Here is a 71,665-nt window from a genome sequence, read left to right on the forward strand (position 1 = left end):
GGCTGGGAAGAGGAATCCATATCGGATGTTGGCCGCTCTGCATTTGTTGCATACCTCATCATACTCTTGGTTCCTCACCTCCAAGGTAAGATCTGGGTAGAAAGACACCCTGGCTCCGTTGAAGTTAAGGGGGAACTTTTGACTAGCCAGCTTGAGGTGAGATCCCTGGTCTGGGGATAGTGCAGCCGTACAATGAATGGCCTTGGTGGCCCGCCCTTGGCCGGCTTCGTTGCCTGAGATCTGTGTGCGAGGTCGATCAGGATGGCCGTTTTGAAGTGTTCACTCCCTAGCAGGGCCGGTATCAGCTCCGAGACAAATTCAGTGGGTTTCCCTTTCTCAGTGTCCTCCTGGATGCCACATATTCGGATGTTCTGGCGTCTTGAATGCGACTCAAGCATTTCCAGTCGGGCTTTCAGGGTTTTGTTGTCATTTTTGAACGTTGCTCACTGTTTCTCTATGTCCTGTAGCCTGGCCTCGTAATCGACTGTCGTCTGCTCAACCTCATGCACCCTTCTCTGAGTTGCCTTCACAGTTTCGGCCAAAGTCCCAATACTCTTTGAGATATCAGCCAACCTTGTGTCCGCCTTCTTGCTTAGTGAGTTTATGGCAGCCAGTATGTCACTTTGCGTAGGCTCTGTGGGGAACTCTTGGAAGCTAGCCTCTTCAGCTAACTCCTCGTGGGTCGGCGAGGTTGAAATTGGTTCGTTGTCTATCTCATTCAAAAATTATCTTGTTTGGCGCTCCCTTTTCTGGTGCCTTTTCCCTTTGTCATTTTTGTTTGAAGATATAGGTCGTGAGAGGTTAAGATAAATACTAATTTGTTTCAAAATGGAGCGGAGTTCTAGCAAAGCACGTCTACTCCATAGCACGCTCTCTAGCGACCCCTCCTTCAGCCATTTTGCCACAACTTTGGAAGTATGCTTGGGGTCATTGTCGATTTGGAAGACCCATTTGCGACCAAGCTTTAACTTCCTGACTGATGTCTTGAGATGTTGCTTCAATATACCACATAATTTTCCCGCCTCATGATGCCATCTATTTTGTGAAGTGCACCAGTCCCTCCTGCAGCAAAGCACCCCCACAACATGATGATGCCACCCCCGTGCTTCACGGTTGGGATGGTGTTCTTCGCATCCCCCTTTTTCTTCCAAACATAACGATGGTCATTATGGCCAAACAGTTCTTTATTTGTTTCATCAGACCAGAGGACATTTCTCCAAAAAGTACGCTCTTTGTCCCCATGTGCAGTTGCAAACAGTAGTCTGGTTTTTTTGTGTTGGTTTTGGAGCAGTAGCTTCTTCCTTGCTGAGCGGCCTTTCAGGTTAAGTCGATATAGGCAGGAGCGAAAATATGATATCAACTTTGGAGGGGACAATTACATAACATTTTCTCAAGAGCAATTCCTGACTGAGGGGGACACCAAAAGTAGTTCTGTAACACATAGCCTACGTTGTAATATGTTAAATGTATATTGAGGAACCATAATTACTACAACTGATAGGTACAGTAATTAACTAAAGGGTTGTCCCAACTTGTTCAAATGTTTAAATCATTATAATACTAATAATAATTATAGTTATAGCAGTGTTCCTTATCAGTCCAGTATGTATGCAGGTATTTGTATTTACAATCAGCAATACCAAGAAAGGCCAGTAGGTGGCAATGGTACTGTACACTGTGTATGGGTGCAGTTTTCGTAAATACAATGAACATGGTGCGATCTCATTTAAAATAATCTCCATTGAGAACCATCACAAAGTTGGTATTTTAATTGTACTTTTTCCTCATACATTTATATAGTCATTAAATATGTGCCACTAGCCTGAGTCTACTACAATAGCTTTACAAGAACAAAAAGCTAAAAATAAGTATAGTTCTAAAAGTGAACTTCAATGAATAACCCAAATAAATCAACCAAAATATCCTTTAAAAATATGTATTTATTGTTCAGTCAGTTCAGTCAACTCTTCAAATGGCAGCTATGGACAAGTATGTCACACAAAGTCTGCCATTTTAAATAAATAAATAATTAGTAAGTGTACTGCCATGTACTAAAAACTACTAAACAAAAGAACAAATATCATACTATACACCAAGGGTTCTCAAACAGGGGTGTAATTGCAAGGGGTCCGTGAAATAAAAAAGTGTAATGAACGTATTCAGCACCACAAGGATTCCAGTAACTTTACATATAATATAGAGGGGGTGGAGGTCCCTGAAGACAGCTCAAACCTTGCCTGCCTTGCCTCAAAATATGCAGGGGTTCCAGTACCCAAAAAAGGTTGAGAACCACTGCTATACACACTACTGAACAAAAGAACAAAACATATGTTTGCAGGTTTCAATGGATCCAACATATTGCTGGCAGATATTTTCCCTCAAGACTGTCCAGCCTGTCCTGTCTTTATGTACATTACAGACAAAATTCTGATCAGCACCTCAACTTGGTCAACCAAGCTGATTGGATTTAGCTGGTGTGCTGTTACAGTTACAAAGTGGCGGTGAGTTTGGCAGTTTTGATGTGCTGTGAATTTTTCAATGGCTTTTCTCCCGTTCCTCAATCCTGCACTAATGAAGGCAGCATCTGCTCTTTGGACAAATGATGGCTGGCTTGAAAACCCTTGACTACAGTAAAAACACAACACTCCTTTTACTGATGGATTATAAGGTAGCCAGGGGAAATCTCAAAACCATCTCTCTTGAAACATCAACACTCTGTTGGGAAGAGATTGCGGTTCTATAAATTATGGGTGTGGCTGATATGGTTTTGTACCATCCCTGAGGTAACTGGACAATGCTGTGCCACTGTCCACTATACCGGTGCTGCTGGCAACAAGGTTGACACCTGGTCCTGCCGTGGCTGTGACACTGTCCCCTATACTGATGCTGCTGGCAACAAGGTTGACACCTGGTCCTGCCGTGGCTGTGACACTGTCCTCTGAAGTCTCTCTCCCTGGCTCTTTCCCTTTCACCACCCTCACTGACTCAGTCTGTCTCCTAGAAAATAAACAAGGTGTTTTCCATACTACCGGTACCTAAAACTACACAAATAATCACAACAGCAATACCATTGCCTTAAACAAATCTTAGTTCAGTCACCAGTTTAAGTTGAGAGTGGGGGTATCCATGGCATTTTCCAATTATGTTCCTATTTTACAAGTCTAACAAAGAGAGAACCTTTCATAATGTTGCCCAATAATGACTCAAAAACTTACCTGAGACTCCCTGTCTCTGCCAGTCTGTCCCTGCCCATCTGTCCCCAGCTCTGCTGTCTGTGTGCCATCTGTTGCCTGTTCTGCCTAATGACATCATGTTGAAACATTTCCATTAGCATTACACTTCTTCTCATGAACATTTTATCAACTAGACTTTGAGATATTAGGCTACTAGGGTTCTTACTTTGCGTTTTGGTGTACTGAGAAATACTCTGATGTCCGCCATTTTTCTACCTGGCTGGCTGGCTGGCTGGCTACACACACACACACACACACACACACACACACACACACACAGTGTGCAGGTTAATTACAGCAGGAGATGGGCTTCTATCATCTATTATCTTCTATCATTCTAGATGGGCTTTGATCTAAAAGGTAGCTAGCTAGTTAGCTAGCAAATGTGAAACGGATTGCAGTGACAAGGGTCGACAGCTGTATGAGTTCACCATTTACACAACTTATGCTGCAACCTTTTGTAATTGTAATATAGTTTATGTTTTACATTTGCTGGCAATAGCTGAATCTAACAATAGCTGAATTTGCAGAGCTAGCAAGCACCAATTCCATTTATGTGGTGTGGTGCTATAATCTTAGCTATCGTCAGTTTACTCCAAGATCGGCACACAGGTGCTTCAAAGTCCCCTAGCGACAACTTGTAGTTCTGTTCAGTTTAGAGTTCAGTTTATCGCTAACCTTATCACAGGGACTTTGAAGCACTACAGCTGCATGCTGATCTTGGAATACAAGGACAATAGCAAAGATTCCATATTTGACGACGCCACATAAATGGAATAGGTACTAGCTAGCGTGATAGTTAATGTTTGCTTTAATTTACTTGCTAGCTCTGCAAATTCAGCTATTGTGTATGTGAACCCTGCCAACATAAAACAACATTGCTATGGTGCAATTGACTGGATTAACTTCACGTTAGTCATGTGCATTGGGTGCCTTTCAGACGGTAGACACGAACCCTCTGTTACCGTGCCAGCTAAGGAACACTACATTGCATTGCTAGCTTCTCTCATGGACTCAAATTCACATAGCTGTAAACACTGGTTGATGTTACTGTAGCTAGCTAGAAAACATCAGCTAACATAGAGAGTGACCTGTAATTTAATGCAGCAAAAATGAAGACTGGTGACGGTTATAAATGTATTTTCTTGTATTGAGTGTTGAAGTAAAGAAATATCTAACATATCCTTTGTTTGAACTACTTACTGGAGGTCAGCCACACAGGGTTGCCAACTCCTCAGTAAGGAAAGTACCTATTGGCTGTCTTAAAAGTTGCTAAATGATGTCATCCCCTAATTTGCATAATTGGCCATGTGCATGTAATTGTGATGGACGTATAGGAGTGAGGAATAACATCGTGGGAGAGACAAAAAAAATAGTAAAAAACACCCTAAAATATGTTAGAACTACAAATGAACTTTCTACTGTCGATTCTTGTTTTTTGTCACAATGTCACAATTCCAACCCTCCTCCTTTATCTGGGCTTGGGACTGGCAAAAGTGACCCAAAAGAGACACTCTGGTGGAGTTACTTAGTTTTTTATTTTGTTTTTTAGTTTAGTTTTCTTAATTGTTTTTTGTTTTTAACCTTATGGTCCACTTAGGAGCCTACGACAAGTCACAGTAAAACATGAACATTTTAAACAATACATTTTTTAACATTTTTCTGTATACAATCTACATTAACAATCTAAATGGACCAAAAAGAGATAATAGAAAAAACTGTCAATGGCAATGTGAGAAAATTATGGTAACTTGTTTTTTTCCCCCCCAGACCCCCCTCCACACACACACAGGCTCACAGAAAGAGTGGGTCATCATCATTTTGGTCAAGGCTCTCTATGTCAGGTTCAGCAACTGAGTGAGCTGACTTAAATGAGTAAGCAGCTGATGTGCCAAAAAGCTGCAAAACTTTATCAGGCAGCTGGTTCTCATAGCAAGCCTCACCAGACAGCTTCAGTCCATAACGAATGTACAGGATGGAGTTAAGCGTCTGCAAGGACGTCCGATTTATAAGTTTGCTTTTTACCACACTCATCTGGCTGAATACTCTCTCGACTTCAGCATTCAAGTGTGGCAAGGACAACACAGACACAGCAGCCATGGCAAGTTCTTGAAAAGGGTTGATATCAGCTTCATCCCTGAACTTCCAAATCTCACTCCAGAAGCCCAGTATGTTTTTTGTCTCATTCCATTTACTAAGATGGATGGCACGCCATTTCTGGACAATCTTGTCTATCTCTGCAGGGGAGTAGCCAAGGAGCTTGGCTATTTGTTCTATTTCTACAGGGCTCTTATTGTGCTTTAGAGTTTCCTACCCATTGAAAACTGACATGTACTGCAATGCTTCGATGTTGTCCGGCAGTCTCTCCCTCAACTCATTAGTGAGGGAGATGGTGAAGGTTACATTCCGCTTTCGGACATTGTTTTCATCCTCAGGAGCAAGGTGTAGCTCAGCTGCCTTTGACTTAAAAAGGTAACCAAGGCACGGTTTGGGACTGATGTATCCATCTATTGGCCCTTTGGGTACATCAACATTTGCCAGTGGATTCAGCACCCTGCTGCTCACAGACTTGATCAGGCTAACCAAGCTGTCAAGTAGCTTAAGAGGATCTACTTGCTCTCCCTCAAAAGCCTTGATGGCCAACTGTACCTCACCCAGCACTGACTTCAAAAAAGTAATATACAATATGTTTTGAGGATCACTGTACATGGAGTATAAAACCTCAGCCATGTAGCAGTGTTCACTGGACTTGGTGACTGCGAAATGCAGCCTAAGCTCCTCCCACTGGTCCAAAATGCGTGAAACTGCGGGTTCAATGGAGAGCCAACATGTGGCACACAGCTTGGTTATCTGTAAAGGTTTCTCCCCACAGTTGATGGTCTCATATATGGCCTTGTAGGCCTCCCTGCGCTTTGGAGACACTGAAAACCAGTTATAAGTCTCTCGTACCAAGCACTCCACACTACGGGGATGGTGTCATTGGAAGCATGACTTACAGCAAGCTACAGAGAGTGGCACACACAGTGAATAAGAACCAGATATTTGAGGCCATACTCCTCCTCCAGCACTTTATGGACCCCATTGTTAATCCCCGTCATAACAGAGGCATTGTCAGTCCCTATCACCAGGAGTTTCTCTTTTTTAAGACAACTCTTCGAGGAAAGCCACCACAGCACGGGCTATAGATTTGGCATCTCCTCCCTCCAATTCATCAAGCCCCAGAAATGTTGATACAATTGTCTGCTTGGTGTCACTAAAGTACCTTATCACAACCCCCAGGTACTTAGAAACACTTACATCGGTGGACTCATCGAGAAGGAGGCTGAAACGCTGGTCACCCACATCTGCGACCAACTGTTTCAGAAAGTATGGTGCTAGAACACCATTAATCATTTCTGTGCACTTTGTCCTTTGCATTTTGAAGTGGATAGCAGCAGTGGAGTCTGAGAAAGCAGCTCTACCTGCTTCTCCAATGTGATCACATGCCAGCATGGAACAGTGTTCAGCGATAGCTAATGCTATGGTGGCCTCAGCGTTTTTTGCAGAGTCAATTTTTTGAACCATAAATGGCAGCTTGATTTGGGTGGAACTGTTATAAGGCTTTGCCTTTTGAGTATGTTTTTGAGTTGTCATGTGGTTTTTAACACCGCTAAGTTTGGCGTAGAAATCAGCCTTAAAATACAGGCAGTATGCCCTTGTATCATCTCCAATAAACGGCTTCAACCAGCCTTTGAATTCAGGGTTTGATTCCCACTCCTTTCTGTATTTTTGAGTGTACAGTTTATACTGAGACATGATGAGCTAGCCAGCTAGATGTTTAGCTTGTCACAGAGAGGCACACACACAGTGGACAAGGTGAGTAAGTGACTGAGGCTGTGTGAGTCAAATGCAGTGAATTATTTATGTGCAGTGATTTATTTTAGATAAAGAACATTTTACATTTACATCCCGCCCTGAATGTAAGCTAGGGCGGGATCAGCCAGCGGCGGCTTCCCGCATGTGCGAGTCATTTGCAGTCTGGACTCGGAGTGGTGAATATCTGCTCTGACTGCAGTTGGAAGGGACTGCTACTGCTATACTGACAGTACCCGCATCAGTACCTGCATCATGTGCCACTGCTGAGGGCTGGGGGGTGGGAAGCAGTGGATCAAACCATTGTGAGGCAAAGAGCGGGGGGGTTGCAACTTAAAATAGAGCTATTAAGTGTCTATAATCAGCATAAGTGCTTTCATTGCGTATTATTAATATTATTGAAATTACAGTTATATTGGGGGGGACAAATCATAATTTTAACAGGATCGGGGGTCCCTCCTAAGATTTCCCCCCATGGATATAGGACTTGTTTTTCTGTGGCTATAGATACTTTTGTACCTGTTTCCTCCAGCATCTTCACAAGGTCCTTTGCTGTTGTTCTGGGATTTATTTGCACTTTTCCACCAAAGTACGTTCATCTCTAGGAGACAGAACGCCACTCCTTCCTGAGCGGTATGACAGCTGCGTGGTCCCATGGTGTTTATACTTGCATACTATTGTTTGTACAGATGAAAGTGGTACCTTCAGGCATTTGGAAATTGCTCCCAAGGATGAACCAGACTTATGGACTTCTACAAAATAAATTCTGAGGTCTTGGCGAATTTCTTTTGATTTTCCCATGATGTCAAGCAAAGAGGTACTGAGTTTGAAGGTAGGCCTTGAAATACATCCATAGATACGCCTATCAGAAACTTCTAAAGCCATGACATCATTTTCTGGAATTTTCCAAGCTGTTTAAAGGCACAGTCAACTTAGTGTATGTAAACTTCTGACCCACTGGAATTGTGATACAGTGAATTATAAATGAAATAATCTGTCTGTAAACAATTGTTGGAAAAATGACTTGTGTCATGCACAAAGTAGATGTCCTAACCGACTTGCCAAAACTATAGTTTGCTAACAAGAAATTTGTGGAGTGGTTGAATTTTTTTTTTTAATTACTCCAACCTAAGTGTATGTAAACTTCCGACTTCAACTGTATGTGTGTTTCCTGTCCTCTCCGAGGTCACCAAATGAAACACACTCGTCATACCCTTAGGTGTCCACGGACCATTCCTACCTTCTCACAAGTGGACATTTTGTTTCAAATTCCCATTTTGGGGATTTAGGAATTCACCATATGAAATCCTTTGTTCTCTCTGTGTCTCTCTTTCTGCATGGCCAGGGGGAGAGAGTCTCCGCCAGGAATTTACGACCTAAAATAACAGAACCCGGGTGCAGGAGAGAGTGGGAAACCATGATCTATACCCAGAAAGGACCACGTCATGACAACGTGACCCTCGGAGCTGGAATCTGCGGCTTAAACGTCCATCCCCCATCCCTCATCCACAATGGCCTAGCAAGCCACAAGCCTACTAAAAGTTACTAACTAGGTGCTAACATTGACCCTAGTGCATGGTATAGTTTCCACATTTCGACTAGATCCAACCGTAATCTGGTACCTTCAGAATCGGCACCTCCTGCCATTTCCATAAGACTCGGTATAGGTTAGAGTTGGTTGGTTCTCTTTACTTCTAATCGACTGGAATTTGTTAAAAGAGAAGTGAGTGAAGAGGCTACAGGTTCTAGTATGCTGGCATAAAAACTGAGCTTTTCCTAACTTCCATCAGAGGGCAATGTTACCTCAGTCATCACATTGATGTATCCAGTCTACAAAGTGTAATGTGATGATATGTGGGGACATTGGTCTGACCTACTGGATCAACCTCAGAAAAGGCATTTGAAGAAGAGTGGAAATCTTGAACTTTTTCATATTTATTCATATTCAAATGAGTCACTCAAGAGATTCTCCAACAGAAACAGAAAAGTATACAGTATCTCTGACATACCCCATTCAAACATGGGTTATCTTGAATATCAACAACTATCCTACAGTATAATGGAGAATAGATAAATCATCCAATAAGTCTATTTGTGGCTGATTCTTCATTTTATCAGCAGAAAACATACAGCAACAGCAAGAGCTACTGTCACAGGTGTGTGTAGTTGGACTCAACTCAACTCAAAATTCCATAGTCAACCTTATTCTGATCACAAATCATATAGCCACTGTTTACAAAAGAAGACTTACAGAAACATACAACTTGTGGAGTGTAAACAAGTAATTGCTTTAAAAGTCTGGTTCCACATCATCTCTATAGGGAGGCTTAAGATTTACGCAGCTCCTATATCCGGTTGGACATGATTCTAGTGTTAAGTCTCCTGAAGAAAGATTTGGTTCTGGACAGCTTGTACTTCTTCCGGTTCTTGGTCTTTTTGTGATAAACCCCGTTCCAGTGGTCCTCCTCATCGTCCCCCACCCACGGTCCCCACGCGCCATCGTTCAGGTCTGGGTCGCCCCTGGGGTCCTCAGAGGGGTACCGCACTGGGACCGAAGTCCGGTTGTAGAACACCAACCGCGCCAGGAGCTCTTTGACCACGTCTGGTCGCTGCTCGGCCAGGTCATAGCGTTCGTACGGGTCTCCACTGATGTTAAAGAGCCATACTGACTTCTGAGGTTCCAGGTGGCGTTCCAGGTTCCACCAGCCATCGGGAAAGCCAGGGAGCATCTGGGGCGGGGTCCAGTCTCCGTATCCGGGGTCTCCGGTCAAGAGCTTCCAGTCGCCTGCGCGGATGGAGGCCTGGATGGCTGTGTTCCAGATGCCATAGCCACTCTGCAGGGAGCCGCTCCGGGCCGGGTTGTAGAGAGGGTCGATGTTATGGAGGATCTCCAGTCGGGGGGACTCCTTCTCCTCACTGATGGCCCCCCACATGTCATACCCATCTAGCCCCTCGGTCTGTGACGCGTTTCCCCCAGCCAACCCAACCAGCGTGGGGTACCAGTCAGTGATGTGCACCAGGGCCTTGCTCACCCTCCTCTTGCGCCTCAGCAGGGGGCTGTGGACAAAGCCCAGCCCCCTCACGCCCCCCTCCCAGTAGGTGCCCTTACGCCCCCTCAGAGGCCAGTTGCTACCCCCGGAGAAGGGCTGGCCTCCGTTGTCAGTGGAGAATATGATGACACTGTTCTGGTAGTAGCCATACTTACGAAGGGCATAGGTCACATTCCTCACCGCTTCGTCTACAGCCGACACCATGGCTGCATATTTCCTCCTGGCCACGTTGCCCAGGCTGCGGTATGGATAGATGTATTCCCGCGGGGACTGGAGAGGTGTGTGCACCGCCTGGAAGGAGAGGTATATAAACAGAGGCTGTGCCTGAGGGTCGTGGGCAGCTAAGATCTTCCTCACCCTCTGGGTGTACAGATGGGTGGAGTACTTCCCCCCCTGACCCCATGCCACCGTCTCCCCCTCGTGGAGGTCAAAACCACACATCCCTGGGCCGTCACATGACTTGTAGGTGTAGTAATCCACGCTGCCTGTCAAAGAACCGAAGTAGGAGTCAAAGCCTCGGCGGGTGGGCAGGCACTCCTTCTTGTAAAAGCCCAGGTGCCACTTGCCTACCATATGGGTGGAGTAGCCAGCCTCCTGCAGTCTCTGGGGAAGGGTGACCTGGTCAAAGGGAAGGCAGTTGGGCTGACGGGGTCGGATGATGGAGTGCTGCAAGCCAGTGTGGATCTGGTACCTGGGCAGAGGGACACAAAGGCATAAAATGTCTGATCCCTCAAGTAATTGACTAACAATGAAAGTAGCCTAATACCCTGACTACACCGCTCGCGTTGCAAAATGAATGTAGAAATCTGTTATTCAATTATTGCACCCACACGGCTGGCACGCGCCAATGAGCGTCTGCGTTGACAAGGGCTAAAATAGAAGTCAGTTCTATTTGTGACGCAGATCGCGCTGCAAGTCCTGCCTCTTCCATCTCCTCATTGGTTTATAGAAGCAGGTACCAACGTGCCATCTCCTCATTAGTTATACCCACGTGGGTGACTGAAAGACAAACGAGGTCGGTAGAGGTAATGCACCTAATTTATGAATGTTGCCAATCGCAATATAAAGTCCAGAAAACAAAAAGCCTGGAAGGAGGAGAGATGACTAGAAACGTTTCGGTTGACCGTTTTATGTGTGGATTAATTGTCGGAGTAGAGGACCTTGTGCATTTCAGGTAAAATAACAACTCAATGTTTATATCCCAGGACAAATTAGCTAGCAACAGCAAGCTAGCTAAATGGGACAAATTAGCTAGCAAGTGCAAGCTAGCTAACTAATTTCCAAAAATGTTTAATGCTTTTCGACCTGTCCCCAAATTAATGTAATTTGTTCAGAGCTTGTTTTAATATTTTAACCTGCGTGTCGTGATCGTGTTTGGTATGGGGGGAGAAAATACATTTATGCACAATGGCGCACACGCGCAGCTGGTTTGGGTTCCGTGTAATCAATGTATCAACTATGAATGGTCAAAAAGTTGAAAAACAGACAGATATATGGATCAACCAACACTGAATTTTAGGATCCAGTGGCATCATTAGGCCTGGAATTCTGGGGCTTCAGCCCTGGATGTTTTTGGTCCAGCCCTTTTTTAGTGGTCAAAAATTATACAGAAAATATATTGCTCAGTTGTGCACCGGGGCCTCCCATTCCTCTTTCTATTCTGGTTAGAGCCAGTTTGCGCTGTTCTGTGAAGAGAGTAGTATACAACATTGTACGAGATCTTCAGTTTCTTAGCAATTTCTATGACCATTTGTAGCCTGTAATCGAGCACACAAATGCTGATGCTCCAGATACTCAACTCGTCTGAAAAAGGCCAGTTTTATTGCTTCTTTAATCAGCACAAAAGTTTTCAGCTGTGCTAACATAATTGCAAAAGGGTTTTCTAATGACCAATTAGCCTTTTAAAATGATAAACTTGGATTAGCTAACACAACGTGCCATTGGAACACAGGAGTGATGGTTGCTGATAATGGGCCTCTGTACGCCTATGTAGATATTCAATTAAAAAATCAGCTGTTTCCAGCTACAATAGTCATTTACAACATTAACAATGTCTACACTGTGTTTCTGATCAATTTGATGTTATTTTAATGGACAAAATAAAATACAATCTTTCAGAAACATGGACATTTCTAAGTGACCCCAAACGTTTGAACATTAATGTATGTGTTCCAGAGTAGAGAGTGTTCCAGAGTAGAGAGACCCAGCATAGCTACTGCAATTGAGTACTGGCAGTGTCTGCTGTGGCAGGTGGGAAGGTGTAATCTATTTGAAAAATATATAATCTCTCAATGTTCTAATCTCTCAATGTTCATGTCAAAGTGCACCAAATTCATGAATTTATTTGAAATTCCTTGTTTTTTTGCCCGGACCCCCTTACTGGCTTTGGGCTAAGCCACCAATGTCTTCAAATCCTTTAAAACGTCCCTGACAGGACCCATCTATTCTTCCATTACTATTGAGGCTACTCGGTATTGGTTACTCCACATTACTCCAACTATAGGGAAAAGATCCTACAGATAAAAATACAACAATGCTTAGAAAAAAAGACATAGAGAAAAACATCTGTCTGAATACATCATGAATTAGTTGACTACAAAATAACAACTCTCTAGGCTACTTCAGATCTGGTGATAAAAGATGCACTTACCTGCCGGTGATCAGCTGACTGCGAGATGGCGTGCATATGGGCTGTATGTAGTAGTTCTCCAGCTTCACTCCATCCGCGGCCAGCTTATCCAGCGTCGGTGTCTGGATGTCGGAGCCGTGGTAACCGATATCGTTGAAACCCTGGTCGTCCGTCATGATGAAGATGATGTGAGGGGGATGCGGTACCGGTGACCGGTCTCGAAAGTTCGGAACTGACTCGCTCTCCACCTGGTTCGGACTCATTAAGTCCCACGACAGGTAGCCGAGACTGAGCAAACTGACCACGGAGAATCCGGTTAGAGCTGACACTGCCATGGTAACTGCGCGCCTTTAAACGTTTAGGCAATCTATAAGTGAACATATATACCTAATTCGTTGTATAACGTTGTCATAAACGAGAAAAGCATGTTAAAACGATAGGTACAGTATCCCTCTAGCAAAAGTAGACTACACTTTATAGCCTGCACCTACCGAACAGGTTTGATCTCTCCTCGCGCTATGATGATGATGTCCACGAACCTTGTGCGTAATGATCAGAGATATATACTACCTACATACATTTTGCTGACGTGTCTTAAAATGTTGTTCTAACAAAACATTCCTCTTTCCACCGTGGTAGTATTAACCCCATCCGAATGAGTTTGCCCTGGCTCATTAAAATAACCCACTAATCACAGACCAACGCAACATATTTTGGATGTCTTTTTTTTGTCATTTTTTGTTTATTTAAACGTCCACGGACGTTGATTTTTTTTTGTACAGGTCTGGACCGGCTTTGATTTGGCCCAAACATAGATGTCTATCTTTGGTTCAGATTTGGTCGGTCTAGACCAGCCTTGATTTGGGCCAAACATGGAAGTCTATGACTGGTCTGGACCAAAACAATTATTTAGATATTTTTCAATAAATGTGCATTCTTTCAGCTACTTTTAAGCTAATACCTGCTGCAGTCAACTTGTGCTATACATTAGGAGATAAAGCAGATTGTAGGCTCAGCCCTAATTTATGTGCTCTTTGTTACCTGGAGTTGCATGGCAAATGGTCAAGGAAGACAAGGAATGGAACGAAGGACAATGCCCAAGGACTAGTCAGCCCTTCCCCATCTGAAGGGCCAAAATGTACAGTATTCAGAGGACTGACTATACAATGTGATAGATACCAAACATGGATACTATAGTATTATTCTATCTTAAAAATGTGTTCTTAACTGACTTGCCTAGTTAAATAAAGGTAAACATGTATTTTTTTTAAATCAGATACATCTGATGCTATCTGTATGAATGTATTATCTCAGTGGTAAATTGTACTCTGATTTACCCTATGCAAAAAGGTTTTATGGTCTTCTTAGGAATTCTGTCTCATTCACATTGGTCCCATCCCCCACACAAGCCTTTTACATGCTGTGACCCCCTCTGGAGATTGGGCCTTGGTGGTCAGGTTACACTGTAAACTTGGTATCGTTTGATTGGTCAAGGGTGGTTGGTTTTAGGTTATGCCTTCAGATGTTCTAAATGGAATTAAATGGCTTTGTTCTTTCTCCTGTATCCAGTCCATGGAGGAAGGTTGTATGATCAATTCTCATTTCCTAGGCGTCTGGCTTTGTATGCATCTCTTTGTTCGTGCTTTGTCTTCTAAGGTAACCTTAGGATCTACACTGAACAAATATATAAACGCAACATGCAACAATTTCAAAGATTTTACTGAGTTACAGTTCATATAAGGAAATCAGTCAATTTAAATACATTCATTAGGCCCTAATCTATGGATTTCACGACTGGGGATACAGATATGCTTCTGTTGGTCACAGATACCTTAAAAAAATGTGTGGCATAGATCAGAAAAACAGTCAGAGTCTGGTGTGACCATTATTTGCCTTGCGCAGCGCAAAACATATCCTTCTCATAAAGTTGATCAGGCTGTTGATTGTGGCCTGTGGAATGTTGTCCCACTCCACTACAATGGTTGTGCGAAGTTGCTGGATATTGGCAGGAACTGGAACGCGCTATCGTACACGTCGATCCCGAGCATCCTAAATATATTCTATGGGTGACATGTCTGGTGAGTATGCAGGTCATAGAACTGGGACATTTTCAGCTCCCAGGAATTGTGTACAGATCCTTGCGACATGGGGCGATGCATTATCATGCTGAAACATGATATGAGGTGATGGCAGTGGATGAATGGCACGACAATGGGCCTCGGGATCTCGTCACGGTATCTCTGCATTCAAATTGCCATCGATAAAATGCAATTGTGTTCGTTGTCCATAGCTTATGATTGGTCTGCTGTTGTGAGGCCGGTTGGACGTTCTACCAAATTTTCGAAAACGATGTCGGAGGTGGCTTATGGTAGAGAAATGAACATCAAATTCTCGGCCATTAGAATGTCACATGCGCCGAAAAACAGGTGTAGACTTCACCGTAAAATGCTTACTTTACGCGCCCTTTTCCAACAATGCTAAGTTAAAAAAGTAAAACAAATAAACAAGGAAATAGTAACATTTTAAAATAACAATAACGAGACTATATACAAGGATTACTGTTACTGAGTCAATGTGCAGGGGTACGAGGTAGTTGAGATAATTGAGGTAATATACTGCATGTAGGTGTACTGTATGTAGGGGTAGAAGTGACTAGGCAATCAGGATATAATAAACAGAGTAGCAGTAGCTAATGTGAAAAGTGTGAGTGTGTACGTGTGTGTGTGGCGTCAATTTGCAGGTGTGTGTGTGTGTGTTTTTTGTGTGTGAGCCTATGTAGTGTGTGTGGGTGTGTGTGTGTGTGTGTGTGTGTGTATGTGTGTGTTGGGAGTGTCAGTGTAGTATATGTGTGTGTGGGTAGAGTCCAGTGAGTGTGCAAAGAGCCAGTGTAAAAGAGTCCATGCAAATAAAAAAGGGGTCAACGCAAATAGTCAGGGTGGCCATGTTGTTCAGGAGCCTTTCAGGCTGGCCATGTTGTTCAGGAGCTGTTCAGGAGCCTTTCAGTCCTAGACTTGGCGCTCCGGTACAGCTTGCGGTGCGGTAGCAGAAAGAACAGTCTATGACTTTGGTGGCTGGAGTCTGACAATTTTTAGGGCCTTCCTCTGACACCGCCTGGTACGGTGCCTTGCGAAAGTATTCGGCCCCCTTGAACTTTGCGACCTTTTGCCACATTTCAGGCTTCAAACATAAAGATATAAAACTGTATTTTTTTGTGAAGAATCAACAACAAGTGGGACACAATCATGAAGTGGAATGACATTTATTGGATATTTCAAACTTTTTAACCTGTCTACGATATTGGTTCCCAATTGGGAATCAACCCTCCCACGTTCAGCTGAAACGGTGGCGCATGGAACGCAAAAATATTCTTGAAAATATTTAACCTCCACACATTAACAAGTCCAATAGCTCAAATGAAAGATACACACCTTGTTCATCTAGCCAGCAAGTCAGATTTCTAAAATGTTTTACGGCGAAAACATAGCACATATATATGTAAAACCACCACCAGACACAGCTCATTTGAATAGCCAAAACATGCAATCAACAAACGCAGGATTAAAAAATAAATCGCTCACTAACCTTTTGAAAATCTTCATCAGATGACAGTAATATGACATGTTACACAGTACATATTTTTTTTTTCAATAATATGCCATTTATATCCATAAATGTCCATTTACAGTGAGTTCACGTTCAGAAATTACTCAAAAATGCCCGCAGGAAATCTAGGTAGCGCGGCAAGATAACGTAAATAGACATCATAAACTTTGACTAAATATACATGTTCTACATATAGTTAGAAAGATACACTGCTTCTTTATGCAACCGCTTTGTTAGATTTATTTTTAACGTTACAGAAATTGCACACTATTCTATATGCTGAGACGGCGCTCAGTTCCAAGCTACATTTCTACGTAATGTTGGAGTCAACAGAAACACAGATTTAAGCATAAATATTCCCTTACCTTCGATGGTCTTCGTTCAGAATGTTCTGGAAGGCTTCATACTTACCCAGTACATCGTTTGGTTTCAAGTCTTGCGTCTTTGTATTAGCTACTGCTAATAACATCAGCTGAAATGCACCCAAAACGTCCTCTGGTCCGGAAAAGTTGCGCATCAAAACTTCAAAATTACATATTATATGTCGACTAAACAGGTCAAACTAAGTGCAGAAGCAAGCTTTATGATGTTTTAGACACGCAAAACAAACTTCAATTCAATCGGCCATCGTCTGCCCTTCTCTTGAGTGCTGGAACAAAGGAATGGCTGGGACCAATTCGCGCCCCTACGCACAGCCTATTCTCTCGTGGCACGCACTAATTTCACTCCCATAGGGTCAATTCTCGCGGGATTTGAACGATTCAAAGCTCTACTGAAAGAGGACATCTAGCGGAAGAGATAGAAAGTCTCCCCAGAATCATAACTGGTTGGGAAGGGTGGGGGACATGACGTCAAAGTTGCTCCAACTTTCATGGCCACAAAAACTAGTTTGGAAGAATGCCTGCCCTGTGAGTTCTGCTATACTTACAGACATAATTCCAACGGTTTTAGAATCTTTAGAGTGTTTTCTATCCAATAATAATTTTTATTAGCATATATTAGCAATTTTTGACAGATTTTTTTTTCAGTTTACTAGGGGTACCCAATCTCTCCAAAGGGGGCATATGTCTGCCATATCCTTAAAAACTGAAAAATTGGGCGTGCAAAATTATTCAGCCCCTTTACTTTCAGTGCAGAAAACTCTCTCCAGAAGTTCAGTGAGGATCTCTGAATGATCCAATGTTGACCTAAATGACTAATGATGATAAATACAATCCACCTGTGTGTAATCAAGTCTCCGTATAAATGCACCTGCACTGTGATAGTCTCAGAGGTCCGTTAAAAGCGCAGAGAGCATCATGAAGAACAAGGAACACACCAGGCAGGTCCGAGATACTGTTGTGAAGAAGTTTAAAGCCGGATTTGGATACAAAAAGATTTCCCAAGCTTTAAACATCCCAAGGAGCACTGTGCAAGCGATAATATTGAAATGGAAGGAGTATCAGACCACTGCAAATCTACCAAGACCTGGCCGTCCCTCTAAACTTTCAGCTCATACAAGGAGAAGACTGATCAGAGATGCAGCCAAGAGGCCCATGATCACTCTGGATGAACTGCAGAGATCTACAGCTGAGGTGGGAGACTCTGTCCATAGGACAACAATCAGTCCTATATTGCACAAATCTGGCCTTCATGGAAGAGTGGCAAGAAGAAAGCCATTTCTTAAAGATATCCATAAAATGTGTCGTTTAAAGTTTGCCACAAGCCACCTGGGAGACACACCAAACATGTGGAAGAAGGTGCTCTGGTCAGATGAAACCAAAATTGAACTTTTTGGCAACAATGCAAAACGTTATGTTTGGCGTAAAAGCAACACAGCTCATCACCCTGAACACCCTATCCCCACTGTCAAACATGGTGGTGGCAGCATCATGGTTTGGGCCTGCTTTTCTTCAGCAGGGACAGGGAAGATGGTTAAAATTGATGGGAAGATGGATGGAGCCAAATACAGGACCATTCTGGAAGAAAACCTGATGGAGTCTGCAAAAGACCTGAGACTAGGACGGAGATTTGTCTTCCAACAAGACAATAATCCAAAACATAAAGCAAAATCAACAATGGAATGGTTCAAAAATAAACATATCCAGGTGTTAGAATGGCCAAGTCAAAGTCCAGACCTGAATCCAATCGAGAATCTGTGGAAAGAACTGAAAACTGCTGTTCACAAATGCTCTCCATCCAACCTCACTGAGCTCGAGCTGTTTTGCAAGGAGGAATGGGAAAAAATGTCAGTCTCTCAATGTGCAAAACTGATAGAGACATACCCCAAGCGACTTACAGCTGTAATCGCAGCAAAAGGTGGCGCTACAAAGTATTAACTTAAGGGGGCTGAATAATTTTGCACGCCCAATTTTTCAGTTTTTGATTTGTTAAAAAAGTTTGAAATATCCAATAAATGTCGTTCCACTTCATGATTGTGTCCCACTTGTTGTTGATTCTTCACAAAAAAATACAGTTTTATATCTTTATGTTTGAAGCCTGAAATGTGGCAAAAGGTCGCAAAGTTCAAGGGGGCCGAATACTTTCGCAAGGCACTGTATATATGTCCTGGATAGCAGGGAGCTCTGCCCCATGATGTACTGGGCCGTACACACTACTCTGTGTATCGCCTTACAGTCGGATGCCAAGCAGTTGCCATACCAAACGGTGATGCAGCCAGTCAAGATGCTCTCAATGGTGCAGCTGTATAACGTTTTGAGGAACTGAGGGCCCACGCCAAATATTTTCAGCCTATTGAAGGGGAAGAGGAATTTTTATTTATTTTTATATAACCGGGCAAATCAGTTAAGAACAAATTCTTATTTGCAATGACGGCTTACCCCGGCCAAACCCTAACCCGGACGACGCTGGGCCAATTATGCGTCGCCCTATGGGACTCCCAATCACGGCCGGTTGTGATACAGCCTGGAATCAAATCAGGGTTTGTAGTGACGCCTCAGAACACTGCTCCACTTGGGAGCCCACTCATTGTCCTGTTGGAAAGTGAACCTACACCCCATTCTGAGGTCCTGAGCTCTCTGGAGCAGGTTTTCATCAAGAATATTTCCCTCGATCCAGTCTCCCAGTCCCTGCCGCTGAAAAACATCCCCACACCATGATACTGCCACCACCATGCTTCACTGTAGGGATGGTGCCAAGTTTCATCCAGACGTGACTCTTGGCATTCAGGCCAAGGAGTTCAATCTTGGTTTCATCAGACCAGAGAATCTTCTTTCTCAAGGTCTAAGAATCCTTTAGGTGCTTTTTGGTCAACTCCAAGCAGGCTGTCATGTGCCTTTTACTGAGGAGTAGTTTCCATTTCACCACTCTACCTTAAGATCCTGATTGGTGGAGTGCTGCAGAGATGGTTGTCCTTGCTGCAGAGAAGGTACTCCCATCTCCACAGAGGAACTCTGGAGCTCTGTCAGAGTGTCCATTGGGTTCTTGGTCACCTCCCTGACCAAGGCCATTTTCCCTCAATTGCTCAGTTTCGACGGGTAGCCAGCTCTAGGAAGAGTCTTTGTGGTCCAATCAATTGAATTTACCAAAGGTGGACTCCAATCAAGTTGTATAAACATCTCAAGGATGATCAAGGAAACAGGATGCACCGGAGGTCAATTTTGAATCCTATAGCAAAGGGTCTGAACACTTATAAGGTATTTGTTAAGAACTCTTTTTATTTTTTTAAATATTTTTTTATATATATATTGACTTTCAATGTTATTTGATTTTGTTATTAGATTTCAAATTTTGAATCTTATAGCAAAGGGTCTGAACACTTATAAGGTATTTCTGTTTTGAATTTTTTTTATACATTTGCAAACATTCTAAAAACCTGTTTTCGCTTTGTCATTATGGTATATTGTGCATAGATTGATGAGGATTTACATTTTTAAATACATTTTAAAAGGCTGTAACGTTACAAAATGCAGAAGAAGTCAAGGGGTCTGAATGCTTTCCGAATGCACTGTAATTCTGTAGTGATTCATGTGTATGAATTCATGTAAAAAATTAAGTCTAATATTTTCTCTGAATTAAAGACACAGTCTAAGAATCCCAAACACTAGGAAAACATGATATGGGCCCGGGGGGTTCTTGGGGAGCTGTGATTAGGCTGGGGCCCCTAAACCCACGACACAATCACAGACAGTGTTCCTCACTCAGCTCCGCTCACAGACCCTCTTTCATTATCCCTGCTATTTTACGAGGGCTGCAGAGGGCTGCAGAGCAAGACTCACAGATCCAGAGTACATACAGCCGACCTGATAATATCTCCTACCAGGCTTCTGAAAGAGCCACTTACAAATCACAGACACCCATCCTGCAGGAAAACTTGGAAACTGGAGTTCTGCTCTGTGGTCACTTCACCAGTTCGATAGGTTTGAAGGGGATTTTACAGAGTTCCATTCAATGAGAGAACAACTGTTGTGCAGCTCACAGACTAACGGGTATAGTAGCCACCGACAGAGGGTTAGATGGGTGAAAATATTAGTTTAATTGTAAGCTCTTTCATATATTGTGATATGTGGTCCAATCACTTGTTCCAATCAGACTAAGGCCCACAAATGCACAGCAGAACCTCAAATGATAACAGGTCAAAGAGGTCAACATATTTAAGAAAATCAAAACCTATTTTTGAGTTTGGCAGTGTAGATGTTGATAGTGGTTTAAAGAGAGAAATGCAGGCAAAGGTTAGCCCAGGGGACGTGTAAGACCGCCTTAAAGGGAATGAAATTGAAGCAGGGGAAGTTTACTTAGCAGAAAATACATTTTACTCTGCAGTCAGGGCTGGTCTGGTCTGAGGGTGAGTTTAAGGCAGGTCAAAGCAGAAGAGAGTGAGAGAGAAAAAAGAAGAGAGGTGTACCTGAGGTGTACGTTTCCTTGTTTATTTATGTATAACTTTCCTAGAGGGACTGGGAGAGGCTTGGAATTCTGGTAAAGAGGGTCATCTTAGCGAACCGCAGCAGAACCAAAGACCTGCTACCCAATCAGAATCTATACAGGCATCAGCGGAACGAGAGAGGACATTGACACATAGTACATTTCATCCTTTAAATGTCATTGTACATTTTGCTGTAACTGAAAGTGAAAGAGTGGGCTCAGATACATAGAATAATACAGAAAGAAAGAGAGAGAGAGACAGATAAATGGAGAAAGTGTTTGTCTCTGTGGGATCACTGTGGAGGGTTTGAAGATGTGGGGGTCACACTGTGATACAGCAACACTGCCATCTATTTCCTGTGTTTGAGGGGTGCAAAATCCACTTGTTACTGAAATCTTGCTGGATTGATGACTTACATTTTGTTCTGGTGACCCTTTACCACTCTTGTGCTGTGTTTTAATGGTCGAGGTTCTTACACGTCCCCTGGGCTAACCATTGGCTGACGTGCCCACATTTCTCTCTTCAAACCACTATCAGCATCTACATTGCAAAACTAAAAAAAAAAAAATTCTTACAAAAGCTTGAACTCTTTCAACTGTTATCACTTCAGGTTCTGCTGTGCATTTGTGGGCCATAGTCTTATTGGAACAAGTGATTGGACCACATATCACGATACACTGTATGATAGAGCTTACAATAGTCAAACGAACCTTTTCACACATCTAACTCTCCGTCAGAACAGCCTCAATTCGTCGGTGAATGGACGCTACAAGGTGTCGAAAGCGTTCCACGGGGTTGCTGGCCCATGTTGACTCCAATGCCTCCCATGGTTGTGTCAAGTTGGCTGGATGTCCTTTGGGTGGTGGACCATTCTTGACACACATGGGAAACTGTGGAGTGTGACACAAACTGGTGTGCCTGGCACCTACTACCATACACCGTTCAAAGCCCCTTAAATATTTTGTCTTGCCCATTCATGGCACACAAATACAATCCATGTATCAATCCATGTCTCAGTTGTCCCAAGGCTTAAAAATCCTTATTTAACCAGTCTCCTCCCCTTCATCTACACTGATTGAAGTGGATTTAACAAGTGACATCAATAAGGGATGATAGCTTTAACCTTGACACTCCTGGTGAGTATGTCATGGAAAGAGCAGGTGTCCTTAATGTTTTCTTTACTCAGTGTATATGCAAATGAGGCACATACAATTTTCTTTCTTTTATCAAAGTATTTTTTTTTTAAAGACCTGATATAGTAAGAAAACTCATGTATGAGAGCATCATAAGAAAAACGTGAAATTGTACAATAAATTGAATTGCCTGAATTCCCACCAAAATACCTGAACTCTATTCATTATTAGTTTGTGCCAGTACAATGTTTTATGTGCTATTATTCAGTCAATATCCTCATCCATTGCACAACTGTTGCATTTATTAGAATTGCTTTCAAATCTTTTAACAATTTTGATGACCGTTCCTACTGTAATATGCCAGGAAAATGATCCGCTCCACATGCTAAAACAATATCACACCAGCAACACACGCACGCACACACGCACGCACACACACTTGCACACTGAGGGAGCTGTGGAATGCTCTGAGAGTAAACAACAACATCACCAGAATCAACATTAGTCCTCAAACCCCCTAACCCCAGCCACAACCCCACCCAAAGACAACTGAGGCCCAAAGAGCCAGAGTGAGGATGAGGAGGAGATGTCAGGGTTGACATCATGATGAAGGCTGATGAAGGCCTTTAAAAATGATGAAGGCCTTTAAAAAACATCTAACTGCCAACAATAATTCCACTGATAATTCTACCATATTAGTCAAAACGAAGAGTTACTATGTTTGAGGACAGTATGACAGATACCTTACAATGCCCCCGAAAACAACTTTCCTTGACCCCAGACGCTTGAGTAATTAGAGTATCTGGTTTCTGAGAGGTATTTTTGTGTATTTGTTTGCTATATTTTCATCCTGTCAAACTGTGTTCTTACACAATATCGAAATATGAGAGACAAATATAGAGGTTCATAAATAATACTTGCAAACAACAGGCAAGTAGGCTACCACATATAGCACGATTCATGCCAGTAGCTAGGTTTCCATCCAATTGGCGACTTTCATGTGATTTTTCAAAAATAGGCATAATGAAAATATGCATATTTTCCCAGCAGTGGTGTGTTTCCACCAAACTTGTAACGTCTGCTTCCAACTCACAACCTCAAACAAGTAGATCCCCTAAACGCAGCTCACTTTCCAGCCCAATTTCCAACTCACAACCTCAAACAAGTAGATCCCCTGAACGATCCCAATCACCTGAATTCTGATCACCTGTTCACACACCTGTCTGTCATTATCACACACTATTTAGTTCAGTTCTTTGCACCCCATCACTATGAGGTATTGTTTTCTTTTTTTTAGATACAGTTTTTGCCTGCCTCACTAATGATGTCTTTTGTCTATTCCCTGCCTGTACCTTAGCTTATCGAATTTCCTGTTGTCTACCTATTGCCTGATCTCCTGTACTATGTTACTAGCCTTTTCCCTGCCTGTACTTTTGTCCTTTTCGACCCCCTGTGTATGACCTTCTGCCTGCCCCTGGACCCAGCTACCTGCCGCCTCCTGTTGTCCTTTCCAATAAACACCTGCTGTGCCCTGCGCTTGGAACCAACTCTCTGTCTCCCCTCGTGTTCATTACAAAACTGACTTGTTGTGGATAAAAAGCAGTGCATATTGACGTAGTGCACTTAAAAGGTACTTTTTCCGCTTAAGTTATCTAAAGTTAAATGTGCTCCCATCACATTTTCAACTCTACCGATGGTTTTGTCACTATGTTGCATTAAATAGAAAATGTATCTACTCTGGTCTTGGAACTAGAGCTCAAGCCAATAGCTTGCAGATACAGTGCGGGTATGTTAGCCTACATTATGAGATGATTATTTTCATTGTCAAACGACAGCCACTCATCGATCATAATGTCATCAAAATAAGACCCTCAATATTTATTGGAAAGGAGCATCAAGCTCATCACTGTGCATGTTCACCACCCTGTGACGTTCATCATAATTTATTTAATCTGTAGCCTAATAAATTAATAAACTGCATGCTCTCCGGATCCCTCTCCGGATTTTTTTATGCGTCAGGTAATTCATCAACATGAAATCGTTGGATGGAAACCTTGTTAGTGGTGGTCATGTGAGAGGTATCTTTCCAGGATAAAAATGACATCAGATTGCAGGTGATTCAGTGGAAGATTAGCTATAATGGATAAAGCATATCACATTCTCAGACACTGAATGGATGGAACAACCCAATGACCCTATTGTACTGGCCGATCCGGGGGTCAAGACGACGACCCAGATATCACATCCTCACGTATCTTACAATCAAAATCTGTTTAACCTGCTTAATTGCTTACACATAACTTTAAAAGTATACAAGTGTTTTTCCATGACACTGTGACCCTATGACACTCGTGACAATTCAGCCATCTAATTTGCTCTTTTAGCCAAGTTTTTTAGCCCCCATGCTATTGTCCTGTGCTCTTTAGCCACCATGCTTTTAGCCACAGTTAGCCACTTCTAGAGATATTATACCATCCTTTTTAGCCACAAGGGCTATTAGCTTTTGCATTTTTACATGACTACCTGTGCCCGAAAGCTTTGTATTAAAACTTCTACGTCAACTGGATTGTGGAAGTCAAAGTCTCCTCTTTAAAGGGCCTCCCGGGTGGCGCAGTGGCTAAGGGCGCTTTACTGCAGCGCCACCAGAGACTCTGGGTTCGCACCCAGGCTCTGTCGTAACCGGCCGCGACCGGGAGGTCCGTGGGGCAATGCACAATTGTCCTAGCGTCTTCCGGGTTAGGGAGGGTTTGGCCGGTAGGGATATCATAGCACACCAGCAACTCCTGTGGCAGACCGGGCGCAGTGTGCGCTAACCAAGGCTGCCAGGTGCACAGTGTTTCCTCCTACACATTGGTGCGGCTGGCTTCCGGGTTGGATGCGCGCTGTGTTAAGAAGCAGTGTGGCTTGGTTGTGTTGTGTATCGGAGGACGCATGACCTTCAACCTTCGTCTCTCCCGAGCCTGTACTCTCTGTCTCCCCTCGTGTTCATTACAAGATAGTAGCTACTAAAACAATTGGATACCACGAAAAAGGGGTAAAATTTGTTTTAAAAGTCTCCTCTTTAACCTTTACAAAGTCAACTACCGTCTACAGTGCATTCGGTAAGTATTCTGACTATTTCCACAAGTTTCAAACATGTTCTCAAATGCCATTGAAATGGCAGCAGCTTTCTTTAGTTCAAAATCCTCGACGACCCACTGTGTTGTCAGACTCAGCATGCTGATATCGCTGGTCCAAATGTCAGTTGTGAAGCTAATAGCAGTGACGCTATTGCTGTGTAACTCCGGTAGGGCAACATCTGAAAAAAAGCACACTTGGTAGTGTGTACTGGTGCACAACCAGTCGGCGAAAGCCAAGGTGATCTATGACAGAGAACGGTTGATTGGCAAGGGCAATGAATTCCATTATCTTGGTGTTAATGGATTTCGCCTTTGAGTTGTCTCGCTGAAATGTTCTTACTCTTTCAAATGACTGCTCGACTTGTTGACTGCTCGAGCCACACAGCAGACATTGTGGGCTAGGTTAGGAATGCTGTGTTACACTTGTAACACACTTGTACATTTTATGTGGCGTCATTACATCATGTACCTACGTTATATAGATATGCACGTCAGCTTTGACATCGGTTTTGCACATCGGTGTTAAACTAGACATCGGACTGATGTTGGCATTTTTAAGCTAATATTTAAAAAAAAAAAAAAAAAAATCACCTTTATTTAACCAGGTAGGCTAGTTGAGAACAAGTTCTCATTTGTAACTGCAACCTGGCCAAGATAAAGCATAGCAGTGTGAACAGACAACACAGAGTTACACATGGAGTAAACAATAAACAAGTCAATAACATAGTTGGGAAAAAAATAATCTATATACATTGTGTGCAAAAGGCATGAAGAGGTAGGCAATAAATAGGCCATAGGAGTGAATAATTACAATTTATCAGATTAACACTGGCGTGATAAATGATCAGATGAACATGTTGCGGGTAGAGATACTGGTGTGCAAAAGAGCAGAAAAGTAAATAAAATAAAAACAGTGTGGGGATGAGGTAGGTAAATTGGGTGGGCTATATACCGATGGACTATGTACAGCTGCAGCGATCGGTTAGCTGCTCAGATAGCAGATGTTTAAAGTTGGTGAGGGAGATAAAAGTCAATATCATCCGATTCCGATATGTTCACAGATATATTGTGCATCCCTAATCCTGACTAGTCTCCCAGTCCTTGTTTCTCATGGTCTGAGAGTCTTTAGGTGCCTTTTGGAAAACTCCAAGCGGGTTGTCATGTGCCTTTTACTGAGGTGTGACTTCCGTCCAGCCACTCTACCATAAAGGCCAGATTGATGGAGTGCTGCAGAGATGGCTGGCTTCTGGGTTGCTTAGTTTGGCAGGGCAGCCAGCTCTAGGAAGAGTCTTTGTGGTTCCAAACTTCTTCCATTTAACAATAGGGCAGCGTCCGGGTTTGTCTGGGGTAGGCAGTCATTGTAAATAAGAATTTGTTCTTAACTGACTTGCCTAGTTAAATAAAGGTAAAAAATAAATTAAAATATGATGGAGGCCACTTGTTCTTGTGGACCTTCAATGCTGCAGTCATTCTTTTGGCACCCTTCCCCACATCTGTGCCTCTTAGCAATCCTGTCTCTGAGCTCTACAGACAATTCCTTAGGCCTCATGGCTTGGTTTTTGCTTTGACATGCACTGTCAACTGTGGGACCATATAAACAGGTGTGTGCCTTTCCCAATCAAATGAATTTACCACAGGTGGACTCCAATCAAATTGTAGAAAACTTCTAGGAAACAGGATGGAAACAGGATGCACATGAGCTAAATTTCGAGCCACATAGCAAAGGGTCTGAATATTTATGTAAATAAGGTATTTCTGTTATTTTATTTTGTATAAATTATCAAAAATGTCTAAACCTGTTTTCACTTTGTTATTATGTGTAGATTGATAAATAACTTTTTTTTTATTTAATACAATTTAGAATAAGGCTGTAAGGTAACAAAATGTGGAAAAAGTCGAGAGGTCTGAATACTTTAATGCACCGTACATTAATGGTGTCAGAAGTGGAATCTAAACCCACACCAAACACCGTACAGTATTCATCATGCACTTATTCCATCTCATCCACTTCATGTTTGTCTTGGTCTCTACAATTAGCAGACCAGTGTGAACCGCTTCGTTCATAAATCCGAGATTTTTAAAGATGGCCCCGTGAGACTAATTAGACCAACACTTCAAAGCAGCGCCAAACAGCCAAGAGAAGGATTTACTACAGAAGTCTTTTAAAAAACACTGTTTTATTGGTTTCAATGGGATATTGAGGATTAGTGTGTTATCAATAAAGACTAAATGAGTTATACCGCTTGACGTTAAAAATGGTTATTGATGTCATAAACATTAAGAACTTCAACGTTTCACTTTCTATTTGTTTGTTTCTTGGCACGACAACTTGTGTATTTCTGGAGTTAAATGAACAAGATCCTTTACATCTTTAAAAAAATATATGAAAAGTTTCCCGTTGCTACTTCCAAATGAACAAAGGATATAAACGCAGAACCATGACCCTATTTGATTTAAAGGAGAACTCATAAATGGAAAATTCAAAAGTCTGAAACACTTTCTTGACACAAATCGACCCACCACAGTTAGTAACACACAGCTTGCTTTTGCCTACTCTGACAAAGGTCTGGAAGAAATACTGCATTGACATTAATCTCTATCCCATTTTATCTGGTAACATTACATTTTTTGACTCTGAGAGCAAATAAGCCGTAGTAAAAGACGACATGACCTTGTGTGGGTTGGTTTCTTAATGAGGACAGGAGTTTGAGATATGACGGACTCATCAAAGATCCTTTAGTTTACTGTTACCCGTCTCACACATATCCCTCCATCACTTTACTACCATTAGCAGTTTTCATTTCTTTACTTTCTAAGAAAACGTGGGGACATGAAAGGAAGTAATTCAATGAAAAGGTAGTAGTGAGCTGTGGTGCTCTGTGTTGGTAGCCACCAGATGTAGCGTTTGGCAGAGGGAGAGACGCTGTTATTAAATACAGCTGCGCCCTCACTACGAACACTACCCCCTTTCTAATCAACGCAGCACTGCCAGTAAACCTGCACATTGCTCTCTCTCTCTCTCTCTCTCTCTCTCTCTCTCTCTCTCTCTCTCTCTCTCTCTCTCTCTCTCTCTCTCTCTCTCTCTCTCTCTCTCTCTCTCTCTCTCTCTCTCTCTCTCTCTCTCTCTCTCTCTCTCTCTCTCTCTCTCTCTCTCTCTCTCTCTCTCTCCCTTTCAACCATTTTTCTTTCCTTGTTTTTTTTGGAAGGTTCTGAGATGACTGGATAGAAGTTTGTTCTCTTCCTTTCTTCACTCCTACCTCCAGCCAAGTGTTTTTTTTTTGGATGATGTTTGTTATATGCATCTAAGTACTGTCACTTTGTCAGTCAGGCGACCTTGGATCCTGGCTGATACCTATTATGAAATGGTGTTAAGCAAGAAGAGAGATCTTGTTGTCAACATTACTTTATCAAATGTGAGGAGGGAATGGACATGATTCAAATAAGGGAAAGTTAATCTCACTCTCTCTCTCCCTTTCTCCCTTCTGTGTCTTTCAAGAGCTATATATACACAAGTATGTGGACACCCCTTCAAATTAGTGGATTCGGTTATTTCAGCCACACGCCTTGCTGACAGGTGTATAAAATTGAGCTCACAGCCATATAATCTCCATAGACAACAAGTCAGTTTGTCAAATTTCTGCCTGCTAGAGCTGCCTCGGTCAACTGTAAGTGCTGTTATTGTGAAGTGGAAACGTCTAGGAGCAACAACGGCTCAGCCGTGAAGTGGTAGGCCAAACAAGCTCACAGAACGGGAGTGCTGAAGTGCGTAGCGCATAAAAACGGTCTGTCCTAAGTTGTAACACTCACTACCAAGTTCCAAACTGCCTCTGGAAGCAACGTCAGCATAAGAACTGTTCGTCAAGAGCTTCATGAAATGGGTTTCCGTGGCCGAGCAGCCGTACACAAGCCTAGGCTACAGGTTAATTACCTGTAGAAAGCAAGAGCGGTAGCCGGGACTTGAGTGGCTTAAATCTAGGAATGTGATGTAAATGTAATTCCGTTAAACAGACGTCCATTTAGAAGGGTAACCTGAATGAACAAGCTCAGTCCCTCAGTGTGTTTCATACAATCACAGCAAGTGGGAATGCTCCCCCAGGTCTCCAGGCTCGTTCTGTGTCTACTACTCAGGAACTATGTGTAGGGGTGTAGAAGCAGCATAAAGCACTCTATATCACACACTATATGCACACACACCTAAATAAAATATTCCATTTCCAGTTTTACCACAATTAGTTCTTCTATAAAACTTTGATGGCCTAACCAATGAACATAGCGGAAATGGAAGCTGAGTTCGCACTGCAGTTCTCCATGACCAACCATTTAATCGCTCCATAACACGCGCGTGCGTGCGTGCGTGCAGGATAGGGTTGGAACGGAGAGCTGGTTAATTCAAGTTGGTTAAGACCTACTGTCAGGTTTGGCGCTGTATTTGGAATACACACTGCTTTCCATTTCTGGTTTCGCCTCCATCCTCCATGAATGGGTCTCTTTCAGCTCCCTGCTCCCACTGACCCCCTGCTTAAGCAACGCTCTCCCCTAGATTGACCCAAACAAAATGCCCCACCACCACTGGCTTTCAGACTCACATCCAGGTGGTATGTTGGAACCCACCCCCTTTAGGTCCCACACCACAATGTTTCATCCCAACCCCACAACCCCCCCTAAACCCCACCCTCCACGCCACTCCACCCATGGCCCACACCTTATCCAAACACACCTGCTCCAATCAGATCTGACCACATTGGCACATTTTGAAGAAGTTGTTTATATTTGTGTATTTGATTTGTCTCAGGATGGTTGGTGGAGCATCTGATCTGGCGCTACCCGGTGGCCTGGCTGGCCCAGGGATGTTCTTCCTGTTGTGACGCTTGGACCTGCTGACTCATAGCTTCTCAGACCACAGGAGAAACATGACTGAAGCACATGAAGTCTTTCCTTCCTCTTTTCTTAGTGGAGATAAAGTTTGTCTCGCAGCGATTTACACATACTCTCTCACACACACACACACTCCTCATCTCTCTCACACACACAAATTTGCTAAGTGTGTGAAACAGCTTACATGTCCTCTTGGGCCACCATGAAGAACCAGGAGAAACCACAACACTAATATTCTAACTCTTAAAATATAAAGAACCCATGACATCCAAGTCCACTACAACCTTACCATTTCAGGTCTCCAAGCTATCAGAGAATTATCGAGTCCTTCTCAACCTCTACCGCTAAAACGCTGCACAGGTGAGATCAGTCCAAATCCCATGGTTCTGAGGGGAGTGGAGTGCTCTAAAGTCAGCCAGTCTTCAGATGTGTGTGTTTGATTTTCAAGACAAGATGTCTGATTGGGCAAAAAAAATAATTGAAATCATGGGAAATTATGACGGGAAAGGAAGAAACAGGAAGAGAAGGAAAGAGAGAGGGGCCTTTGTACGGGTGGGCCTGGGTAACCTTGAGGCTCTCACACTAGTTCATTCAGGATCATAATGACCAGGCAATTATGTGACAGCTGGCTGTGCTCAGCCCCAGGTCATAATATCTTACAGATGGTTGAAGGAAGCCAAAGTTTTACATCTAAAAATCTAATAATATTGAACTTAAGATTTCTAAATTCTAACAGTCAAGAGTAGGCTAACGGTATGCCAAAGTTATGTGAAAGGTTTAAAATTAATTAATTGTGCAACATTGCAATATTTTTCAATCCCTTTGGCAAATGTTTCAGATGTAAGTAGTACATTTTCAAAACTCTAAGTACAAAACTCTGAACTGATAGCACTTGTAATGTCCCCTCTCATAAGTTCAGAACCTTTGATTGTTCCTTTGATTCATTGGGGGTTCAGACATCTTTCACCCCTGAGTCATTCATGCTAAATCTAAGTTTTATATGATGTACCATGAGCACATTTTATTTAGTCACCAATACATCAGATAATGAATGATAGGCTCAGCATTTAGTCATTTTAACTACCATTTAATCCAACAGCAAAAATACAAGATACACATTTCAAAACTGTTATTTTTGTAGTGCTGACTAGAAAGAACAGTAGATGGTAATTATCACTTTCTATATAGTATTTGACTATAACTTGACATGCTGTTTTTAAAATAATTTGTATCCAATGGCAGGTTGTGAGCATGTTGAGAAATATGTCAGTCTTACAGTTTCATTATCCTTATAAGTACATACATAGGACAAATCATCAGAAATAGAGGTATTATAAAGCAGTTGGCTCCTGCAAAAACATAGCACAGCGTTGTATGCCATCTCTACACCATGCAACTTTGTATGAGATCACCTTTTCTACCTGACTTGTCAACTGACACAGCATCGCCTGTCTCTCTGTTTTGAATTCAGCAGCTTACAGCTTATCAAAGTCCAGTAATTCAGAAAATGAGTGGAATATATTGTTATATACAACCCAGGTGTTTCAGCAGTGTGTTGTACACGACACAATAATTCCAAATGGTAGCATGTACAGTGACTCTTTCCACGTTGTCCTATTGCAGCACACAGGCTGATAGGAAATGATAACGTATTTACAGCCACATCCATTAATGATTTGGTTTTATGTTCCAAACTAAATTGATGTCAAATTGATACATTTTTTAGGTAAAAAAATGTAATAAAATACAGTGTTTAGCAGTTATCAAACTATATATGTTAACTAGGCACTACATCATTTTGGTTCAGTAGTTATTCGTTTTGAGCAGTTTGATTAAGTGATAGTTAATTGTATTGTTACCAAATGACAAATCATATCAAAAGTTAAGTGAATAATGCATTTTGAAAAGCAGATATTTGTATCCAAATTGAAAGAGTGATTTGGTGCAGTGAACAATGTTTGGATTTGTTTGTTGTACTCAGTCAATTGAAAATGTGCTTCGAGTTTTGAAACACAAGCCATTTTGATCATCTGTTAAGATTTGTGTGCTTAAAATGTACCACATACTTGTGAAAAATGCACCAAAGTGATTAAAAAAAAAACACTAACAGTAGAGGGATCATTTTTATTGTAAAAGATCAGCCTTATCATACGTAGGCCGCTAGGTGGACTCGTCTAGGAATATAGTGAGTAGAGTAGTTGACACCGCACTACAATTCCCATTATGCACAACGACTTCGCCGGAAATACAGGCATGGGTCAAAGTTAAAACGCTTACCATGCACGATGTGAAGAACCAAAGCGTGCAAACTGATGTGGCCAAGTATATTCAATTCGTTATACTTTCTGTTATTTTAGTTGTTGTGTTTGTGTTAACGTCGGAATATGTCTCCAAAGAAGAAGCATGGGTCAAGTGATCAATTGACCCATTTGATCTATCGACATTTGAAGGAAAACGGCTTCCAGAAAGCTGCAGAAGAACTCAGAAAGCATGTGAAGGTCGCTACATCTATCTGTTTCAGACGTCATACATTGTAACATGTAACGTTATCACTCCATTAAGGGAAACTTCGCGACATTTTGTTGCAGATTTGTACTTCCATAACGGTGTCGTTGTTACAACTAAATAACATAGTTGTAACAGTTTAGGTATCGAACAGCCAGAGCGCGCTTGAACAAGAGTCTACCTATGGGCCCTGCACTACTGTGCCAGTGCCATGGAGGCCCAGACCTCTTGGTTGAGACTGTAGACTATACTTGGGGACTACACTAATAAATTGAACTTTGCTGTGTAGAATGTCTTGTGTTTGATATGTAGCTAGCTAGATTTCCCTTTGTCTGATTTTGTTTCTCTTAATATTTTGTCTAGGGCGGAGAACCAGAAGCCTTGTCAACTTCACTACTGGACATCTACAATAAATGGTTTGGAGAGTGAGTAGCTAGCCTATAGGTTTTCTCAAAATGCAGGTCATTATTTTTGTCTGATTAACTGACCTCATTGCTTTGGGTTGATTTTGACATTCAACTGTGTTCTTCAGTGCTTCCAGGAGTACAAAGACTGGAACAGAACCGGATTCTTCTGAGTTAAAAAATAACCGTCAAGCAGACCCTGAAAGCAGCACAGAGAGCTCGAGTTCAGCAGAGGAAGAAACAACACCTGTTAAAGGTACAGGCTTTTTTCAGTAAAAGTGTAGGAGACCAATGTAAACAACAACCAAGAAATTAGTTGTTTGGTTGTGGTTTAAATCTGAATATCATGCATGTCTTGTTCCTTGCTCTTGTTTTTCCAGCCTCCCAGACCCCAAAGCCTCAGACCTCAGCTAAGGCCAGCCCAACTAAGGCCAAGACTGCAGTGCAGACGACTCTTGGAGGGAAGTGGACAGTAGTGGAGGAGATCTCTGGGACAGACAGCTCAGAGGACTCTGAGAGTGAGGAGACAACGCCACAAGTAAGCAAGCACAGATGGAAACATACTGGTGAACACCAATAGAGAGACATGATTACAAATCCAATATAAACTCTTCTTCTCCCTGTTGTTACTGATGGATTCTTCTCTTCCTCTCCTCTGCTGTTTACAGAACAGCCCTGCTACGCCCAAAGCCAATCATGTTCCAGCTGCAAAGATCAAGGCCGTGTCAGAGGTCACACCATCGACCCCAACCAAGGCCAAGTTAACAACCACTTCCACGCCTAAATCTGGGGCCTCCAGCAATACCACTGATACGTCATCAGACAGGAAAGAGGCAACAACAGTGGTGAGTTAATCTATTCCTTTGTAGAATATTCTAAACCTTTCTTTACATTCACAGATCAAACCCTTTGTGCAAAGATTGCGTCACATCTCTAATTGTCTCAACATTGATTCAGAAAACACCCTTGACGCCAGCACCAGTGACGCCAACCAGTAAAGCAACATCAACAGCCAAGACGAAAGCTACTCCAACTAAAGCAGTGGTTGTTGCTACTCCAAGCAAGGCCAAGGCAACAACAACTGCCACACCTACATCTACAGCATCCGACTCATCCAGTTGCAGCAGTGAATCATCAGATAGCGATGAGGAGAGTCCCGCGGTGGTGAGTTTACCTCTGGAGTGTGGATACATGATATATTACATTCAGAAATGAAACCCTGAATTACATTTTATATTTGCCTCTTTTTTTACACCAATTTAGAAAACACCCACAACACCAAAAGCAACACCTGCAAAACCGGTAACACCAATTAGTAAAATAACATCAACGGCCAAGCCAACAACCAAGTCGAAGACTACAGCGCCAGAGGCTTCCAGTGACAGCTGTGATTCATCATCAGAAATTGAAGAGGAAGGTCCAACAGTGGTGAGTTTGTATTTTATTTTAAAGACTTGAAATAACCCAAATCTTTTATGTATACGTGTCGGTTCATATTCTCGCATGCTAAACACCGGTTTGAACATTTTCTTTATATTACACAATTTAGAAAACACAGACAGCGCCAGTGAAGACACAGACAGCAACACCAACAGCCAAGATGAAAGCCACCCCAGTTAAACCAGTGGTTGCTGCTACCCCAAATAAGACCTCGGCTAGTAAGGAGTCCAGTGATAGCATTGATTCGTCATCAGGCAGCAACGGGGAGAGTCCAGCAACAGTGAGTTGTATTAGTCTTTTTCTGTAGAGTATGGAATAATCTGTATGTTCTCTTCAGATATTTCATCATAAATATCTGTCTTAACACTGATTCAGACAACAGCTGCCACTCTGAAAGCTACACCAGTGGTGCAACAGAAAGCAACATCAACAGCCAAGACGAAAGCTACTCCAACTAAAGCAGTGGTTGTTGCTACTCCAAGCAAGGCCAAGGCAACAATAACTGCCACACCTACATCTACAGCATCCGACTCATCCAGTTGCAGCAGTGAATCGTCAGATAGCGATGAGGAAGGTCCAACAGTGGTGAGGTTTTTTTTTTAAGACTTGAAATAACCCAAATCATTTCTGTATAAGTGTCGGTTCATATTCTCGCATGATAAACACAGGTTTGAACATTTTCTTTATATTACACAATTTAGAAAACACAGACAGCAACATCAACAGCCAAGACGAAAGCCCCTCCGGGTACCCCAGTTAAACCAGTGGTCGCTGCCACTCCAAGCAAGACCCCAGCTAGTAAGGAGTCCAGTGACAGCATTGATTTGTCATCAGACAGCGAAGAGGACAGTCCAGCAACGGTGAGTTTTTTTTCTTTCTTTACTAAAACATTTATTTTAGTCCTGTAGAATGATCTTATATTTTCTTACCCTCCCAAATGAAACAACGGGTTGAATATTATCTTCATATCAAACGGATTCAGGAAGCAGCCACAACACCGGCGAAACCCGCTAAAAACGCTACCCCGGCTAGAGCAGCGACTGTTGCCCCTCCATGCAAGGCCACGGCAACAGCCAAGACTATAACAGCAGAGTCATCTAGTGACAGCGGTGATTTGTCAGACAGTGAAGAACAGGTTCCATCGGTGGTAAGTTTTGAAGAGTTCATATATCCCTGGGTCGTGTGAAATAATCTTTATCATTGGTTTTCTTTACACATTTCTTCACCGTTGTATCTTGTCTTCACAATGATTCAGACAACCGCTGCAACACCGACAGCTACAACGGGGAAGCAAACAAAACCAACATCAACAGCCAGGAGGAAAGCCCCTCCGGCTACCCCACTTAAACCAGTGGCTGCTGCCACTCTAAGCAAAACTCCAGCTAGTAAGGAGTCCAGTGACAGCATTGATTCGTCATCAGACAGTGAAGAAGAGGGTCCGGCACCGGTGCGTTTTAAAGAGTTAATCAGATTCTGGCTGTATAATAATCTATCCTTTTATATATTTATGAATGATATCTTTTTCATCATCGTCACACTGTTGTGGACCACAATGTCAACACCAAAAGCCATACCAGTGATTCCAGCAATGGGAGGACTCTGTTGAAATGAAACACTGGGTTAAATATTTTTCTTTATATTCCATTGATTCAGAAAACAGCCGTGACAACAGCCCCTCCTGCTAACCCAGCTAAAGCAGCGTCTGTTGCCACTCCAAGCAAGCCTAAGGCAACAGCCACTGTCACCGCCAAGACTACAAAACCAGGGTCATCTAGTGACAGCAGTGTTTCAGCAACAGTGAGTTGGTCTATTAGTCTATTCCTGTAGAGTATGGAATAATCTGTAGGTTTTCTTCAGATATTTCATCTAAAATATCTGTCTTAACACTGATTCAGACAACGGCTGCAACACCGAAAGATACACCAGTGAAGCAATCAAAACCAACATCAACAGCAAGGACGAAAGCCCCTCCGAGTACTCCAGTTAAACCAATGGTCGCTGCCACTCCAAGCAAGACCCCAGCTAGTAAGGAGTCCAGTGACAGCAGTGATTCATCATCAGACAGCGAAGAGGACAGTCCAGCAACGGTGAGTTTTAAAAGTGAATATGTTGCTGGTATACATAATAGTCTGTCCCTAATATTTTCCTCAGTACTGTCTATGAACGTTAGGGTCTCATTTAATTCATCTTCACACTGCTGTAGACAACAACCTCAAAACCACAAACTACACCAGTGACGCCAGCGAAACAAGCGAAACTGAAAGCAACATCAAAAGCGAAGACAAAAGCTACTCCTGCTACTCCAGCTAAGCCCGTGGTTGCTGCTACCCCAAGCAAGGCCCAGGCAACACCCACTGTCACACCTACAAGTACAGCACCAGAGTCATCCAATGACAGCACTGACTCACCATCAGACATCCCAGATGAAGCCCCAGCAAAGCATGCTGAGGTTCAACTTAAGACCCCTGCTTCAGCTAAGAAGGCCCAGAGTGGGGGAAAGGGAAATAAATCTGCTTCTAAGGACCTGCTCCTACTGCTGAACAGTCTTACTGTAAGATCAATATACCTCTTCCTGTTCAAACCAGGAGCTATGCTATGAGATGTACGTGATGATTAACCTCATTCTAACTTTTGATATTCCTTCACCAGTCACCCACATCGAGTGTCCGTAGTGGAGACTCCTCCGTTGAGGAAACTCCAGCTGTTACAGCAACACCTGCTGGTATGTACTGGTGTCATGGTGCAGGATGTGTGTTCTGCATTGATGGTCTTCATTACTGTATGTTTTATGTCTCTTTTTTTATTGTATGTAGTTGCTCCAGCCACAAATAAAGGAAAGAAGGTGGCTGCAAAAGACAAGAAAGCAACCTCATCGAAGAAAGCACAAGTACAGATACTAACTCTCTGTGTATTAAATTGCACTGACTTATTTTCTCATCCTTATATGGTCATTGGGAACCATATTCTCTAAGTGCTTGTTAGCTAGATCATTCTGCATAACGGAATTCTTCTTACCAACCCTTGTTTCAGGCCTCGGCTCCATCAGCCAAGAGGAAAAGAGGTGAAGACAAACCAGGGGACACACCCGTTAAAGGCAAAAAGAAGAAGCCCTCCCCTGAGACTGTCATGGCTGCCCTGCCTCTGACCGTTCTTGGTCCTCCTCCTACAGGGGGAGACGACTCTGGCTCGGACTCTGACTCCGATCTGGACGTGGAGAAGTGGAAGAGACTGGCACTGGAACTATCAGGCAAGAGAGGGGAAAATTGTGGGAAAGGAGGAGGGCGAGTGAGGGTCAGGTGAAAGGGGGAAGGGAGACCGAGGAAGAGAGCAGGAGGAAGATGAGTGGACAGAGAGGTGTTATGAGTCAGAGAGCGGGGGAGGATTCAAAAGCATCATAACAGCCAGAAGACACACAGCATCACCCTTTAATAACTTAATTATGGAGTAACTTTGTGAGTCAATATAAACAGAACTGTATGACATCTTTTATATAAAGTACAGGTGTTGACAGTTGATAGTTCAGAGTAGGTCTCCAAGGTAGCCATGTTGTTTATTTACTGTCTACCCACCTCTGTCCACAGACACAAACATCGCCAAAATGGACGCCATCACTGCGCTGAACGCTCCACCTGCTCCTGCCTCAGCAGCAAAGAAAACAAGAGCGCCGACGAAGCCCAGGGCTAGAGCTGCATCGAAGACACCTAAACCCAAGGCTGGCGCTGCAGTGGAAAGGTCTAGTGCTGCTGAAAAAGTCAAGACTACAGCTGAAAAGGAAGATGGGAATGGGAAGACCAAGACATCTGCAAAAGCCAGTAAAGCCAAGTCCAGTCAGGCTAAGAAGGCAGCACCTCCCACCCCATCAGTCAAAGACAAACAGCCACCCACCATGCCTGCTACCCCAACACCTAATGAAAAACCGTCAGCCAGGAAGAGGAAGAGGAAAAATAGGAACAATGAGACTAAAGCAGATGACAATTCACCACAACCTCAAAAGAAGAAAAGGGAAACCGGCGAAGAGAAGACGGATGAAAAGAAAAATGAGACTGTAGAAGAGAAGGAACCAGGGAAGGAAAAGAAGAGGACGACTAAGGAGAATGGTGCAAAAAAGGAGAAGGGAACGAAGAAGAAACAGGAGGAGATAAGAAAGGAGAATGAGACTAAGATGGAACTGGAAAAGGATAAGAAAACAAATGAGAACTGTGTTGACAAGGAACCACTACCTCCATCCACCACAGTAACACCTGATTCTCCAACAGAGAAGAAAAGTGAGTGACTCTTCCTCTAAAAACCTTGTTTCAGAAAATGAAAAAAATATATTGTATATTAGTCTATACTGAAAATGATTGTGTAATAACGTTTACATAAATAAAAACTCAACAGAGATTAAAAAGCTGAAACTCTCAAAGACTGCAGTGTCTGAGATGCCAGCCACACCTGCCCAAGACTCCATCCCTGTACAGCACCCTCCAGCACCCACAGAGACCCCACCTAAAAAGGTAAGGAAGTTTACCTCATCTTCATCATCAAGGCGCAGAAGTTACAGCTAGACATTGACACATGTGCTTTTTCTTGACCTTGCATTCCAGCGTGCTTATACTACTCACTGCATGCCTCAGCTCTCATACCTATTATACCTGGCCAAAAAATAACAGAGCTGTAAATGTTTTGGGTTTTATTCTCTCCTCAGAAAAAGAAATCATCTAAGAGTAAGTAAGGCCTTTAGAGATGAAGACCATCTAAAAGGGGCCTCTCAAGTGTGGACCTGGACCCATTCTACCTAAATGGCAGTGCAGCAACAACGGGTAAAGACTGTCTGTCCACCGAATGGTCTCCCTGGACCAGATCAACTGGGGATTAGTTCTATTTTTTATTACATTGTATACTGTAACAAATGAACTCTTTTCCCGTTTTGCTAAAGTTGAAAGTGTTTTTTTAGCCTATTTGTTTATCTATTTTTTAAAACTGTAACTGCATGTCCTGTACAGGTTCTAACTGTTTTCCTATTTGAAGATGGCATACTATGTGATGTGCCGCAGCTGTTTTTATGTTACTGTACATTTTAATTATGGTGTTTTCTTGCATGTCCTTGTGACAGCGAAAAAAAACAATGATTTATGGAAATGTTTACGTTTACGACAGCTTCTGCTGCTTTGCCTCACATAGTGGATAAGGCCGATCCTAAGTGGAGGGACTGATCAGAGGAACCTCAATACAGTAATGAAGCCCAGAGCCATTGTTTAATCCTTACACCCTAGTAATGAATGCATAATATGGAAATGAGAGATACTACTAGGATTTTTTTTTTTAAGTTTCATGGTCAGTGTTTACTGTATCTTTTTCACAAAATCAAGTCATTTTTCCACAGTTTGTGTTTGTGTCCATTTTGTTAGTGGGTTTGAGGTGCCAAAAACTTGTCTTCAAGCACTTTCTCTTTCTGGTGTTGGGGTCTTGGGAGTCTTCTTCAGCGCATTTATAGCTATGGTAATTAATGGCACTGCCAAGGTGGAGAGAAGCCTAGGAAAATATAAATCATTGTGATTGCGGCGGAGCGGTTCCTGGAGCTGAAAGATTTCTCAGCGAAGGAGTTACCTGCAATATTGGCACAAGCTCTCAGGGCCTACCCAGCTAACAATGACCTGTCGGTCCGCCAGTGTTTTATTTGGGTGGCACGCCATCAGCGGCTTGCCGCGATCGAGCCTCTGGCGGCAGACCATCTACAAGATGGTCAGCAATCGCTCATCCATCCACTAGCGTTTCTTGAGCGGGCAAACCGCTATGCTAGGTGGAGGTCTGCCCTTCAGTGGAGGAACTTTGGCATGTTGATATGCGGACCCGTGCGTGCGACCTGATGTAACACCTTTTCATAAATTGAATAAGTACTGCTACTGTTGCTGAAAAAACATATATATATATAAACCACACAGATTTGACAGTTGAACTGTACCATTCAGCATTTTCTGGAAAATGCCCATTGAAGTTCCACATTTTGTCATCGCATAATGCAATTTCAATGTAATGGCAAGTTCCACTACTTTTGTGTTTTCTTATAAGTGCATACTCACTTTTAACCCATTCACTAATCTTGGGCATTGTGAAGGTGAGTTTGTGAATATAGAACAAAAATGACAGGAAATAGTATTCTACAACAATACACACATTAAGATTAGGTATAAGTTAACAATACAACCTTTAGCACAAAACTGAAACGTAATGTATTTACATAGATGTTAGACTTACAAACAATGCAGGCTCTAGACTTAGAGGCCCCAAGGCAATATTTTCTGTGACGTCTTCCTTAACATTTCCTAATGGAAACTGTTCTAAACAAGTTTTTAAAAAAAGATACATTTCTTTCAATAGTTGGTGGAATATCTTGATCAGAGATGAGTCAGTAAAATGTTCTAACTGAAGATTCATGCCAACCAGGGAATGCATTTAAACTGAATATGGGCACAGACCACCCTACATGTCTATGGGGATATCATTGTGTGTCTATTTCTTAAGGTATTGAAGATGGACAGGAAGGTTTCATGTCTAATGTTGTGGGGCGCATGAGCTAGTGGAGTTTGAGGTTGAGTGTTTTCAACATCGTTCAGGATCCAGAATAGCAGAGAGAAGTCCTGTCGAAGAAATACCACAATTAACGATCTGTAGACTTTCATCACAATTGTTTTACGTATGAATTTCACCCTCCTCCCCAACATTCTATTCTAAGAAATGTTAAGATGACAGGTAATGGTATACACAATATGTAGTATTGATTTAACACTTTGCACACCAACTCAGTTTGTGATTTGTACTTAGAACACCTATCGATGAAATATCATGTTTTTTTTCCTGAGCTGTCCTCTCCTGCCCTCCCTATCTCTAAAATGTTTAATTCTAGTTGTCATACCTGAGCCTGAGGAACAAGATAAAGAATCCACAAATTCAAGCTAACACCCCATTAAAAATTGTCCAAAAGGTTGTACCAATCATGACATTCAAATGGGGATAAGTGGTAGCACACAGCAGGTAAAGGATGCCTTTTAATGGTAATTCGTAACCTTTCGAGAATGATGGTGTTGTTTTTAGTTGGGATGATTACCTTTACTGCTTGATTCCACGAATATAGAAGTGCAAACACCGTACGACTTAATGTGAAATTCATGTAAAGCCTTAGTCGTTCCGATACATATTTCAGATTGTCTTCCATTGCAGACCTGCACCCAAATTCTCAGAAGGTCATGAATCACCATTGAAAGGCGCCTCTTACTGGCTGTGTGGTCCGTGTGGTACACATAAACATTGTCCTGTAGAATCCTCTGGACGGAACAGCTTATCTGGATCACCTTGCTTACGCATCTGTCTCTATTAAAGCCCAGTCGGCATCTCTGGTCTCAGTATAAAGCCAAGGTGAGTTGATGTTACCTAAAAATTGAGAGTTGAGTTATTAAAAGTACGTTTAAGTTTTTTACGTTTTTTTATATATTATATCATGACAAACAGTATGGCTAAGGTTAATGATAACAGGGATACTAGGAACTGTCATGTGTCAATAATTCAATACCTTCAGGGTGAACATTAGGGACTTGGAAGTTAGCTAGTCTAACGTTAGTGTCCGTCAACTAACGTAACGTCCCACCTTACAACATCTGTTCATACAAGGTTGTCTGAGTCAGTGTCTTTCCAAATCAATTTTGATGGCCTTCCTCTACAAAGGCCATCAAATTGAAAGAAGAAACCAACCCGTCTTGATTTTTTGCATGACTTGAGGAAATGCAGCAGCTGGAAACTGAAGGTGTTTTTTTGGAGACAAAAAAATCTCTGCCATTATTTGTGACGCACCAGCAAGGGACTTTGTCAGAAATGCAAAAGGTCACAATGGCTACTATGGCTGTGACAAATGCCGTCAAATGGGAGTCTACTACCTGAATCGTATGACCTTCCCAGAAACAACAGCCGAGGTCCAACCACAACACTTTGATGATTTGACTGATGACAGAGAGACAACACCTTTAGGATCATTGTCAAATGGTTTGGTGACACCGTTTCCTCTTGACAAAATGCTCCTGGTATGTTTGAGAGTTACACTGCCATGACAACTATGGCAGAAAGGGCCACTGAAAACATGTTTAGGTCCAGCTGTTGTCAGAAATGTATCTTCACAGCTGACCTCACACTCCCATCAGAAATCAAGAGAACCACTGAATGAGTCTGACCGTTGGAAGGCAACGGAGTTCCGTACATTCCTCTTGTACACTGGGCCTGTCTGTTTAAAAGGGAATATTCCAAGGGTGATGTATGAAAACTTCATGTTGCTTGCAGATGCCATGACCATCTTCCTATGTGTATCCTTGTGTGCAGACCAAGCAGACTACGCAGGAAACCTCCTGGTTTTGTTTGTGGACCACTGCAGCTGCCTGTATGGGAAAGAAAACATAATATACATTGCCTAACCCATTTCAGCCATGAAGCACAAGCATTTGGTGTTGACAATATCTCTTGCTTCCCCTTCGAGAATTTTCTTGGCCAGTTAAAAAGAATAAGAAAGCGAAACAAGCCTTTAGAGCAGGTTATACGGAGGCCGTCAGAAAGAGAGGCAATGAGAGCAACGCAGTCAGATGCAGAGAAAACACTTCAAAAGCACCATGACAATGGCCCAGTCCCAAATGGTCTAACAGTATAAAAAAAAAATGCAGCTCACTCACTTCTCCATGCAGATGTCCACTGGGAATAACTGTGTCCAGTTGAGGAACAAGGGGGTTGTCCTAGTGCAAAACCTTGTGGGGGAGGAACATGCCACGGTGTACAAAACATTTAGGAACAAGACAGACCTTTTTGCATATCCCCTGCCATCATCACCGCTTGATATTTTCCATCTCTCTGGATTGAAAGATGAACCTCTTTTCACTCCTGCCACAAAAGTGCTTCAGAAGTTTGTTCTACTCTCGTGCGAAGAGGTCTTTGCTGGGATGCCATTACTCCATTTGTAGGATGTAAAGCACCAATGTTATTTCTATTAGTTTCCCCGTTCTCTTTAAGGTAAATTGTCAGTAAAAGACATTACAGAAAATGTACTATGATGGACCCCACCATCATTCGGGTGCAGGTGAGTGGCGACGGTCCGTCTGCCTTAGACCCGTGGCCTGAGGAGGCAGCATGAAACATCTCAGGGTCTCCCGGTCCCTACGAACCTTATCAGTCTGCTCCAGAATGTCATTAACCCCTGGGCCAAACGTTAGCCCTGGGGTGATGGGGAGAGTGGCACGTGTTCCGGAGAGCAGCTGGCAGACGGGATTGGGCCAGCTAGAGATGGTGCCCGGAGGTAACCACCTGCGCCATGACCCATCCGTTGGAGCGGGCCACATCCCTATGTAGCAGGGAACGCAGGCAAGACACCTCCATCGCTTGCCGGAGGACCTCCTCTGTGCCCCCCTTCAGCCGGGGCAACAGAGTCTGCAGGTAGGCTTGCAGCAGCATGGCTGCGTTGGTACAGCAGCCAAGAGAGCAGAGGGACCCATATGTGGATTTCAAGTCCGCTTCAAAGACTCTGGGGGGGTCCTGGCTTCAGTCGCGGGTTCCGCCCTATAATCTCCAGGACCATGGCCGCTAGCATGGTGTCCATGGTCGGGTACTCTCGTAGGCCGAGTGACTCTGCGCCCGCAACATAACTCTGTTTCAGTTTCTGCTGTAAGTCGGAAGCACCGCCTGGAAGAGGCCCAGCTCTCCTACAAGGCTTTGCGGAACGCAGCAGAGATGGGGAAAGCTGGAGAGTCATCACTGTCCACCAGTTTGATGTCCAGTGCAGTGGCTATCCGAGTGAGTAGGCCCCTCATAGCCTCTCAAACCGCTGAAGCCCCATTGCCGGCTTCTGATGGCCCGTCAGCCTGGTAGCCTAGCTTATGGTGGTGAACAGTGCCAGCATCGCCCCCCAGGAACAACATATCACTGGCCAACAGGGAACAGCTGTCGTCGCCATCGAAGCTATCAACCTCCTGACGCAGGGTATGCACACTCCGTTCAAGATGGTCCCAGCAGACCGACTCCTGCCCCCGTCCAGGACTGTCAGCAGATGGGCTCTACCTGCGGTGGCGCCAACCACACTTCCTGGGAGGAGTACTGGACCCAGTAGGTGGACTAAAAGCTCCCTGGCGCACCACTCCTGAGGGAGAGAGCTTGTCCCCAGCATGAGCCAGAGCCTAGCCGACCCACTCGTGCAAGGCCTCCAATCGCGCCAGGCGCAGGCGTTCTGAGACCACCACACAAAACAGGCATCCAGTAGGGCGCTCTACGCCCTCTCCACGTGGCTCAAACCCAGGTAATGCATACACTAGATATTTGGAGTTCCAGGGAGGATGCCACCATCACGCCTGTCACAAAGGGAAGCCATAAACTCAGCCAAGCCAGCAAGGCCACGGAGCAGGGGTTCAAAACCCTGGGAGAGTTTCTGTCGTGACCCACTTGGAGGAATAGGAACCCGGTGAGGGATAAATTACCCAGTATCTCTGAAAAAAAAACAGGGAAGAATTGTGTGTGTCACGTTCGTTGAATGGAGGAGACCAAGGCGCAGCGTGATATGAATACATGTTACTTTTAATAAAGACGGACACTAAACAAAATAACAAAACAAACGTGAAGCTATAATATAAATGTGCAGACACAGGCAACTAGACAGACAATAACCCACAAAATACCCAAAGCAGATGGCTGCCTAAATATGGTTCCCAATCAGAGACAAAGATAAACAGCTGCCTCTAATTGAGAACCAATCTAGGCAACCATAGACATACATAAACACCTAGATGGTAAACAACCCCATAAACATACAAAACCCCTAGACAGTACAAAAACACATACATCACCCATGTCACACCCTGACCTAACCAAAATAATAAAGAAAACAAAGAATACTAAGGTCAGGGCATGACAGTGTGGATAAACAGGCAGACAAAAACAGCAACCAGGTAATGGATTTGATTTATGGGTTTGTTTACGTCAACTGCAATATTACCTAGCCGGTTTAATATCCAAGTAGAAAACAAAACAGCACCATATGATGAAGTAACCCCGTTAAGGAACTCTGAAGTTAATGTCTCAACGTAGTGGAAGCCCACCACAATACTCTTACATTCTGCAGGGCAAATTAGCAGAGAATGTTAAAGCAATTCACAACACACACAGAACAAGCCAGTCTGTGTTTTGTGTAAGGAAAATATAGTTTGTGGCAGCAAGAGCCACCAATATATTAATGGATGCACACGGAGTCGTAGTGTAATGCTAACGAAACTCAAGCACGACAAACCACAGGCGGAAGATACAGATCAACTGAGCGCAGCAAGTGGCGCACTCAAGAGGGGCTGTCCATGTGGCCAGTTGCTCCAGGCTGCAAACAGCCAGTGAGTATACTTCCACGCAAGCTATTACGCTTAACAGTGACTTACCAAGCGAACTTCAGAAAGTTTGTACCTCAAATCATACGGACGTCCTCCGAGAAAATGAAAGAGAACGTATGTCGCGGACATGTGGTCTATATATAGGGGCGGACCCCAGCCATGACACAGGTGTACACGGGAGTGAATCTGTAAATCATCACCTCGGATGTATCCCCCCGCCATGAAGTGATACCAATATATTGGAGTGAGCCAATATTGTGACACATAACGCTGCTTCAAACACAACGCAGTTCAAACAGCACAATCCTCCTCATCACTGGGCCCAGCTGCTCGTCAGTCTGAAGGTAACTGCAACATGTGCTGCTTAGTTGTAGTGTGAGGGGCTCCAAAATTATATAAAGTGAAATGTTATATAATGTTGATCTTTTAAAAAAAAACTGTTTTCATAGAGCTTTTATCTTGTAATTTGAAAGGAATTAGGTTTCAAAAGTGTATAGCTCGCCCACTGTCATATGTTAAGATTCCCACTGGCTGATTCTTCAGTACCTGAGGAAATTGTCAGAGGATATCAGAGAGTTGCAATACCACAGTAAATAGGAACCTCTTAATGCAACTGACCAATGGGTCTCATGGGGACATGGTTTTGCCAGAGGACATTGTGCTTCCTCTGAAGGACATGCTGATGCTGGAGGAGCTTGAACATCAGCTTGCTGGGAATGAAGTGCTTCAGAAGAAATTGCTATGTTCACTCGCAAGCGGTAAATTGCAGAGTGCCCCTTTGGCCTCCCATTGTGACTCGCTTGTGGACGTGCTGGCAAAGTATGGCAGCATGTTCAATTTTGCGTCAAGAATTCAGCATAGCAAGTTTGTGTGAAGGTCTGGTTATTAAATGGATAAATAGTTGAATAGTAATATGCTCTAAAACGCTCTGGTGACAAACGAACATTGCTGCTATGTTTCCAATTGTACACTTGGCTGGCAGAACCTATTTAAGTAAGTAAATACATTTCGAAAATGTAAAAAAAACAATGTATTATATGAGGATTCTGTGTTATGCACTATAGCCCGTTACCATATATGTGATTGAATATTATCTGCTGTTGGCTTGTGTGGATGTATGTATGTGTTATGCAACATAGCTGACTTGAAACATTGTTAACAGTTTCAGGGCCATGGGCCTTTCTCAGAATAACATGAAGACAGGAACTGTGCAATGAGTTGGGGGGGAACATTCAGAACGTGGTGTTGCAAGAACAAACGTTGTTAGATAACAGGAGCCAGGTGCGAGATAACGGTATCGAGCATGAGCGCATAGATATTCTTCACAACAACAGTTACATCTATCAACTGAAGCGCTTAGGGGGCTGGGACCAGCCTCTGCGCCAACAATCAACGATAGGCTGGGTGAGTCTAAACCACGCCCAGTCTCTACTCTGACAGGTCGTCTCGGCAGCAGGAACTACTTCTGTCATCAGAGTATATTATAATATATTTGTCAGGAACAAGTCAGTTCTCTGTTGCCCTGCGAGGTGGGACAGAGAGCCCGTATATACGAAAATTGCATTTACCACTTATTGCTTAGCTAATAAAAAATACATAGAATACATCGGTGACTCATTGTCATATTTATCCTGATACCAGATTCGAATTGACGCAACTCTAACAATTATTAGCTAACTAGCTACAATGTTGACTAACTCAAATGAGCTGCTAAATGAGCTAGCTAGTTGGATAGCTAGCTATCTAGCCAACTTTACATCCTGTATAAATAGCTGGCAAGGTTAATTAAATATCATCAGCTACCTAAATTGATATTAGCTAGCTATTTTGGTGTATTTATCACTGTAAAAAAACTAAGTCCAAATGAATTTGGAGGTAGCTAGCTAACAGCCATGGAGGAAGGTAAAAGGATAATGTTAGCAGCCCCAACTTTCGAAGTGAGAGAGTTCGCTATTCTGGATAGAGCAGGTACTTTTATGTGGTTCCATTTGCCTCCTGGAGGAATTCAGACATGTGAAGGCTACCTGTGTCCTGCATAACTTCATGAGGATGGACACAAGGACCAGGAAGGGATCTGCAGCTCACCGGGGGTGCCAGAGGAGAAGTCTGGTGCTCTGCAGGATGTTTCAAGGATGGGGTCCAACAACGCAGCAAGAGAGGCAATCTGTGAGCGGGAGATCTTCATCTCCTACTTCTTCGAAGAGGGTGCTGTTCCCTGGCAACACCATAGACTACACTATGCACAACCAAAGGCTCTTTTAAGAGCCATTCACATTGCAATAAGAGTATTCTTCCATTTACTTAGCTATGTCAACTGCAGTTACTCAATTCACAGTTTTTCTCCCGTTGATTTCTACTTCACAAGTGAGGGTGCAGTTAGGGTGTGACATCTGTACAAAAACAAAAAAAGACTATTTTAAGTCACCCATATTGAAAACATTTAGAACAATTAGACACCATATAACCCACACCTCCACACTCATGTATCAATCTGATTGATGGATTGTGTTGTGCAGTAAGCAGACTCAGGTGTATAACTGTGGCTCCTTCCACCTTGAAAGAATAGGCAAGAGGGCCAACCATGGAGAATAGTAAAACACTTCATAATTTCTATAACTAAGCTATATTGTTTGTCCTCATGTGTCCGTTCATGTTTTTCAGCATGAAGTACTCTGCAGCCACTTAGTGTGGACACCAGGTGAGGCCACACACACAGATTCCTCTTGAACTACCTTATTGTCTCAATAAATTTCTCCTTCACCTTTAGGTTATATCAGCTGTGTCGGTGAACCCCTCCCGCATTTGAACTGGCTACGTATAGAGCACAACATGATCACAGGTGAGAGGTCACTTGGTCAGGTCAACAGGAATTATTATTAAAGCAATGCTTTACATTGAAATAGAGATGCAGTAGTCCCAGAGTTAAGATCCAAGGTCAGTTTTGCATTTCACCTCCTGATGATTATGATGACTGACAGTGTTAGAATAAAAAAAGAAAACAAGGCTTAAACATGCAATCTTTCACTCTCCATCTGTCTCTCATCTGCAGGTATGTTTTGATGTGAGAGAAGATGCCAACCCCCAGTCCCGTCATCGCCTCCTAGAAGACACCACTAGAGACAGTATTATGTAATTGTGATGAACTGAGAGAATATTAGGGTAGCCCTGTGATTTATTAATCGTATGCTGCCTTCCCTGCTCCTATGTTCATACCCCTTTCCCTTTCTGTCTTTTACACCTCTCTCACCACCACCTTTTTCTTCCTCTGTTTTTATAATGCACAACAGATGTGCATTGAAGTACAGATTGAACTTGTATTTATAATATTAGAATCATAATATTTATAATGCATGTATTTATAACACTTGGATAATTAACTTCTTTCAATAAAGCGTTTCAAATTCTCTACTGGTTTAAATGAATTCTCATTTGATGAAATACTACGCCTATCCTGTGTTCATCAAATCAATGTGTCACGTTCTGACCTCTATTTCCGTTGTTTAGTATTTATTTAGTATGGTCAGGGCGTGAGTTGGGTGGGCAGTCTATGTTTGTTTTTCTATGTTTGGGGCATTTCTATGTTTTCGGCCTAGTATGGTTCTCAATCAGAGGCAGGTGTCATTAGTTGTCTCTGATTGAGAATCATACTTAGGTAGCCTGGGTTTCACTGTGTGTTGGTGGGTGATTGTTCCTGTCACTGTGTTTGTTGTCACAGGATAGGACTGTTTTGCGTTTTCACATTTCTTGTTTTTGTTAGTTTGTTCATGTGTAGTGATTTATTAAAACATGAATAACCACCACGCTGCGCTTTGGTCCGCTTCTCTTCCTCCTACAGACGAACGCCCTTACAGAATCACCCACCTACCAAGGACCAAGCGGCGTGGTAAACAGAGGCAGCAGCAACAGCAGCAGCAGCAAAATCAGCAGTGGGAGAGGCTGCACTACTTGGAGAGATGGACTTGGGAGGAGATTCTAGACGGGAAAGGACCCTGGGCAGAGCCAGGAGAATATTGCCGCCCCAAGGCCGAGCTGGAGGCAGCAAAAGCAGAGAGGCGGCATTATGAGGAACTAGCACGGCAGAGCGGATGGAAGCCCGAGAGTCACCCCCAAAAATTTCTTGGGGGGAGGCACAGGGGGAGTGTGGCAGAGTCAGGAGTCAGACCTGAGCCAACTCCCCCCGTTTATCGTGAGGAGCCAAGGAGGAGCTCAGAACCAGAGCTGGTGTTGGAGGTGAGCGAAGCAGAGACTGTGAAGGAGTTAATGGGGAAATTGGAGGAGAGTGATATGAGGGACTTGCTGGTTTGGTGCATGAGGCACGACATTCGCCCGACGGAGCGTGTCAGGGATTTAATGGCACCGGGGTCAGCTCTCCATACTCATCCTGAGGTGCGTGCGAGGGGTCTGGTGAAGACTGTGCCAGCCTCACGCACCAGGCCTCCTGTGCATCTCCCTAGCCTTGCACGTCCTGTGCCATCTCAGCACTACAGTGCTCCTAGCAGTGCTAACTGTGGCGGGCGTGGTGCTGGTCAGGCACCGTGTTATGCAGTTGTGCGCACGGTGTCCCCAGTACGCGTGCTTAGCCCGGTGCGCTACATCCCAGCTCCCCACATCTGCCGGGCTAGGGTGAAGATCCAGCCAGGGCGGTTGGTGCCAGCCCTGCTCTCAAGATCTCCAGTACGCCTTCACGGCCCGGTCTATCCGTCACCACCTCCACGCACCAGCCCTCCGGTGGCAGCCCCCCGTACCAGGCTGTCTCTCCGGCCCATCCTTACAGGGGCTTCCTCCTCTCCAGCACTGCCGGAGCCTCCTACCTGTCCGGCGCCTCTGCCGGAGCCTCTCGCCTGTCCGGCGCCGCTGCCGGAGCCTCCCGCCTGTCCGGCGCCTCTGCCGGAGCCTCCCGCCTGTCCGGCGCCTCTGCCGGAGCCTCCCGCCTGTCCGGCGCCTCTGCCGGAGCCTCCCGCCTGTCCGGCGCCTCTGCCGGAGCCTCCCGCCTGTCCGGCGCCTCTGCCGGAGCCTCCCGCCTGTCCGGCGCCTCTGCCGGAGTCTCCCGCCTCTCCGGCTCTACCAGGGCCTTCCTCTTCTCCAGCGTTGCCGGAGCTTCCCGTCTGCCCAGCGCCAGCTGAGCTTCCCGTCTGCCCAGCGCCAGCTGAGCTTCCCGTCTGCCCAGCGCCAGCTGAGCTTCCCGTCTGCCCAGCGCCAGCTGAGCTTCCCGTCTGCCCAGCGCCAGCTGAGCTTCCCGTCTGCCCAGCGCCGCCAGCGCCGTCCGTCTGCCCAGCGCCGCCAGCGCCGTCCGTCTGCCCAGCGCCGCCAGCGCCGTCCGTCTGCCCAGCGCCGCCAGCGCCGCCCGTCTGCCCAGCGCCGCCCGTCTGCCCAGCGCCGCCAGCGCCGCCCGTCTGCCAGAAGCCGCCAGCGCCGCCCGTCTGCCAGGAGCCGCCAGCGCCGCCCGTCTGCCAGGAGCCGCCAGCGCCGCCCGTCTGCCAGGAGCCGCCAGTGCCGCCCGTCTGCCAGGAGCCGCCAGTCAGCCAGGGGCCGCCAGTGCCGCCAGTCAGCCAGGGGCCGCCAGTCAGCCAGGGGCCGCCAGTGCCGCCAGTCAGCCAGGGGCCGCCAGTGCCGCCAGTCAGCCAGGGGCCGCCAGTCAGCCAGGGGCCGCCAGTCAGCCAGGGGCCGCCAGTGCCGCCAGTAAGCCAGGGGCCGCCAGTAAGCCAGGGGCCGCCAGTGCCGCCAGTCAGCCAGGGGCCGCCAGTAAGCCAGGGGCCGCCAGTGCCGCCAGTCAGCCAGGGGCCGCCCGAGCAGCTGTCCCTCGGTCCCGAGCAGCTGTCCCTCGGTCCCGAGCAGCTGCCCCTCTGTCCCGAGCAGCTGCCGCCCCTCTGTCCCGAGCAGCTGCCGCCCCTCTGTCCCGAGCAGCTATCGCCCCTCTGTCCCGAGCTGCCCCTCTGTCCCGAGCAGCCCCTCTGTCCAGTGGGGTCATTGAGAGGGGTGGTCATGGTGAGTAAGCCAGGGAGGCGGACAATAAGGCGGACTAAGACAATGGTGAAGTGGGGTCCGCGTCCCGCGCCAGAGCCGCCACCGCGGACAGACGCCCACCCAGACCCTCCCCTATAGGTCAAGGTTTTGCGGCCGGAGTCCGCACCTTTGGGGGGGGGGGGTACTGTCACGTTCTGACCTCTATTTCCGTTGTTTAGTATTTATTTAGTATGGTCAGGGCGTGAGTTGGGTGGGCAGTCTATGTTTGTTTTTCTATGTTTGGGGCATTTCTATGTTTTCGGCCTAGTATGGTTCTCAATCAGAGGCAGGTGTCATTAGTTGTCTCTGATTGAGAATCATACTTAGGTAGCCTGGGTTTCACTGTGTGTTGGTGGGTGATTGTTCCTGTCACTGTGTTTGTTGTCACAGGATAGGACTGTTTTGCGTTTTCACATTTCTTGTTTTTGTTAGTTTGTTCATGTGTAGTGATTTATTAAAACATGAATAACCACCACGCTGCGCTTTGGTCCGCTTCTCTTCCTCCTACAGACGAACGCCCTTACACAATGCATATGAAGGAATTTAGATATTGAGATGAACCGGTTTGAGTATTTACATGATGCATAGGAAATGTAGTGTACTATTTTCTTAATTATATTTCTATATATATAAATTACAAATCAGCCTTTAACTAGTTAAATCGTGTTTCTAGTCTATTGAAGTGTATAATTGTAATACATACATGCAGACGCAGCATCATTCAAATACTGGAATTTGATACTCCTGGTATTGGATATGACTGAAAAATAATCTCAAAGCAATTAAACCTGAACTGCACCTTTATTTGCCAAGGTAGAGTACATGATCAGTGAATATATTAAATGTACAGGCTACAATGTGGGGATCTCATGCATGCTAATAACTACGTGTATATACGACTTGCATCCTTGGCACAAAGTTATATTCTATTCTACTCAATCCGTAAGCTTCATTAATGTAATTCAGACTGTTTTGAAGTTGATACAACTGGCTATGATTGCTGAGATTTATAGCTAGGTTCTGAACTAATATGTATACCAAATGTTTTAGGGTCTATACATAGATCGGCTAAATAGCTAGCTACACATCCATAGACATTCAGGTATTCTTATCCTTCACTGCACAATAAGCAAGAAAATAGTTAGCCAGCTATGTTATTTCATCTATCTGCATTGCATGGCAATAAAAAAAGGCAAGCTTACAAAATTGTACATTCACTTTGCAGTAAATGTTTCAGCTAGCTATATTCTTTACATCCACTATTTCATAAGACAACTGGTTTGCTGGTTGTTTCAGGAGTCCCTAAAACATTAAACAACCAGAATTACAATTTCATACTCATGTCACAACACCCATAAAGCTTGCCAACTATCTGGCTAATGTTAGCTAGTCAGCTAGCACGCACATTTAAAAAATATATTTGACCTTTATTTAACTCAGTCAGTTAAGAACAAAATCTTATTTTCAATGACGGCCTAGTAAAACAGTGGGTTAACTGCCTTGCAGAACCCCAGAGTTGTACCTTGTCTGCTCGGGGATTCAATTTTACAACCTTTCAGTTACTAATCAGAAGCTCTAACCACTAGGCTACGCTGCCACCCCAAAAATCACAATTTTTGTAAATTAACTTTGTGATAAAAAATATGCATAACCGTTTATCTCTACATTAACTGACATATTCCTCTCAACTGTACATTTTTTGCATGATTCGTCATGACTTTATCATTACTCACATTTGCTTCCGCCCTGGTATTTTTGTCAGCCATCTTCGCTGAAGATTTTTTAAATTTATTTTTTAAATATTTTTTTTATTAATTTCAAATCAATACATAAAGCACATGAGGGAACACAAGCATACATAGATTACAAACAATAAACAATCGAGCTAGGGGGTACAATATCACATTACAATTACACAAGGACCTTAAGGGACATGCATATACTTACAATTCTATCAGCTTTTTTGTTAGTAGAGCATTTAACTGTCTTAAAATACAGTTAAATTTATTTTTGTAGGGTACGAAAATGTGGTTTTCTGTCTGTAAATTTACATTTGTGTTTATGAAATTTGGCCAAAAGAATAATGAAATTAATACATAAAAATGATTCCGCTTATTTCTATTGTATGTAAAGAATCCAAACAGTATATCTCTCCACAATAGTGTAAAATCTTCATAAATGTGTTCAATTATAAACCTACTGATGTCTTGCCACAGTTTTCTTACATGCATACAATGCCAAAAAAAGATGCACAACTGTTTCTGGGTGGTCATTACAGAAGGAGCAATTTGAGTTGATGTTTCCCTTAAACTTCTTCATATAGTGGTTGGCAGGATAATATTTATGAATAATTTTAAAGGAAACTTCCTTAATTTTGTTAACAAGTAGGTATGTGTGTGGCAACATCCAAACTTTTTTCCAACAGATATTATCAATAAATCCATTCCAATAAGGCATGACATAAGGTATAGACACAACATCCTGCTGAAACAAGGTTCGTATCGCTCTGTTGTTGAATGGACCAAAAGAGAAACAAATCTTTCCTACTGATGAGTCAACAGGGTCAACAGAAGGTAGGCTCTGAGGGTCAGGTCTTGACACGTTCCTAAATAACATAGCAACACCTGAGGGAATGGCATCTAAAACAATTGCAAAATCTTTAGGTGTTACAGGGACCTTGTAAAGTGACAAGAATTCTTTATAACTGAGTAAAAGACCCTCTGCATTTACCAGTTGGCTCACCAATAGGATATTATTTCGGAACCAATATTCTAAAAACAGAGAGGTATTTTTATTCAATATATCCCGATTATTCCATATATAATATCTGTGTGGAGAAAAATTGTGTTTATAAATTAAGGACCATGACAAGAAAACCCCAGGACTATTATTTAAAGAATTTGCAAGAAGTTGGGTGATTAATAAAAACAGGTACGGAGAGATAGGACAACCTTGCCTAATTCCTCTCTTTAACTCAAATCTAGGTGAGGTGCCATATTTCAATTTGATAGAGCTGTTACCATTTGCATAGAGTGTCTTAATAGCCTTACAGAAAAAATCCCCAAAGCCAAGTCTCTCAAGGGAGTGGAAGAGAAACTGATGCTCTACTGTGTCAAATGCTTTATAAAAATCTAAAAATAATATGAAGCTATCCTCAGTTATTAGGTCGGAGTAGTCAAGTACGTCTAATACTAGTCTGACATTGTTAGAAATATGTCTGTTCCTCATGAAGCCAGACTGTGTTTCATCAATGATTGCATCCAGGACTTCTTTAATTATTTTTGCAAGTAGTGAGGCTAATATCTTATAGTCATTATTAAGAAGACAAATGGGACGCCAGTTATCGATGAGCAGCACTTCTTTTTTAGGCTTAGGTATCAGTGTTATTAACCCCTGACTCATTGTAGGAGGGAGAACATTGTTTTTAATACTCTCTAAAAAGACTTCAAATAGGAAGGGAGCTACTTGTTCAGAAAATAATTTGTAAAATTCTGATGTAACTCCATCAACACCTGGTGATTTATTGTTCTTTAGATGTTTGATAGACTCTATAATCTCTTCAACTTTGATGGGTTCATCACACTGTTTAGATTCTGATTCACTGATAGAGTGAACATTATTCAGTGAGTTAAAAAACATATCTGTGGATTCCTGACAGTACGTAGAGCTATACAATTTTCTGTAAAAATTGCTGCAGTATTTAGCGATTAATTTTTGGTCATCTGTAATAACACCATCAATGTTTAACTTATGGATAGTGTTATTTTTAGAGTGACATTTCTCAAGTCAAAAGAAATAGGATGAATTCTGTTCTCCCTCCTCAATCCATTTTTTTCCTAGATCTAATAAAGGCTCCTTCTGCTTTTAATTTATATATGTTATCCAGTTTATTTTGTAACTCAATTAGTTCCATCTTCTCCTCCCCCAAGAGGTCAGCTGGGGACCTCTGAGAAAGGGAAGTTATCTTAATGATCACCTTTTCCTCCTCAGCTCTTCTGGTCTTAGCAAGATTACTACCATATTTTCTAAGATATTTGGACACCTCAAATTTAAAGAGCTCCCAGTTCTTGCAATACGATTTTTCTTCACAAGCCTTTTCCCAAAAGTGTGAGAGCAGATCTTTAACCTCAAATGTAACTATATAATTATTTAATAATGAGCTATTTAGCTTCCAGGATGCTCTACCAAGGTTCGTATCAGGGGTAAATATTTTGATATTTAAATAAAAGGGTACCTACTATTTTAAGTACATATGAAAACTGGTCATAAAATAATTGAATAAAAAATGTTTTACATATAAACGTTCCTAAGACCTTTTTTGGAAATAAGTATTAATAACTAAATAGAACAATAACCGTGTAAAGTCAGAACAGACCTGTATGCCATTTAAAACAGTATCTTGGTTACTGTATACATAAAACATAAATTCAGCTTTCAATCTTCTTCTTAATTTTGTAAACAAAATAGGACTTCTGGTCATACAAGAACAAACTAATGAATTGAAATTCCTGAGTATTCCTGTAAAATAGTCACCTGATGCTTGTTAGGTAAACCACATAAGGAAAATGAGAATACCATGGATGAAACCATCAGCCTGTTCCTTCTGAAGAAAGTCTCCAGCCTTGGGTTGCATAGCATCAAATTCGTCATAGGAACCACTTGATATGATTGGTCGCCTCTGGTGATTTGCATAAAGTTGGGAAAAGCTTATTTTTCACCGCCTCTCACTCGGTGTTAGCACCGCCCAGGGTAGCCTAGTGGTTAGAGCGTTGGACTAGCAACCGGAAGTTTGCAAGCTCAAACCCCCGAGCTGACAAGGTACAAATCTGTCTTTTTGTCCTTGAACAGGCATTTAGCCCACTGTTCCTAGGCCGTCATTGAAAATAAGAATTTGTTCTTAATTGACTTGCCTAGTTAAATAAAGGTAAAATAAATAAAATGGTCATTGCCCTCTCTGCATCGCGGTGTTTCCCCGCCAGGCGTCTTATGCTAGTGTACACAGTGCATGAGAGAAGGGTGATATGGAGAACTCAAAGAAGGAAGAAGTGGGAGTTAGTACATTGCCAAAACAAACTATGTTGTATTATGGTAGATAGGTTAGTTTCATTATTACGTATGGAGTTATTTAAAAAATAAAATAAAAAATGGGGGGGGGGGGTTCAAATCGTCCAGTTGGTGGGGCAATACACATTTTTTTGGTGTAGTCCGCCATAAAACTCACAGAAGAAGGAGCTTTCCTGAAGCTGGACCATGCCACGCCTGTCCGATAGGTGGAAATACTCACATTGTGTAATAACATTAATGTATCCAATTTTCCGGCAAAGAAGATGATGTCAACAGTCTTGTCTGAAAATATCAAATGCTAGCTCATATGGCCTATTAACGTAGCTATTTAGGTAATTGAATGGATAACTTGGTCGATAGATGAAATGTGGAGGTTGAACGCAGTCCGCCACAAGGCTGGACGTCAGGGCAGCGACTTGGAGGAGTTCAAGTTCAAGAGACGAGAACATGAAAAAGGTGAGCTAGCTGAATGTTGGCTAACGTTTTCCAACTAACGTTAACGTTACCTTGCCAGCTGTGATTAGACTTGACAAGCTACTCTGTCAATATATTCCCTCTATAACACTGCTGTGTCTTATTGTGAAATGAATACAACACGTTAGAAACACTTGTTCTCCTTAAACTGATTTCATATTTGTTCAAAGTACCCGGAGCCGTACAAATCGTGCATGGTGGTGGAATCTCCTGGCCTCCCAGTACGGATGTTATGAGCGCGGGCTGCGTGTTAACGTATTCCCATGACAAACTACCCGCTCCATTGTAGTTATTAAATATATCACACTACAGTACAATATGCCACATAAGCACTGTTCCGTTACTGTTGTCATTGCTCTATGTTGATTTGCTGGTTCTCTCACTGTAGAGTTGAGACGGGCCCGGAAGGACAGCCAGCTGGTCAGCAAGAGACTCCTGCTGAATGATGACGAGGAGGAGGATGGCACCATGGACACACTGGCCAGCGATCAGGTATTGGGCCCTTGTATAACAACCACTGTCAGAGATGACGATTCTAGTCAGCAACCGAGCAGAGAAGCACATCAACTGTTAATTGAGTATAACAGAAGTTATTTTCTGGTTTTCTTTCTCTATCTAGGTGGTAGAGTTGTTCAACATAGTTCGCCATGGCAGGGACTTGGTGAAGAAAGAAGCTGACCTAAGAGCGCTGAGGAAAGCCCTCCGCAGCCCCTCAGCCCACCTCATCCTTATCAAGTATGAAGGTCTTGTTCTCTGTCTCTCTCTTTTTGTGTGTACATTTCTTCACATTGTATTGTGTTACAACGTGGGATTAAAATGTATTTAACACGTTTTTTTGGTCAACAACCTACACAAAATACTATATATTACTATATATTTTTAAAACCTCTACAGGATTGCTGGGTCCCCCTCGGGACAGCTGAACTAATGTAGGCTAATGCGATTAGCATAAGGTTGTAAGTAACAAGAAAATTTCCCAGGACATAGACATATCTGATATTGGCAGAAAGCTTAAATTCTTGTTAATTTAACTGTACTGTCCAATTTACAGTAGCTATTACAGTGAAAGAGTACCATGCTATTGTTTGAGGAGTGTGCACAATTTTGAACATGAAAAGTTATTAATAAACCAATTAGGCACATTTGGGCAGTCTTGATAGAATATGTTGAAAATGAAAAAAAAAATCCTTAAGAGATTTTAAGGATGAATTAAAATACAATAACAATATGGCTGCCAACTCTCATGCATTGGCCTTGAGACACGCATTTGACCCTCTTCTCACAGTACACCTCTTATATCTCACGCATTAAAAAGTACTGCAGTTATTTTTATATTTTGTCCATTGTATAGTCAGCGAGTTAACTTTTCAACTGTGTTCCAAATCGTTTTGAAATTTGAGCATCTGCAATTAAATGTATCATTGTCCTGTCTTGCCACAGCACTGTGAACCTGTCACATTATGTAAGGGATCAAGGGGATTGGATGCATGTTTTAAAGAAACGCCCCTCAAGATTCGAGTGGAGCTGAATGGAGAGAGAGAGAATGTTCTCCGCTGTGTTTAAAGAACTGTAAAAAGAGTAGCGCTGTTTTATGTGCGGTGTTGTCAACAAAATTAGGTTGCTTTTGCTCCCGTCCCTATTGCAGAATGCCGCCTTTTGACAGTATGTACTAAAGTCGATTTAATTCACACCTGCATTAGTCCCCCTCGTTTGGTGATTGGCATTTAGGCTGTCACAACGAAAAGGCAGCAGACAGACCTACCGTACGTTTTAGCAGGGACATTTGGTGACCTGATTTGTAACTATGAAAATAATTTTGTCAATCAGATTGTGAACGCAAAAGTGTACGTTTGATTCTAGAGGCGGGACAATAAATAGAAACATCATTTTGTTAGGGTGTAGGGGCAGATTTGTCATCTTGTCTTCAGGAGATTATTAGGGTAATTAATGTGCTTGTCAGAAAGAACACTACTGTTATTCCCCACACTTTGTTTATTAATCCACTTCTTACCAATTTGGCCAGTGTAATCACATTTTAAATCTCATATGCCTATCTTTGTCTTTTGAAAAAACAATTATGAGGCTATGTATTTTTGCAGCCATTCATGGACAGTTTAAAATAAGTCATACAAATAAGCAATGGATATTAAATGCTCCAGGAATCTTTAAATAATTAGACATTTAGCATTGTGCACATGCTAGGCAACTCATAAACGTGTCATATGTTGTCTCTGTAGAGTAAGATGATGACAAGGATCTTCAACTAGTAGGTATAAACCACCTGAATATTGATATTCATTTTATTTTCTTGAAGGTTTGGTGATGTTGAGAAATGAAGTGTTATAAGAAGAACATTTTCAAACACCCAGCAGTTGGGAAACATAAATCAGGGGTGGCCAACCCTCCTGGAGAGCAAGCAGTGTTTTCTTCCCACCCTATTTTAAAGAGAGAGTTCACCCAAATGATAAAATACTAAATGTTTCTGTCCTTACCTTGAAAGTAGTCTACAGTATGGACAAGGAGACTGCAATCTATGATTTGGTTAACCACTGCCATCAACCATTACTATGTTCTGTGCAGAGCCTTGGTGGAGTGGTAACACTGAGAACAGGGATCAATCCCTGCTTCCAACCCTCCCACTGCCTCTAGCATTTGCTTGTCTCCCTATCTAATTGAATTAGTCTGAATAAAGTGTCAAACCACTTTTATTTTTATTTTTAAACATTACATTTCAAAGTCGTCCAATTTGTGAGTGTTCATTTAATGTTCAAAGCATCCTGAATAGACCTGACCTGTGTTTTTTATGAATAAAAAAAATCCACCTTGGTCATAGGCCTAAGCCGTGTCAAAATACTGTACGTCGAATTGCAGGAAATTTGCTTTAAAACAGTACAAATGTTCCCCCTCTAGTGGTTGTGCTACGGGGCAATGAAATTCACATAGCAAATCTCCAAGCTTTCTTCAAAAGTTGGCAGCCCTGTAACTAAAATATAGTTGTTCCATAAGTATTCAGCTCCCTGGATCAATACAAATTGGAAACACCTTTGGCATCGGTTATACCGAAGAGTGTTCACGGGTAAGTCTATAAGTGCTTTGCACACCTGGATTGTGCAATATTTGTCCATTTATTCTTTTCAAAATTATTCAAGCTCTGTCAAGATTTTGGGGGATCATGGCTAGACAGCAATTTTCTGGTCTTGCCATACATTTTCAAGCAAAACTGTAACTTGGCCACTCAGGGTCATTCACTGTCTTCTTGGTAAACAACTCCAGTTGTAAATTATTGTCCCGCTGAAAGGTGAATTCCTCTCCCAGTCGCTGTTGTAAAGTGGACTGTAGCAGGTTTTCCTCTAGGATTTTACCTGTGCTTAGCTCCATCCCGGTTTCTTTTTATCCTGAAACATTTTTGTCCATGACAAGCATACCCATACCATGATGCAGCCACCACCATGCTTGAAAATAAGGAGGAAGTTACTCAGTGATGTGTTGTGTTGGAGTTGCCCCAAACATAAGGCTTTTCTGTGTTTTTTTTGTTTGTTGCAGCATTACTTTAGTGCCTTGCATACAAGATGCATGTTTTGGAATATTTTTATTCTGTATATTTGTTCTCCTTTTCACTCTGTCATTTAGGTAATTATTGTTGTTGATCTATCCTCAGTTTTCTCCCATCACAGCCATTGCATTTTTTTAAATCAGTAATGGCCTCGTGGTAACATCCCCGAGCAGTTTCATTCCTGTCCTGCAGCCCGGTTCAGAAGGAAGTCTGCATCTTTGATGTGTCTAGGTGGTTTAATCCATCATTCACATAATTATTAACTTGGCCACACTTAAAGAGATATTCAACGTCTGATTTGTTTGTTACCCATCTACCGATCACTGCCCTTTTTATGTGTCTTTCCAAATACTCTCTGGTCTTTGTAGTTGAATCTGTGCTTGAAATTCAATACTTGACTGAGGGACCTTATAGATGTTGAATGTATGGGGGGAAAGAGGAAGGGTTAGTCATTCAAAAATCATGTCAAGCTCCAATATTTCACACAGATTGAGTCCATGTAACTTATTATGTGATTTGTTAAGCCACATTCCACCCCTGAACCAATTTAGGCTTGCCTAAACAAAGGGGCTGAATACTTTTGCAACAACTATATTTTAATTATACATTTTCTTTCTTTTATCTTAAAAAAATATATACTTTTTCTTCCAATTTGACATTACAGAGTATTTTGTGTAGATTGTTAACAAAAAAATGACAATTAAGTAATCTAATATTTCTTTTATAAGGGACTGTATATACGTGTATATATCAGTATGGGCCTTTAATTTCTCGTCTCTGTCCTTTCCATATGTGCTCAGGCAGCCGAACAGTATTGCGATCCTGGTGACTAACCTCTGTGGCCCCAACCCTCAGTGTCGGCTGGAGGCTGCCCGCTGTCTCCACGAGCTGTCCCACTCCCCCCACAGCGAGGTGGACTCGTTGAGGCTCCGACAGGCCACACCCTACCTGATCACCTTCCTCTCTGGACAGAGCCCCAAGTTCACTGTCAGTCCCACAGCTCATACATAGTACCTGCCTTTATCAAACAGCTTAGTGAAGTATTACACTGTTTTTTTTTCTCACTTTTGTATGTGTTGTGTTTCTTTACAGGAGCTGTGTCTCTACACCCTGGGTAACATGTGTCCAGACAGCGAGAATGTGAGAGATATGCTTCTAGCTCAGGGCATCATACCTGCTTTGAACAACTGCATCCAGGTCAGCTACAAACCTCTGTACTGTCTGTCAATCGACCAACCTGCCATTGTCTCCTTTATAACACACTCTAAACTGTTTGTGTGTGTAGATCCACAGGACTAACCTGGCAGTGGTTGAAGCAGTAGGGTTCACCCTCTCCCAGCTCATCTCAGCGAACTACGTCACAGAGAGAATCATCCCGTAAATTAACATCATGGTTGTAGCTAAACTGAGAGAGAATATTTATACTGTACTATGGAAACTTCCATCAGACACCATTCAGAGATGCCGTTGAGAGATCCCGTTTGTAGTCAGGGCTATGCTCTCCTGTCTGTTTGTCTGTAGGGCAGTCTTGGCGTCTGGTTTGATCCCTCGCCTCCTCTCAGTGTTGACCCCTGACTCTCAGTTTGGCCTGGGACCAGTCATTGAGTGTGCCTGGTGCCTGCACTACCTGGCCTGCAGGTCAGACACTTCACCTTAGAATCAGGGTTAATCCCAAATGCCACCCTATTCCTTGTATAGTGCACTACTTTTGACCAGAGCCCTATGGTCCTGGTCAAAAGTAGTGCACTTTGTAGGGAATTTGGGATGCACACTATATCACCTTAACCTGGGTGTCACCCAGGAGGACCAGCTACTGTGTCTGTTTGTGGTTGCCATTGAATATGGTGCTGTTATACTGGATACAATGTGGTGGCACTGTGTGATTCTTTTGTCTGTTTTTTGCTCTCTTGTCTAAAGCAACGTGGACAATGGGGCACTGGTGGCCCAAGGTACTCTTCTACATTGCACTTCTCTCTTGGTGACACTTGGTGTTGCTGTTGCTAAAGGAAGTATAGAGGAGGGAATTGAGCTGGTGAGTAGTTGCTGAATCCAAACTCTTTTTCGAAGTTACTCCTCCAAACAAAGTACATGTGTTGTATAACTCTGTGTCTGATAGACACCAACTGTACCAGAACGCAAGGTAGCAATTTGATGAGATGAATAGCAATGTAGATAACCTAGGCTCCTGTCATAATCTACATCCCGCCTTCCTTTCTCACTCTCTCCTCTCCAGTTGATCTGGCCCCTGCTGCGCTGTGTTGGGAACCTGCTGTTATCTGGGCCCCTGGGGGCCCTGCAGCCCCAGCTAAACGATAGCCGTCTCCTGGCTGCGCTGTGTGCTTTTCCTCAGGCCTTCCTCCAGACCCACCCAGCCCTGGCCAGAGAGAGCGTCTGGGTCCTCAACAACCTCACAGGTGAGAGAGGGAATTGACTCGTACATCTGTTTTGTGTTCTAAATCTGTATAGATAACTGCTTGTCATATAAAGTGATCATATTTTCAGCAGCGGTGTTACATCTCTCCTTTCACACTCCGGAGCTCGGCCATATTGAATGCCTGTGTTATATACATATCATAAATGTCAACTCATTCAAACATGATTTAAGTAAGTCCTTTGACGGGACAAATTTATCATTTGACCTGGCCAGGGAAAGTTGCAGCATTACTGTAACTGGCCACGTAGTCAGGGCAGTAGCGGTGTGTGGTGGGTAAAATCACTGGGGATGCAAGCCAGATGGGGAGCGTCGCTGCACAGCTATTTTCAGGTCTCTCCAGAGATGTTCGATCGGGCTCTGGCTGGGCCACTCAAAGACATTCAGAAACTTGTCCAGAATCCACTCCTGTGTTGTCTTGGCTGTGTGTGTAGGGTTGTTGTCCTGTTGGAAGGTGAACCTTCGCCCCAGTCTGAGGTCCTGAGCAGGTTTTCATCAAGGAACTCTCTGTACTTTGCTCCGTTCATCTTTCCCTCGATCCTGACTAGTCTCCCAGTCCCTGCCGCTGAAAAACATCCACACTGCATGATGCTGCCACCACCATGTTTCACCGTATAGATGGTGCCATGTTTCTTCCAGAGGTAACACTTGGCATTGAGGCCAAAGAGTTCAATCTTGGTTTCATCAGACCAGAGAATCTTGTTTCTAGTGGTCTGAGAGTCTTTTAGGTGCCTTTTGGCAAACTCCAAGCGGGCTGTCGTGCCTTTTACTGAGGAGTGGCTTCCGTCTGGCCACATTTTACTATAATGGCCTGAAGGATGGAGTGCTGCAGAGATGGTTATCCTTCTGGAAGGTTTTCCCATCACCACAGAGGAGCTCTGTCAGAGTGACCATCAGGTTCTTGTTCACCTCCCTGACAAAGGTCCTTCTCCCCTGATTGCTCAGTTTGGCCGGGCGGCCAGCTCTAGGAAGAGTCTTGGTGGTTCCAAACTTCTTCCATTTAAGAATGACGGAGGCCACTGTGTTCTTGGAACCATCAGTGCTGCAAAACATTTTGGGTACCCTTCCCCAGATCTGTGCTTCGACACAATCCTGTCTCTGAGCTCTACGGACAATTCCTTCGACCTCATGGCTTGGTTTTAGCTCAGAAGTGCACTATCAACTGTGGGACCTTTTATATAGACAGGCGTGTGCTTTCCAAATCATTCCCAATCAGTTGTATTTGCCACAGGTGGACTCCAATCAAGTTGTAGAAACATCTCAAGGATGATGAATGGCACAATTATGCACCTGAACTCAATTTCAAGTCTCATAGTCAAGGGTCTGAATACTTATGTAGGGTCTGAATACTTGTTTAGCTGATAACCGGTCATTAATCTCTTTCCCCCCCCCCCCCCATCAGCTGCTGCAGACTCCAGTGTGTTCTGTTCTGCCCTTTTCTATCTGAATCTGGTTCCTGCTCTGATCCAGCTCCTGCCCTTCTCCCACGGCATTAACATCATGGTCAGTGCACTGACGCTTCTGTTCATGGTAGTAACATTGTTGTCAAGCCATCACTTCCCTTGACTTACGACTTACTGTTAATACACATTTGTTTCAGTATTATTTGGCCCGTTCAACCTTGATGTGGGCAGCATTATGCTTCTCCATCCACTGTTCCAATCCACTGAGCCACACACTATAGACATCAGCAGTTTCACTTGGGTCTGGGAAAGGATGTGACATTTAGATTGAATTAAAAATCTTTCTCCCTCACCCCACCAGGTGCTAAGGGTTCTGGGTAACATTGCCCATCAGGGGAGAGAGTACTGTCTCCACCTGGCTCAAGCTGGCCTGCTGCCTGCTCTCTGTGCCACACTCAAGATGGCCGACACCGAGGTGGTGACCTTCAGTCTGGAGGTGCTGGGCCAGCTGATGGCCAGTGACCCACAGGTAGGGAAGGCTCCCAACACCCCGCCAAACTAAAGATGGCTGCCTGCCATGCAGATGTCATAGTTTGTTGTTAGCCGTAAACACTGTTTAATGTGCAGTCTTGCGTTGTTTATCTGCTGTCTAATGTATGGAGAAAGGGGCTGTAAATGTCATATCTGGCAGAAACAAACTAGCACAGGCAGCTAGACGATGACTTTGATGAAGCGGTGCTTCTTCTCAGCTTGCAGAGGAGTTTGTGAAGCAGAGTGGGCTCCCCGTGCTGGAAGCCATCCAGTATAGCAACCAGGAGACTATCCGCCTCAGAGCAACACACCTGCTGGAACATCACCTGCTCCCACACTGCCCGGTGAGGACTATGCCCTAACACAGGCCGGGAGTGTGTACCTGGGTATACATATACACTGAATGTAGAAAACATTAAGGACAGCTTCCTAAAATTGAAATTGCACCCCCCCCCCCCCCCCCTCCCTTGCCCTCAGAACAATCTCAATTCGTCAGGGCATAGACTCTACAAGGTGTTGCTGGCACATGTTGACTACAATGGTTCCCACAGTTGTGTCAGGTTGGCTGAATGTCTTTTGTCTTTCTTGCAGTTCTTGACACAAACCGGTACGCCTGGTACATGCTACCATACCCCGTTCAAAGGCACTTAAGTCTTTTGTCTTGCCCATTCACCCTCTGAAAGGCACACACACAATCCATGTCTCAATTGTCTAAAGGCTTAAAATATTCCCGTCATCAACACTGATTAAAGTGGATTTAACAACTGACATAAATAAGGGATCATAACTTTCTCCTGGTCATTCAATGTCATGAAAAGAGCAGGTGTCCTTAATGATTTGTATACTCAGTGTATGTGTTTTTAGGGTACAGACATTTGTTAATGCTTTGTTTTGTTGTTAAAGGTGGATACCTCTGCATCCCAGTGAGGAGCCTACAGAACGGGAGTGCCACAAAACCCAGACTTACAAATACTTTAAACAGGTCTACTCAGAAAACCTACTAGTACATTTCAAGTTTTTATTAAATTATGTGAAGATGCTCAAATGTAAATATGTGCTGGATATCAATAGGATGTTATTTTTACACTGCTTTAATAAAATGCCAAATTATACCAACAGAATGTGATGTCTTTGGAGCCTCTTGTTTTCGTTTGATTACTACAGCAGGTTTGCATGTGTGCGTGCGTGTGAGTGACTCGAGTAACCTCGTCCCCAAGCTAATTGCGCATAGTGAGGAGGTGTCCGGTGAACAAGGTTAGTGACTCAGCAACAGTAAACATACACACCTGTTTGCATCAATCATTAGGTTGATAACTGTTGATTACTTCTGATAACATTACTTTTGTCTGTATTGTGTGTTTTCAGTGTCTAAGAGCCAGGGAGGCCGGCAGGTAGAGGCTGTTTGAAGTAGTGAGACGTACTGATAGTGTCAGACTGTACCTTTCTCCGCCATCCCTATCCTACACCTCCATGGCACCTGGTACGGTAGGGGATCGTCCCTTAGTTGACACTCGCCCTGTACAGGGCTGGCAGAGGTGGAGCAGGAGTACAGCCTGGCTCCTTAGACCGCTGCCAATCAACGCCTGTCCTGGACTCCCGCAATCTCCTCCATCTGTTTACATTGGCAAGCTTCAGACAGATTGGCTGACTTAAAGGGCAACAACAACCAGGGTTGGGCTGTTTTGGCGACGTATTATCGCCACACCGGCAGTCGCGAGTCATGACCGCAGTCAAATTCCACATCACCGCTGAGTCATGGTAACTAGTCTTCTCCAAAACTGCACTCTGATGCCGCTGGTCATTAACAGCCTACTAAACTTCCTAACAGCCAGTCGCTAATGGCCTGGTAGTCAGTGCTCTGTTTTTCCTTCGAATCACGCTGACATAAATGCAATCGAAAATTGAATAAAGTATTTGAGAGCCCTGGCAATTATAGTTTGAGCGGGGGTAGGATCACCTGTTGGGCAGCGAGAGCCAGCTCCTCGTAGCTGGTTGATGCATGGGATGAAATGTGTTCCTATGAGCCCATGTTGCGCAACATTTCTATAGGCTATTCTATGCAATTGCGTGAGAAAACAGAGTTTTGATGGCCTCTTAAAAAAAGGAGGATCCCATCAGCTTTCTATATGCTAGGCCTACTATATTTATTTCTCCACTTTTCATGTATTAAGCACATTGCTTCGCTTTACTACTGGAGTAGCCCACCTAGCTGGCATGAAAATGAACAGCGGGAAAAGCGTCCTCCATTCGCTATTCAAGGGCATATAGATGATGTGTTTTTTTTTTTTCCTGTTCCGACAGGTACGTGATAGTGGTCCATTCTAAATCAAAACTCATTTCACAGATATTATTTAGTATATGCAAAAATGAGATTAAATTGAGAATAGTCTGATGGGTGAGAATATTATTCATTGTGAATGATGCCCAGTGTGAGCAGTCTAAGGCAAGAAACGACATCATGTAGCCGAGCCCATAGGCCTATATGTCTTGATAAGGTTTGTATATCACAACTAAAGGGGCAAAATAACTCCAAGGGCAGCCTATAGGCCTAGAACCCCTGAGACAGGGTTGGAAAGCCCATCCCAGCCCACAGAGTCTAGTGAAATATGTTCTTACAAGCCCAATCATTGTTCCAATCGCTCTATGGATTACATGTTGTTTTTTTCCAGACAGTATTCATAACCTTTGACTTATTCCACATTTTGTTGTGTTACAGCCTGAATTCAAAATAGATGAAATATATTTTTCCCCTCACCCATCTACACACAATACTCCATAATGGCAAAGTGAAAACATGAAAAATGAAATATCTAATTTACATAAGTATTCACACCCCTGAATCAATACATGTTAGAATCACCTTTGGCTGTAATTACAGCTGTGAGTCTTTCTCGGTAAGTCTCTAAGAGCTTTGAACACCTGGATTGTACAATATTTGCACATAATTCCTTTTAATATTCTTCAAGCTCTGTCAAGTTTTCTTTTGATCATTGCTAGACAGCGATTTTCAAGTCTTGCCAGAAATTTTCAAGCCAATTTAAGTCAAAACTGTAACTAGGCCACTCAGGAACATTCACTGTCTTCTTGGTAAGCAACTCCAGTGTATATTTGGTCTTGTGTTTTAGGTTATTGTCCTGCTGAAAGGTGAATTTGTCTCCCAGTGTCTTTTAGAAACAGACTGAACCAGGTTTTCCTCTAGGATTTTGCCTGTGCTTAGCTCTATTCCATTTATTTTTATCAACAAACAAAAAAAACTCAGCGGTACTCAGTGATGTGTTGGATTTGCCCCCAAATCATCACGCTTTGTATTTTAATTTAGTGTCTTAGTGCAAACAGGATGCACATTTTGGAATATTTTAATTCTGTACAGCAGGGGTGTCAAACTCATTCCATGGAGGGCCTAGACTAGAGTGCTGGTTTTCGGTTTTGCCTTTCAATTAAGCCCTAGACAACAAGGGGAAGGGAGTTCCTTACTAGTTAGTGACCTTAATTCATCAAGTATAAAGGAGGATCGAAAACCCAGAGACACTCAGCCCTCCGTGGAATGAGTTTGACACGTGATATACAAACGTATTTTTCACACTCGTTTACGTTAGTACTGTGGAGTAACTACAATGTTGTTGATCCATCTTCAGTGTTCTCCTGTCACAGCCATTAAACTCGCTAACTGTTTTAAAGTCACCATTGACCTCATGTTGAAATCCCTGAGCGGTGTCCTTCCTCTCCGGCAACTGAGTTAGGAAGGACGCCTGTATCTTTGTAGTGTCTGGGTGTATTGATACACCATCCAAAGTGTAATTAATAACTTCACCATGCTCAAAGAGATATTCAATGTCTGCTTTTTTATTGCCTATCTACCAATAGGTGTCCTTCTTTGCAAGGCATTGGAAAACCTCTCTTGTCTTTGCGGTTGACTCTGTGTTTGAAATTCACTGCTCGACTGAGGGACTTTACAGATAATTTAATGTTTGGGGTGCAGAGATGCGGTAGTCATTATAAAATCATGTTAAACACTATTATTGCACATTATCCATGCAACTTATGTGACTTGTAAAAGCACATTTTTACTCCTGAAGTTATTTAGGCATTATTTAAAAAATAAAATAGTTCACCTTTATTTAACCAGGTAGGTAAGTTGAGAACAAGTTCTCATTTACAATTGCGACCTGGCCAAGATAAAGCAAAGCAGTTCGACACATACAACAACACAGAGTTAAACATGGATTAAAACAAACATACAGTCAAAAAATAAGTCTATATACAATGTGAGCAAATTAGGTGAGATAAGGGAGGTGAAGGCAAAAAAAAGGCCATGGTGGTGAAGAAAAAACAATATAGCAACTAAAACACTGGAATGGTAGATTTGCAGTGGAAGAATGTGCAAGGTAGAGAGAAATAATGGGGTGCAAAGGAGCTAAATAAATAAATACAGTAGGGGGAGAGGTAGTTGTTTGGGCTAAATTATAGATGGGCTATGTCCAGGTGCAGTAATCTGAGCTGCTCTGACAGCTGGTGCTTAAAGCTAGTGAGGGAGATTAGTGTTTCCAGTTTCAGAGATTTTTGTAGTTCGTTCCAGTCATTGGCAGCAGAGAACTGGAAGGAGAGGCGGCCAAAGGAACAATTGGTTTTGGGGGTGACCAGAGAGATATAACTGCTGGAGCGCGCGCTACAGGTGGGTGCTGCTATGGTGACCAGCGAGCTGAGATAAGGGGGGACTTTACCTAGCAGGGTCTTGTAGATGACCTGGAGCCAGTGGGTTTGGCGACGAGTATGAAGCGAGGGCCAGCCAATGAGAGCGTACAGGTTGCAGTTGTGGGTAGTGTTTGGGGCTTTGGTGAAAAAACGGATGGCACTTTGATAGACTGCATCCAAATTATTGAGTAGGGTATTGCCGGCTATTTTGTAAATGACATCGCCGAAGTCGAGGATCGGTAGGATGGTCAGTTTTACAAGGGTATGTTTGGCAGCATGAGTGAAGGATTCTTTGTTGCGAAAAAGGAAGCCAATTCTAGATTTAACTTTGGATTGGAGATGTTTGATGTGAGTCTGGAAGGAGTGTTTACAGTCTAACCAGACACCTAGGTATTTGTAGTTGTCCACATATTCTAAGTCAGAACCGTTCAGAGTAGTGATGTTGGACGGGCGGGCAGGTGCAGGTAGCGATCGGTTGAAGAGCATGCATTTAGTTTTACTTGTATTTAAGAGCAATTGGAGGCCACGGAAGGAGAGTTGTATGTCATTGAAGCTCGCCTGGAGGGTTGTTAACACAGTGTCCAAAGAAGGGCCAGAAGTATACAGAATGGTATCGTCTGCTTAGAGGTGGATCAGAGACCCACCAGCAGCAAGAGCGACATCATTGATGTATACAGAGAAGAGAGTCGGTCAAAGAATTGAACCCTGTGGCACCCCCATAGAGACTGCCAGGCGCCCGGACAACAGGCCCTCCGATTTGACACACTGAACTCTATTAGAGAAGTAGTTGGTGAACCAGGCGAGGCAATCATTTGAGAAACCAAGGCTGTTGAGTCTGCCAATGAGGATGTGGTGATTGACAGAGTTGAAAGCCTTGGCCAAGTCAATGAATACGGCTTGACAGTATTGTTTCTAATCGAAGGCAGTTATGACATCGTTTAGGACCTTGAGCATGGCTGAGGTGCACCCATGACCAGCTCTGAAACCAGATTGCATAACGGAGAAGGTATGGTGGGATTCGAAATAGTCGGTAATCTGTTTGTTGACTTGGCTTTTGAAGACCTTAGAAAGGCAGGGTAGGATAGATATAGGTCTGTAGCAGTTTGGGTCAAGAGTGTCCCCCCCCTTTGAAGAGGGGGATGACCGCAGCTGCTTTCCAATCTTTGGGAATATCAGACGACACGAAAGAGGTTGAACAGGCTAGTAATAGGGGTTGCAACAATTTCAGCAGATAATTTTTGAAAGAAAGGGTCCAGATTGTCAAGCCCGGTTGATTTGTAGGGGTCCAGATTTTGCAGCTCTTTCAGAACATCAGCTGACTGGATTTGGGAGAAGGAGAAATGGGGAAGGCTTGGGCGAGTTGCTGTGGGGGGTGCAGTGCATGGCCAGCCGTAGAAAAATGCTTGTTGAAATGTTCAATTATAGTGGATTTATC

General features: G+C 43.3%; 3 protein-coding genes across 5 annotated transcripts; 2 read left to right on the plus strand and 1 right to left on the minus strand.

Moving 5' to 3' along the window:
• Positions 1-9,004: 9,004 nt before the first annotated feature.
• On the minus strand, positions 9,005-13,431 carry LOC110488630 (arylsulfatase I-like). Its single transcript, XM_021560917.2, has 2 exons — positions 12,786-13,431; positions 9,005-10,826 (listed from the first exon to the last, which is right to left on the minus strand). Exons 1-2 carry the CDS (start codon positions 13,097-13,099, stop codon positions 9,431-9,433), a joined length of 1,710 nt encoding a protein of 569 aa, XP_021416592.2. The 5' UTR covers positions 13,100-13,431; the 3' UTR covers positions 9,005-9,430.
• A 19,152-nt stretch (positions 13,432-32,583) lies between these two features.
• Positions 32,584-40,071, plus strand: LOC110488631 (nucleolar protein dao-5). 3 transcript variants are annotated; one of them, XM_021560919.2, is made up of 21 exons: positions 32,584-32,853; positions 33,224-33,285; positions 33,393-33,520; positions 33,645-33,802; positions 33,933-34,109; positions 34,222-34,428; positions 34,528-34,692; positions 34,814-34,984; positions 35,080-35,289; positions 35,406-35,564; positions 35,687-35,851; positions 35,960-36,151; positions 36,358-36,501; positions 36,600-36,791; positions 36,908-37,255; positions 37,354-37,426; positions 37,518-37,591; positions 37,735-37,951; positions 38,286-38,969; positions 39,085-39,200; positions 39,392-40,071. In XM_021560919.2, exons 1-21 carry the CDS (start codon positions 32,740-32,742, stop codon positions 39,416-39,418), a joined length of 3,783 nt encoding a protein of 1,260 aa, XP_021416594.2. In that variant the 5' UTR covers positions 32,584-32,739; the 3' UTR covers positions 39,419-40,071. The 3 variants fall into 3 exon arrangements, with proteins under 3 accessions (XP_021416594.2, XP_021416595.2, XP_021416596.2); XM_021560920.2 differs by lacking the exons at positions 34,814-34,984; positions 35,080-35,289; XM_021560921.2 differs by lacking the exons at positions 35,687-35,851; positions 35,960-36,151; positions 36,358-36,501; positions 36,600-36,791.
• Positions 40,072-57,233: 17,162 nt separating this feature from the next.
• On the plus strand, positions 57,234-66,659 carry tmco6 (transmembrane and coiled-coil domains 6). The gene is made up of 13 exons (XM_021560922.2): positions 57,234-57,602; positions 58,009-58,112; positions 58,240-58,355; positions 61,974-62,160; positions 62,266-62,370; positions 62,459-62,550; positions 62,695-62,811; positions 63,091-63,205; positions 63,407-63,587; positions 65,007-65,107; positions 65,369-65,536; positions 65,757-65,882; positions 66,442-66,659. Exons 1-13 carry the CDS (start codon positions 57,512-57,514, stop codon positions 66,463-66,465), a joined length of 1,527 nt encoding a protein of 508 aa, XP_021416597.1. The 5' UTR covers positions 57,234-57,511; the 3' UTR covers positions 66,466-66,659.
• The last annotated feature ends 5,006 nt before the right edge of the window (positions 66,660-71,665 follow it).

This window comes from Oncorhynchus mykiss, chromosome 14 (genome assembly GCF_013265735.2).
Source record: "Oncorhynchus mykiss isolate Arlee chromosome 14, USDA_OmykA_1.1, whole genome shotgun sequence".
Classification (NCBI taxonomy): domain Eukaryota; kingdom Metazoa; phylum Chordata; class Actinopteri; order Salmoniformes; family Salmonidae; genus Oncorhynchus; species Oncorhynchus mykiss.

Bases quoted from the DNA above. Each gene is read 5' to 3' on its own strand.
- LOC110488630 (XM_021560917.2), bottom strand. From the start codon at position 13,099: ATGGCAGTGTCAGCTCTAACCGGATTCTCCGTGGTCAGTTTGCTCAGT. The intron at 10,827-12,785 runs GTAAGTGCATCT...CCCTCTGCCCAG, and splicing joins AGTCAGCTGATCACCGGCAG to GTACCAGATCCACACTGGCT.
- LOC110488631 (XM_021560919.2), top strand. From the start codon at position 32,740: ATGTCTCCAAAGAAGAAGCATGGGTCAAGTGATCAATTGACCCATTTG. The intron at 32,854-33,223 runs GTCGCTACATCT...TATTTTGTCTAG, and splicing joins AACTCAGAAAGCATGTGAAG to GGCGGAGAACCAGAAGCCTT. The intron at 33,286-33,392 runs GTGAGTAGCTAG...TGTGTTCTTCAG, and splicing joins TACAATAAATGGTTTGGAGA to TGCTTCCAGGAGTACAAAGA.
- tmco6 (XM_021560922.2), top strand. From the start codon at position 57,512: ATGTGGAGGTTGAACGCAGTCCGCCACAAGGCTGGACGTCAGGGCAGC. The intron at 58,356-61,973 runs GTATGAAGGTCT...ATATGTGCTCAG, and splicing joins GCCCACCTCATCCTTATCAA to GCAGCCGAACAGTATTGCGA. The intron at 65,108-65,368 runs GTCAGTGCACTG...TCACCCCACCAG, and splicing joins CCCACGGCATTAACATCATG to GTGCTAAGGGTTCTGGGTAA.